Source organism: Amblyomma maculatum, chromosome 10 (assembly GCF_055883805.1).
Source record: "Amblyomma maculatum isolate TAMU_Amacu chromosome 10, ASM5588380v1, whole genome shotgun sequence".
Lineage (NCBI taxonomy): Eukaryota > Metazoa > Arthropoda > Arachnida > Ixodida > Ixodidae > Amblyomma > Amblyomma maculatum.
The window spans coordinates 34,048,460-34,117,849 of NC_139353.1; the positions used below are offsets into that span (position 1 = coordinate 34,048,460).

General features: G+C 44.2%; 2 protein-coding genes across 2 annotated transcripts in view; one reads left to right on the forward strand and one right to left on the reverse strand.

Moving 5' to 3' along the window:
* Positions 1-13,104: 13,104 nt before the first annotated feature.
* Positions 13,105-40,677, reverse strand: LOC146176125 (uncharacterized). The gene is made up of 7 exons (XM_084581261.1): positions 40,614-40,677; positions 24,038-24,157; positions 18,825-19,001; positions 17,913-17,991; positions 15,439-15,569; positions 14,213-14,313; positions 13,105-13,173 (listed from the first exon to the last, which is right to left on the reverse strand). The coding sequence occupies exons 1-7, from the start codon at positions 40,675-40,677 to the stop codon at positions 13,105-13,107; spliced, it is 741 nt and encodes a 246-aa protein (XP_084437387.1).
* A 7,103-nt stretch (positions 40,678-47,780) lies between these two features.
* Positions 47,781-69,390, forward strand: part of LOC146176126 (uncharacterized) — a 58,750-nt gene continuing 37,140 nt past the window's right edge. The window contains exons 1-2 of the mRNA XM_084581262.1: positions 47,781-47,930; positions 48,016-48,244. Of these exons, the coding sequence (XP_084437388.1) occupies positions 47,781-47,930; positions 48,016-48,244 (379 nt within the window). The remainder of the gene's footprint in view (positions 47,931-48,015; positions 48,245-69,390) is intronic.

Genomic DNA, 69,390 nt, shown 5'->3' on the forward strand with positions numbered 1-69,390 from the left:
TTACCTTACAAGAGGAATTTCACCCCCGGAGGTGCGCGTTTTCTTCTCGTCGTTCACGAAAATCTCCGAATTCTAATTCTTGAAATGACGGACAACGACGCCACTTCTAGCCACTTGGGTTTTATGCGAAGCATACTAGCCGCACAACCGAGCTCTTCCTTGCTGCGCCGCGCGCGGCCGCGTAGCTACCACTTGACCTACATCGGCGCACCACGTGATATGACGTCACAACAGCTGTGAAATCTGGGGCTCAACTCGTGCGCTCGCTTGCGGACGCGCAGCCTGCGCCGGCGGCCTAACTCCCGCTCCTACCGCTAGAAGATACTGACGTCACGCAATTGTATAAAAGGCGACGCACTCGTTGACTCAGTTGAGCTGCGAGATGTCGGCCAGGGAGAGGGCGGCTCGCCAGACCGCAAAGCGCAAGTTACAAACTGCCACAGAAACGGGAGAAGAACGAGAAGTACGGCTTGCCAAGCGACGTGCAGAGTATGCAGCTAGACGGCAGCGTTCGACAACCGATGCCGAGGTGAAGGATGAAGCTTCGAGTACTTCTACTCGGTTCGAGCGGCGAAATGCTACCAAACGGAAAATGCGTGCTGAAGACTGATCATCATAGTGTATTTATTGGTTTGAGAAAAATAAAGGAAGAAGCAGAGTAACACATGAGTTGTTCTTGTCTATGAAATGGCTAACCAGGTATAGCCAGGTAATGTTTAATTTTTTAGGCTAGTATGCTTCGTTCGCATCCTAGGCTTAACCATAAGCTAAGCCAGACCAATTTTTTTCCTAGACCCTTCACAGGACACAGTAAATATTTTACTGGCCAAAAAACGCGTGAAGCTATTCAACGTTATGTAGCCAGTTGTGTGCAGTGCCAGCGCTGTTACCAGCTTCCTATATCCCGCCTGACGGGGCTGCTACAACCTGTCGCACCTCCGACTGCACCTTTCGAACAAGTGGGCATCGACCTCTTTGGCCCTTTTCCATGGTCTTCCAACGGTAACCGATGAATTTTTGTGTGTGTCGACCACCTCACCCAATGCTCCGAGACAGCTGCAGTACCGTCAGCCACTGCTTCCGATGGGTCCAAATTTCTTCTGTGGTTTCTCGTTCTTCGACACGGTCCACCTCGAGTGACCATGGACGGCAGTTTACTGCTGATGTTATTGAAGAACTGATTTCCGTCATTCAACGCCGTACCATTATCAAAGGAACGACCTCGTTGAACGCATCAACAGTATTCTCACCACTATGCTCTCACCCACCATAACAACTGGGATGACATCCTCCCTTTTATCACGTACGTATATAACACCGCGCAACATGAGAGTACTGCCTACAGTCCGGTCTACCTCATATACGCTCGCGTTCCCCGCAGCTGCCTGGATACCCTCCTACCTTTCACCTTCCACGACGGCCCTTCTATCGCCGCTGGTCTCTGTCGAGCTGAAGAAGCTCGCCGCCTTGCTCGTCTCTTCGCATTATTGACGCACAGGCTCGCTCCAAGGAATTACGAGAACCGACGCGCGCGTGCCTGCTATGCACCTCGCGATTTAGTGTCGCTGAGGACGCCATTGCGCAAGCGTGGGTTATCCCAGAAGCCCCTGTTCCACTATACTGGCCCTTTTGTTATCTTGGAGCGCCTGAGTGACTTGAACAATCTCATATCACGCCATACTTAAATCGGGCGATGCTCACGAAAGACACAAGTGGCCCATGTCGCTTGGCTCAAACTGTTCAGTGGTTACGGCGCTCGACTACTGTTCCCAAAGATGCGGGATCGAATCCCGGCCCCGGCGGCCGTTTTTCGATGGAGGCGAAAAGCAAGGCGCCCGTGTGCTGTGCGATGTCAATGCACGTTAAAGAATCCCAGGTGGTCGAAATTTCTGGAGCCCTCCACTTCGGCGTCTCTCATAGCCTGAGTCGCTTTGGGACGTTAAACCCCACAACCAACCATCATCCCAGACAGTCTGTCTCACTCGCCCTGAGGGCTTCATCTGTGAGGGGGGAAGTATAACGTGCTAAGGTTTGGAAGCGAAGAGGAGGAGAAAGAGGTGGAAAAAAGGAGGAAGAAGCGGAAGCTGGTGAGCCTTGGACTCGGTTCCCCAGCTGAGAATAAAAGCCTGGTTACGTACTCAGTACGTAACAATATATATACATTTATACATACATAGATGACTCATACATAAAACACTTGGAAGTAGTGGGTAGGTTAATAATATGCTACATAAATATAGTCACAGAAATGCTCCTTGCAAGAATTTAGTACATAAAGTTGGAAGTGTATTGAGGTAAAGTCGCCAGATAGTGCGAAGATTTCACAGAGAACTCTCTGACGGTGATAGGGCTGCATAAGCACGTAATAAAAAACTGCAACTTTGTATGGTTCTCGAGCTGAATCCATAATTTACGCGTCAAATGCACTTATGTGAACAAGTATGTGAAGAAAAACAGTAATTTTTTATTATAGGTTCAGCACAGCAGAGTATCTCTTCCAAGGTATATAAGAAGCACGCTATTTTATACAGCACATTTTACATCCAACCATTACACATTTAATGCACAAAGCAGCTGTTACATAAATATTATGGCATGATAACTACTAGCACCCTGTTTGTGCAGTGTTTGCATTCCCAAGAAAAAAACTTCACAACAACTGGACTTGTTAATCTTGCATTGTGATGCAGCTGTTTTAGAACATGCCAATGTATTTTCACAAGGTGAGTGCCATATACCGGACCCCCATCAACTTTTCTCAGCCAACTTCTCACAGAAGAACAATGGGACTGCAGTTCAGTATCAGTTAATAATACCTAGATAAATATTAAAGAATAAATATGCAAAATCATCCGAAATAAAAATGCTCCAGTCACTGGATAGAAACTGTAAACTATAAGACCACACTGAAAAGAGTACATAACAGAATAGAAAATTTAATGCGTGCACAAATGTCTTGCAGCAAGTGAAAGTGGTTAACAGGGTAGGTACAAGCTAAACGAGCAACATAACAGCGTCAGTTAGTTATGTGGTAACTTAAGTTCTAATGGCGGTGGCATTTGGTAAGCTTGATATTATGAATACATATCACCAGAATGAATCATGAAATTATGGTAAAGGCCATTACTCTGCATGCATACTGGATATCTTGCTTCATCGAACACAGATTGAATTATAAGTTGGAAATAAATGAATTGAACATTCTAGGTAATTAATCTTTACGTTGTTGTTTGAACAAGACATATTAATATACTTCAACTTCAAAAGCAGTGTTCCTAGCATATTGTAACATAAGTTTACGAGAAATCTGTTCTATGTAAAATGTCAGAGCCAGTATGCTCATCATTGAAATTAAAATCTCGGCAAATACAGTCGATCCCACATAGAACGGCCGTAGTTACAGAAAGCAATTGTATATTAATAATGAGGGCTGCCGTCAAAATATTATATTCTACAGTAATGGCACAGCACCTATAGGTTACAGCAACCGTGGCGCTATAGTAAGCTAGGAGTCATGAACTCGTCTTCACTGTCGAAATGCGGATACCAATAAACGTACCTCAGCCCCTATGGCCCCACCCAGAACAGAACGTGGCAGCAGAAAGAGAAGGAGTTAGCGCGATAGCAGTTACCGCACTGGAAATGGGCTACAAAGTAAGCCAGTGGACGTGCGCGTGAGTGGGAAGCAGAAGCTGATGGGCGAGGGGTGGGGTCACGGTGTAAGAATAGTGCTAAAAGCGAAACTACTATGCAAATTCCAGAATCAGGCAATCACAACGATTTGAATTCGAATACCAATCACTTGATATGCCTTGCTAGCCAACCTGGTCACGTGGTCTGCGTGGCATGCACAATAAGCTCTCTGCTGCTGATTCTTCGCACGACAGAAAGAGCACTCCAGTGCATACGCACAAGCGCGTTGCGCTAACTTCGTTGCAGCATCTTTGCCGCCATGCCGAGTATCGGTCACGACGACGCGTTACTGTAGAGGTGTGGAAGTTGGGAGACCTAGCCAAGCGCAGCGTTGGGAGGGGTTTAGGTCTTGAATGAGGACGGGTGGGAGATGCCGCGAGGGGTACACCGACGTCATTGTCCTGCCGTCAAAGCCAGTGTACAACTTTAGGAACAGCGGTTGTCTCCAGTGGGTGGTCATGATACGCGGCGTATGTATTACTTCGCTAAATAGTGAATAAAATCAATTTTGCCATTTGAATTTACTAAACAAGCCATAGGCACCGAAATTCTTGAGGTTATAATTTGCTCTAATGGTTACCTTTGCATTTAGGTAACCAGAACAGCTTTAACAGCTGACTACTTTCTGTCAGCTCGTAGCAGCAAAAAGTGCTTTAGCGAGGAGAACATATAACCGTGCAGGGAAGCTTGAAAACTGCCGTTAGTGTAATGCTTTTGAAAAAAAAGCAGGCAGATATTATGAGATTTTGAGCTTTTTTTTAATAAGCGCCAATTTTTCTGTTTACGCCAAGGTGTAATGTGCAAAGTCAGCGCTGGCTAAAGGAAGGGGGGCTAAAGACGCTGCCGCCCAGTGCCTCATCTCCGAGGGTAAGAGGAGAAGGCCCATTTATTCCAACTTTATATATGAAACTACAAATGAAGTAACTTACAGCAACAGTTATCAAGAGAGAATACCAGAAATAGGAGAGGGGGCAACCGCCTAACCTGACTTTGTTTAGTTTTTGGGGAGACCTTGCCGAGCTGCAGAAAATGGAATTCCCCACCACTCTGGGAGGTCCCCTTCTTTTGATGTTGCACTTCAATATTTAATGGTTCCCTATCAGTCCTTCCGTCCTGTGGCTTTGGGCGATATATGTTGTAGGGAGGAAATTCTTTCTCCAAATCCCCCACCGCCAGCATCACTCAACATCTCTCAGATAGCTCCATTCCTTTCTACCGTTTTTGGACGTGAAAATAGGCAGTATCAGAGAGAGTCCCGGACTAGACCCTTAATTGTTATCTCCTCGTCTGAACGTTAATGGCTGCGCTTAATTGTGTTCTGTGTGCTGCCAAACTAATGCATCACTCTAGCACTAATCACAATGGTCACACCTTGTTTTTCTTTAATATAGCTTATATAAAATTAAACGCGTTATATAGCGAAAGTATGCAGTGTGGAAGTGAGAAGGGACCGCCAAAGGAATGGGGTTACGAGCGCTTAAACCAGGGGCTCGCTTTTCTAAATCCGGCCCTGTGCGAAGTCCACTTACTACGAACTCCGGAAGCAACGAAACGATATCCGAGCGACCGTCAGGTTCTATGAAGCGGGCTGAAACGTCGTAAAATATAGCATCCAGTGAGCTCGCCAGGCGTATGTATATACCTTCACAAAGTGGTTCCGACATAGTCCGAATAATTTTTAGCACTTATTAGTGCCTCATGCAGTGAAGCCCACCATTGTAGACGAAAAAAAAAAGTGCCATCGCGGCCCCAGAAGAGGAAAATATATAAAACGACACATTTGTCCATTGCACTAAATTTCATTGAAAACAAACAAAAATAAATAGTCGATGATTGCTATGCTCGGTAATGTGAAATTTGTGCTCAGTTGTTGATGTATTTGAAATATAGGCGGTCGCATACGAAACGGCGGTGGCGCTTAGCATGGGTGGAGAAGAGTAAGCAGCAGGCGCCTCCGCAGAGGGAGTATGACACTTTCGGCTACTCTACGCTACTCCTGCCCTGTCCTCCCATTCCACTTTCTTCCTGCGCTGTCGTGTTACTCTTCTCCTCATACCCCCGATGTACCTCCCTGATTCGCTGTAACCCTCTTTTTCTCTTCGCTATCGCCGTACTTTCATCATCTGCTGTGCTCCATGTTTGCTCCCTTTCATCCTCCACTGTGCTCCTCGTTCGTGCTGCCACGTTCGTGACTTCACTTGTGCTGCGTTGACGTTATTGCGGTAGCCTTATTTTAGGCCGGACTAAACAAATGATTGCTTGGAAAGTATGCGACCAGTGAAGTTGTCTTATCAATTCAAATATAAATATTCATGAAAAGCTCAGTTAAACTACTTAATTATGAATACCAAATATTTGCTCTCAAAATAAAAAAATGACAAAAACTTAAAGATGAAATTATTAATACGTATGCCACCGTTTACAAAAGTGAATATGAGCCAAGCTCAGCTGAGTAGCAAGAACGTGCGCAACAAATTAACGATGCGTACTTATGAGGCGACAAAAGGTGTAATGATACAGCGACACTTCACAAGGCTGGATGCACGGATAATGATCGGTTACGGACAAATGCAAATGTAAAGAAAGATGCAACGGAACTCCAAAATTAAGTTTTAGTTTTGGCTCTGTGTCAACACACAACAGGATATTGTCATGGTCATGGTGATCTCTTCTGGCTTACAACTGATTTTTATGTGTGTGTAATTGTCGTAATACAAGAAATGTTCAACCATAAGATGATATCTGAAAATAACGAAGACGAGATTCTTTATTGGAGCATAACTCGAACGGCAGGAAATATTTCGATATGTGTTTACCAAATGTTCACGCCTTAAAAAACCCGCTTATTTTTACACTGGCAGTTACCGCGCATTTCTTCCCCCATTGCCTCCCCCTGAACGCCATATGGTGGTCATCACCACATCGTTCGCGAATTAAAGTTCTCGCGAATTTTCTCGAATTGAATTCTTTGCGGCCACGATCTTGCATAACGATTAGCAAAGGCGAAAGGCACCTCGCCTGCCCAATTTTAACTCACGTCCCTATTCGCCTTGGCAATTCTGCAATTGTCGAATCATTAGGCCTACATAACACTGGGAGCCCAGATATTCATTCACCAGAGTGCTTCCCCTATTACATGCACTATTTAAGGAGCGGATGTCTCTTGGCTTTGAAAAAATCAACGAAGAATTTCGAGAGAGATGGAGAGAGATGAAAAAGAGAGAATCCTACGACACCGAGTGTTCCCAGAGATGTGCATAGAAATATAATCGGCACCACCTTTCCTTCCGTGCTTTCATACCAGTCGACGATGATGTCGCTGCGCACATGAAACACGACACAACACTGATTTTCTAACCGCAATGAAGAACTTAACGCGAGCTGAAGGAAACACTGACGTCACATCACTAACAACATTCGTCTACACGCAATACTACTAGTGTGTCAACGTTATTGTTATTTCTTTTAGTCTAGCTCGAAGTTCCACCGGAGACCAAAGTGTTATGGCCACCAAAGAGTACTGTACCGCATTCTGAGCGTACCATTGCCGCCAAGGGAAACACGGAAAGGACAGTGTGGAATGCGAGCAGCACAAGACATAAATATTGGCTACTAAATAACGAATACCTACAATATTATATTAACGCTTCAAAATAGCGGTCTTTGCGCCTTCTATAATCTGCAGTTTTGGTCAACTTTGTTTGATATTGATACATGGCGCAAAATACGAGTTAAAGAAAAGGACGCTCAGCGCTAAGATCACGTGACCAATAAGAAGCGAATAGTGCGCCGCGATCATACAATGAGCAGCAGAGGATTGGTCAAGAAATGAGTGACCGTACTCTTCATTTACAGTGTCCATATAGAAGGGTGCTGGTGGAACTCCGAGCACGGGACAATAAAATGCTTCCAATAAGAAAACAACGAAAGACAATAGTAAAACGCAATCGAGTTGGAAAGGCTAATCATGCACACGCTAAGATATGACACAGCAACAATTAAGACACGGTGAGAGCGTGACGTGGGAGGCTGCTATATATGGAAGAGATAACAGCAACAGTTATAACAACATCAACAAACAGCGATCCTGGAAGAAGACGTGAGATAAGCGACGTCACGTTCGTCGATGCCTTTAGATGGTGAGTGTTTTAAAAGACAGCTTATAGTCACTAACAAGAGACGAGCCGGGCGGCGCTGTAAGCTATATAAAGCGTGCGAGGTTCGCTCCACTTTTTTATCTTAAGGAAATGGGCGCACTAAGGCAGCGTAATTATGATACACACGACTACGAGTATCCACTATAGCCTATAAATGCAAATTTGGCACAAAGACACACACCCACGGAGACACATATTATGATAGCGATAGTACACTACGATTGTGTCAGCGTAGACACGAACGGACATTACAGATAATACAAAAAGGCGGCTTGGACATTCAAATTAAGAGTATACGGAAGAATACACACCTAGGCTATGGAACAGAATCAGCATCAAATACAGCACTTAAATTTCTTAGAAAGGCAAGGAAAGAGAGAGAGAGAGAGAGAGTTAAAGAGCAGCCAGATCGGGGCCGAGGGCTGAAAACTGTCTGGAATGTAAGACAACCCGTGAACCGGAAGTAACTTTGCTGGAAGAGAGCACGCGTTTTCGGGGAAAGTTTCATCGGCGTCAATTTCAGCCAAACCAAAGACATTATGAAGGCAAGACGGAAATGAACAGCAAAGACACTTTTTATTTAAACTTGAGATTTCTTTCCTCCAAGATATATAGAGTGGTTTCTATTTTGTTAAGCCACCAGGCATACTGACACACGACACTGAAACAGGGACCACATTTCAGATGACTGTTCTCAGCGATCTTTCATCGGGTTTCGGAGAGCTAAATTCAGAATACAAAAAAGAGATATCTAGTGAGGAGACTGAATAAATAAAGCAGTAGAAAAGAAGATGCTGATACATTCACACAAAAAAAAAAAACCAAAAAAAAAAACGGAAATAGCTTCATTCGACCGATAGGGCTGACGTTTGACACCCCGACTGAAGGCTTCTTTTAAAGCTACGGATTGAACGCTGGTTTTTATTGATTTTTACACGCGTTGGATTGCCGTAACCGGAGATGAAAATTAAACGTACACTCTCTTTTATTCGAAGATGCCTAAAGAAAGTAAGACTGGCAAAACCACGATGTAACCAACTCTCAGTAGGGGCTGTGTGTGGAGCTTTCTCCCTTCCCAGGATGCATCACTGCGGCGTCCTTAACTTAGGGCAGCTTCTTTTTGAAGGATCAGCCGCAAATACCCCGGCGCAGAAAATGCGGGAAAAACGCCAAAAAGAGAAAGAGACAGAGACAGAAAAGAAACATGTGTTCCGTTAGTGCGCCTCCTCTGTCGAGCTGTTCCGAATTCTAGGATGCGAGGTCGCGTCGGAATTGACCAAACCGCTTCGCCCAACCTGTTCAAACTTTTGTATTTCAAGGAATCTCCTTCTAGCACTGCCTTCAGTGGAATCTGACAAGCGCATCAGCTAGCGTCAAGGAAAAAGAAAATATGTTCTCTCGCGATGGACGTACTGCCGGAGGTTACAACGGCCACCTACGCAAAGGCATATGGAAGCACCCAGGATTTCTGAGTCGGAAAGGAATAAAAAAAAAAAAAAAACGATAAAAATACACATCCAAGGCTTGTATGCTGAGACGGTACAACTGTTTTGGTAAAAGGTACAGGATGTTACACACGCGGTAAACGCATGGAACGGAGTCGAGGTATCATCACAGCATGTTGTGACCACTTTCTTCTTTGTGTGATTTTTTTTTTAATTCTTGTCATCGCATTAAATAAATGCAGGCAGGAATGTATACGTGTACAGTACAGCATACGACCGCGACACAGCTATATGTATAACCCTATATAATATGTATATATATGTATATATATATTTATATATGTATGTATACGACATCATGAAAAAAAAACGAACAAACATGGCAGCAGTTTAGTGCTTTTGTTCTGCAGGTTGGTTGTATCGCGTTCGGATAGTGCAGGAAATCTTTTAAGGTACTGTAGTGTGCCGAGTCACATCCGCCTCGAAATGCTCGCCCGACGAGCACCGCTGTCCGCAGAGTGTTAAGACGGTGAGAGCGTTGACATTGGAAAATGTGAATTTGGGCTCATTGAACGCGACCATCCTGCGCATGCTCCGTTCGACACCAAGTTCAAATCACAACTCGTTTTTGAAAACGCAATACCATTGGAAAAAAAAATATATATCTAGATCGGTCAGAAAATGTGAGTACCTGAAGAGACTTTTCATCCTTTCGTTCGTGCAATCGACGATATCGGAATCATTTGGGGAACTTCAGTAAAAATTTCGGCTCAGTCTCTTAGTGTGTTTGATGCGTTTCTTCTTCGCCTTTACTCTTTATATCGTAGTAGCTCTTCGAAAGCGGTGACTGAAACTGCAGGCAGCTTAAAGTTCCGCCCACTGCATCGGTGAGGCTTTTGTCCGTGATATAAGACCCGTGACATCCGTTTCTTTCTTGCCTGAGAGGACCGGTAAACGTTGGCGTGCGTGATGCACTTTTGAGATATGTTTGTAAGACGCGTGGGGAGCCTAGTTTTACCACTCTGAAGAAAGGTTTAGCATCGTGCTTATCTGACTGAAGGACTTGGCATTCGCCACTTCGCCACAAATGATATACTCAAAGTCTCCAATACGGTTGTACTTGTAAGCAGAGCGGAGCAGGAGCAGTTTGATCGCTCAGTAGCGATACCTTCGCCGTCGAGGGAGGGAGCTACATGCTAGAATGCCTAGACATAGCGATTTAATAACGTAGGTTGAGGTACATGGCTTGTTATGCCCTGTCGTAGTTGTGCACTTAGCTCCATCTGGCGGTGTAACTTTATGCGTACAGGCTCTGCCGAAAGTCTCTAGGCCAGATTCGGAGTGACCAGCGAAAATACTGGGTCTTGTCATGAGACTTACGCATTAGACATAAGGAGTTCTTAAGATATTGAAGTTATATAGATGTCCTCATGAGTTCTTTAATTTTTCGTATATATAATTTCCATGTACTTACGGTGTAGCTATCTTATGACTTCGTGCTAAATCCTCGTTTATTTCGGCATTTGCTCGTGTGCTGTTTGCACAGATTCCGTGTGCCGCTTATGGTTTCCTTATGAGCTTACAGAATGGCTTCAATAGGGTTTCGAACAGCACCGTCAGGAAGAGCAGTGCCACAGAAGCCTGAAAGTCACTACTCTGACACGTGTGGTCTGAGTACTTTCTGCAGAGCCTGTGCCCACATTCCCATCCCAGGAGCTAGAGTCGCACTTATGCACCGAAAGTGTGGATGTTGCCGAGCGACTACCTTAAAGTCCGGTGATGTAGGTGCAAGATTTAAAGAAGCACGAAGGAAAATGGAGGCCAAGGAAGCAAGACCCACTCCCACGCAGAGCGTTCGTGATTTGTCTGAGATACACCGGGAAGAAGAAGTTGAACTGGTGGCGGCTCGAGATGGGAAAGCAACATTTTGCTCATTCAGGAACTTCGCGTATTTGTGTAGAAAGTGGAAGAAAGGACGATAGTCGTCCGTTTTATTATTTTTTTTCCGCTTGTAGCCTATGTATATAGATGGCGTTTGGAGCTCTTTGACGCGCTTAACGGACCGAGCTGGTGAAAGGCTGGCTAAAGCGCTCATGCGTATCAACAACAGCGACTGGCTGCTATAAGGAAACAAATAGAGTAAAGAATCGCCCCAGAAAACGCTGTACTGGTGAGATGGCTCGGGATTCACTCGAAACCCCGTCGCTTTCTTTTTTCTTTTTTGTTCGCCTCTTTCTGGCTGCTTTCCTTTTAAGCCAAGTTCACAAGCAGTCTTGAGTATGAATAGAGCTCGCAGCGTCAACGAGTGTATCGTTGTCTTTCTAGCGTTGCACACAATACTAGACATGCAGCACTTGACCTCGATGGCCTTTGCTCGCGCCTTAGCTTGTTAAAATGGCGAAGAAGCAAGGTTTGATAAAAGTAAATGATGGTTCTCGAAATATTACGCAACAAGTGTTCATGGTTGGTTCAACGCGATCGCTACCGTGACGTCGATACTGGTTACTTATCCAACTAAAACAACTACTGAATGAATATTGCAGTATGTCTGGAGTTCTTATTTGTAGTATACTGATGAACCGTCTTTGCCATTTGTAAGTAGACTAGCTCTTACCGCTTCATATTTGATGAGGATACTTTTTATCATTCACTTATGTATGAGGATGATGCAGTTCACGTGACACAGGATACCCTCGACGGTGACGAGGGCTCGACTTTGCTTTTTCTGTAGTCACGACAGTTCGGTTACATTTGACAAAGACGGCATGAACTCTGATGTTTTTTCTTTCTTTTTTTCTGGTTCTGGACGTTTTTTTCTGAAACTCGCCATCAACACGGCAAACTTACGCTAATGGCTGAACAGTGGTGAACTTTTAGCCGGAGAAAACAAAGACAGAAGAAAAAACATCATGTTACCTCACAAATGTGGTATCGACTTCTTTCTGCGATGTGGCACGCATAGTAACAAGCAGTGCTTTGAAAAGCCCTTCCAGGACATAGCAGGAAGCATGCATGCTCACTCTATTAATCCATTTCGACTCACATCTCATAATGTGCACCTTAAAAAGTAGAAATAACGCCCTGTTTGTCCATCTGCGGTTCCTCACGGAGCACCTTCTTCAGCTTTTGGTTTCTCCGGCGCCATAAAGTCACCTGATCACTTCCGAAAACGGTTTCGCAAAACACAAGCGCTCCCGAATTGAATATTTAGGGCTTTCTGCTTCCGGATTAATCAATTATATCTATATAATTTGCATTGTGTCATTTACGAAATTCCACGCAGGTGTTTGGTTGCAAACTGCTCTTGAATTCGAAAGTTTGTAGACTGTCGCGCCACCTACAGCTTTCGGAAATAATTGCTTAGCATTGCTCAACGCGTTGTTCTGTGGAGAAAGAAAAGTTTCAGCGTGCCAACGATAGCTTAATTTTCGACTATTGGCTGACGCCACTGTCTGCTATCCTCCATACTGGCCGCAAGCCTAAGCTACCTTAAGTTTCGAAATTGGTCGGATTAAGAAACTCTGGATACACGGACCATGCTTCACCTCGCGCGAAAACCACCGGTCGACAGTAAACTGTACTTTCTCTCTACCCCACTTTGGCATTGCTCAGAAAATCTACAGTTGTGACAAAACGTGTACGACATCATCTTATAATAAACCAGAGCTGTCTGCATAACAACAGCACCGCTTAATAATGAACGACGCAGCAAATGAAGCAAAATTATAGCCTCTACAAACTTTTGTGCCACCTGCGAAAGAAAATGAAAATATCTCTGCCAAAATAATCAAGAGGCACCGCCACATTCGCTAAGCCTGAGGTGTCACGCTGGCGTTGTTGGAAGAGCTCCCTGCTTCCTCGATGTCTGGCGAAGTTTCCTGCGAGGGAAAAGCAGGGACGGAAAGGTAAATAAGTGAGTAATACCCTGGAGAAAAACAGAAAGTTAAGATTTTACTGTTCTTCCTTATAGTATTGCTTAGTGCATTGAATTAACTTCTGTATCTTTCTCGAAACAGCTTCTTGCTAATGAGCGTCCCCCTTAAAGAACAAGCATGCTAGTGTGCTCAATTGTGCCTGCGCGTTCCTGAGAATGAATTCACCATGAGTTCACCATGAATTCACTATGAATGAGCTGAGTACGTGCACTACATCTGACTCCCTACAAAAGGTAGTTTCCAGCAGTCTTGGAGATGACGATCACCCTGGCCTGTGTTTCGGGCGCATGCGGCAACTCTTGCTGAGCCGGCTGTTTCGCACCGTAATGGAGCGCTGATCAGCGAAAGGTCTACGCTCGCGTGATATAGTTAAAAATTTGGAGGGGTGTACACACGTATACATAAGTCTCAGTCAGACATATGAGTACCTTTCTGTCAACTCCACTGATAACTATTATGCGCCTTTTTGTAAAGTTTCTTTAAAAGATTTTTTGTTGTTGTAGAGTAAATAAATCACAAGTCCTATTTCACCATGTCAATCTGCGCTGCTGGCAATGAATGCATTAGATACCGATTCCATTGATTGCCTCAAAAGCTAAGTTCAACGAAGTAATTGGCCGCTCTAGGTGGCCCATGTCTAGAGAGAAAAAAAAACTTAAACCCTTATTTATTAATACGTAACAAGGTGAAAATATAAACTCGTTTAAACTCTGCCTCGGGAGGATGTAATAAGTGTAACTTTGAGGTCACCCTCAATGTATACTCTATCCTATTCCCTCTTGTGTCAGCATGTGCGGTTTTGTCCATTTCCCTCTTTTTCCTCAATTTTGTTTCTTGTTGATTTCGCGCCGTTACTCTTATTTTCCCGAGCCACAAACCGCGGGATGTGATTGGAGAATAAATTACCGGCCTGAGGTTAAGTCTTCCCTCTTCGGCTGCCGCAAAACCAAAATAGTAGCTAGGGGATTCTTCTCGGTCTTACCTTGGCTTCGATTGGCTTCATTTCTATGGGACGGGATGCGGTTGGCGCCGCCACGACCTGCTGCGCCGCATGGGGCTTCGGGCTTTCTACGTAGTGAGGAACTGTGGAGAGAAAACAAAACAAATAGAAGAATCACGCAAGAAAAGACAAAATACCCGGAGGCCAACCTTTAGAATCGTGCTCTAAAAGCTCGCCAAGTGCAATTCCAGTTATACCGGCACGGTCCTTGACAAAAAAAAAAAAAAATCGACTTGGGATTGGATAAAGAGATTTGGATTCAGGCGTGTTCATATTGATTTTTGGTAATAAAGTGCCGTGCCGATCCTTTAATTTTTTTAGGAACACCACTTTGCATATATGCCTAGAAGAGTATATGGGCTCTGTAAGAGTAAATGGAAAGAGTAAGACTGAGAAAGAAGGCTATTTTGGGTTGAAGGCAAGCAGCGAAAACAGGCTCCGGGAGTCATGCTAGCCAAGATGCAAAGCAAGAGGGGCGCACAGAGATATTCTGCATGCTACTACAGGACTTTGTTCCCGATATGGGGAGAAATAAGAACACAAGCTAAACAGTAAGATTGCCTACTAATAAGGTGGAAGAAAAAACAAGTATCATAATGTTAGGAAAGCGTGACGTATTGCAAATGTTGAGGCCATTATGAGGTACAACTACTGTCCTTGCCATCATTAAGTATTCATAGAGTCGGCTGCCAAAAGCGACTAAGTTTGGAATAAGATTACACTCCCAACGACTTTACGATCTGCTGACAATGCATGCGACACGTGGCCCCGTTTCAAACCAGAAAACGGCAATACTCGGTTTGACCGCTTCACAAGGAATTACACTCGACAGACTGTCGATAGGAGTAGTCTGGCTATAGTTACACGCAAAGTCTTGAACTCAGCCGCATGATGACGGCATGAAGCCAAAAAATACGAGCACGTATACTTCGTATCACTGTATAAAACCCCGACAGCAATGATCGCACTGCTCTGCGCCGGCTGTGTTAAGGTATTTGAATTCAAACTATTGGTACCAGACACTGAAGCGATGTCTTGGCACCACCAGTGGCGACATTTGCGTAAGTTTCAAGACCATCGCTTTTGAGGCCAGAGCAAGAACGAACAGGCAAGGTGTTAGTGCAATGAATGAAGGCTTCAATCATCAACACCGTCTTCGCCCCACCGTTCTCAAGAAGCTCAGAAAGAAACGCACACTTTTTACTCACAATATCGTCTCTGTCTGTAGATATTGCTCACTCCAGCCGCGGACACGTTGGCGCCGCCTTCGTCTCGTGCGAGCTCGGGCTGTGCTGCGGCGTTGGAGGGCATTTGCTGTTGCTTGCGGAGAGCAACTTGTCTGTCACCAGAAGGGGAATCGTAATAAAGACATGAGTAGCAGTGTCAGCTTCCAATGGAGTCATATTTGTAAAACAGCGCGAACAACATCGGACAAGAACAAGAAAGACACGGGACGAGCTCTGCGGACGGACACGGGACGGGCGTGTTCTTGTCCGACGTTGTTCAGGCTGTTTTACAAATATTCTTATTTACCAACTAGACCAACTGAACGTTCTGCTAAGCAAGGGAGTCATGCTGCATGCACATCTGCATGACATTTAACGGAGCACATGACATGTCGATCATGTGACCTGACGTCATGTTATGCGGGTGACGGCCGCATTTTCTCGAGAGAGTTGGGCGCCTCATCACAACGGTTTCCGTTGAAAATACACCAAACATTAGTATGTCAATCATAATCAGGAAAAGTGCAGCAGTGTTATAACGTCATCACAACGGTTTCCGTTGAAAATACACCAAACATTAGTATGTCAATCATAATCAGGAAAAGTGCAGCAGTGTTATAACGTTGATTTCGAACGATGGCCACCGCGAAGTCTAAATTCAGCTGTAATTTCCCGGGAGCAGAAATAAATTGCACCAAAATGTATGTATGTATGTATGTATGTATGTATGTATGTATGTATGTATGTATGTATGTATGTATGTATGTATGTATGTATGTATGTATGTATGTATGTATGTATGTATGTATGTATGTATGTATGTATGTATGTATGTATGATGTATGTATGTATGTATGTATGTATGTATGTATGTATGTATGTATGTATGTATGTATGTATGTATGTATGTATGTATGTATGTATGTATGTATGTATGTATGTATGTATGTATGTATGTATGTATGTATGTATGTATGTATGTATGTATGTATGTATGTATGTATGTATGTATGTATGTATGTATGTATGTATGTATGTATGTATGTATGTATGTATGTATGTATGTATGTATGTATGTATGTATGTATGTATGTATGTATGTATGTATGTATGTATGTATGTATGTATGTATGTATGTATGCATGTATGTATGTATGTATGTTAGTGCAGAAGCAACAATCAGGAGGCTGAACATAACCTAGCAAAATCATCTAACGCTTGTATGTACGATAAAAAATATCGCGTGATTTCATATCAAATTTGTGGCGCAACCGTTCCTTATGCAGTGTTCAGACCTCTTCAGTACCATTTAGCGTCTATCTCCTAGTCAAGTTGGGAGGCTAGCCTGCGATAGGGATTTGCACCGACTTCATGTGCATCTTCAATCGTATTCCGTTAATTGTTAGTGTAGGTGTCAGCCGAGGTGAAGCAGACACTGTGTCTTTCTTTCCTTCCTCCCCAAAATCAAACTAACCAAAGACGTTAGGCGTATTGGCAAACTTTGTATGAGCTTCCCAAAGGCGAACCACCAAGTAAAACCATGCTAAACTATCCAAACAGTGTTTTCGCAAGTCTTAACCGCTTTAATTAGGGGTAAGCGGCAGCTAACTTTTTCCACACGACAAATGTACCCAGAAAAACAACATTGCCTTAAAGATGCGGCTTGAAGGTTAAGATTCAGTGTCGATGCTTAAAAGCTCACCATTTTATAGTTAGTGGGCACATAAACATGTAGAAATCGCTGTGAATCGCAGCCCTTCTCAAGCAACAAAAGTCCAGTGACGAATGATTAGTACTATAATAAAGCGAGAAATGCCGAAGCCAGGAGATGACAGACTGAATAAGCGCTGCCGTGCAACTGTACATTATTTCTGGAGACACAAACACATGTCTCTAAGAAGCAAAAAACAACAACAAAAAATGATGGGTAACTGTTATTCGCTCCCCTACTTGGTCCGCTTCCCGAAGTTCATACAGCACGATTAAATGTTACTCGACTTACTGTTCTTTCCATCTCTATATCCTTACTAGTGCTATGAAGAATAAACAAGAGTAGGAAACCTCGACATTGAGCTTCTCCGGCTAGGGTGGTGGCAGCTACGCCATTTTGTTTCGCAGGGTGAATTTCGACGTGCAGTAAAACTCACATGAAACCGCCCACTTCAGACGACCTAGGCGACGAGATCTTCTTATATACCTACTCTGGACACGAGCCTTTACTTCAGGCAGAAAGATACACGTGAGTGAATAAGGTCTACGCAATACATGCGAAACAAAATGGCGTCTCGCAATAGAAGATTGGTAACCACCACCATAACTGGACAGGAACTCTGTGCCGCTGTGAGACGACATGTCAGAAACAGGGTAACCTAAACTGCCCAAGTACGACGCGCGAAAAGGCCGCTAATACGATATGCGCATAGGGGTCGCTCGGTCGATGGTTCGGGCATACGTACACACAACAGGCGACGAGGCAGATGACAACCACGGTCACGGGGATCACAGCGAGGATTCCGAATCCGAAGGAAGATGTTCCTGCGAGGAGAAGGAAAGGAAAGGAAAGGAAAGCAGGACGCATTGGTTCGAGGAGATGTGCCCGCGTGTGGCTTTCTTGTTAAGGGTCATAATGCTGAGTACCGAGATGAAGCTTCAACACGTGTTGTGCTTTAAGCTCTTCCTGCCTGTGCAACAGAAACTACAGGCATACAACACTGGCTGGTTGAAAAGGTGTTTTAAAGGGCAACGCTGGAGGTTGTTTGACATTTGAATGTTCAGGTAACGATTTTACTGTAGGTTTTCTTCTCCTTCCTGACGATTTCTGCGAGGGCGCGCTGCAATAATTCATTCACGCGTAACTGATTTTAAAATGTGCAGTTTTCCTGGCTTCAGTTGAGACGATTTCTGCGGGCAAAACTGCATTTGTGACGTCATAAACATTATAATCCCCGTTACAGCCCACTCCCTGCATTATCATGAAATTTCGAGGCCTTAATTAGGCTGTCTCAGACATTTTGTGAACTGCTTCATGATTTCCATACTTTTTCCCTCCATACAATGTGCGTGTCAGTGTTTTCCAATACTGTATGTGACGTCAGTTCCGGATCCGGTGTGCTGTTTTTTCTTTTTAAATGTAGTTCCGCTTAGAATTTCTAAAAACGTTTTTTTTTTTGTTTTTGAGTCAGGACACATCAAGAAATGTAATGCAATCAATAACTAAAAATAATGAGAAAAAACAACAACACCGGAGTTGCCCTTTAAGCTCGCTACATTTACGCTTCACTTTTCGGGCGCTTCTATTGGTCAAATAATCGTATTATGTGGAACATAATACAACAAGACTGATGTCATTGGTCGATCGGATGGCTCACTGTGGACGCAGCTCCATCCGCCGAAGACGCTCCGCTCCTTGACCAGACCATCCTTGCAGTGGCAGGTTCCGTGCCAGCAGTATCCACGGTAACACTGGTGGTCCGCATGACACTCGCGGTCGGCCACAGCGGGCCAGCCACTCTCTCCTTCCTCCACCGGCTTCTGCGTCACTGGTGCTGCGGGCAATAGGCGCAACGGCAGGCTCCGTGTTAACCCTAAACATGAATCCCTGCCTTCTGGCGTCAAGCGGTGAGCTTCCTCTGGCTAAAAACAGTGAAAGTACTCAGTCAATGAAGGAGGAGGATAACAGCAAGAAGAATAAGATGAAGAAAAACATATTTAAGGCGTAATGAAAGACTCCATTGCCAGGATTCTGCCATGCAGCTTTTGTCTAGGCGTAGTTGGAATACTATAATTTTATGGTGTTGCCATGAAATTTACTGTCTGCCAAGCCCTGGCTCTCGTGAGAAAAAAAGGAGAGAAATACTTCTGAAAAAAAAAAAAAAGTATGGATATTATTCACCGTGTGGAAAAGCACCGACAGGCCAATTTAATTTTTAAATAATCGACCATAACATATTATACCTTATAATATTTTTCCGTTCTTCTTCTCTTCTTTCTCTTCTTTTTCTCCCACAGCAACCAGGGCCATATAATAATAAAGGGCCAATTTGTATAACCGCTACACTTGGTTTTATTGAGGTAAATCGTGTACAATAGACCGGTATAACCAATCTTGTATAAGTTTCATGGGACGCGGGATTGCATCCCAGCCTCGGCGGCCGCTTTTCATTGGAGGCGAAAAGCAAGGCGCCAGTGTGCTGTGCGATGTCAGTGCACGTTAAAGAACCCCAGGTGGTCGAAATTTCCGGAGTCCTCCACTACGGCGTCTCTCATAGCCTGAGTTGCTTTGGGACGTTAAACCCCACAAACCAAACCAAACCAAACCAAACCAAACCAAACCAAACCAAACCAAACCAAACCAAACCAAACCATTTTTTTATTACGGAGGCGCATGCGAAGGCGTGAACTTTGTCTGACAGAAATTTGAGCTTCTGCTGCTCCGGCTTCACAAATCAAGACGCGGCAAACATGAAACCACACGGGCATGCAAAGCGCACAGACGAATTCAGCTCCGAAAACAGAAGCATATCTAAACGTGACTGGCCGCCAGGGTCTCCTCTAGGCGTAGGACTTCTTTGGCAACCAACATTTTGGTTGTATTTTGCCGCCTGCTTCGTCTGATAAGAGTATGCTCGTCTCTTTGGAACAAAACATACTTCCAAATTCAAATATATAAATTCCCGTTTTTCAGCATCCAAGATCTTTTCAGCATCATGACGCTTGCACTTGCAAAAATGGGCTGTGGCGGCGGTACCCGTATTTCAGTTCCTGCTATTTTCTACCTTACAATAGCTTTATTTTTATTTTTGCAGTAATCTTATTGAAATTAGATGCTGGCACCGACTATCGACTCCAATTCATTTTCTATTCTCAGCCTTTAAAGGTATGACGTGACACCATCTCTAATGCCAATTCAACGCCGGATTTTACGTAAAACGAGGCCTTTAACCTGTCGCCTTAACAAAATAGAAAACACCGCTCGGTCATATAATCCCATATAAATCAAGTCGCAAGTAGTGCGTGTCTCTGTGAGTAAAGGTGAAAATCTATCGGAAGCTGGAACTAAGTGAAACTACATAGAGGGCGGTAGTTGAAAATAACGCGCGCTGCGGCCGCTGCGTGGGCTGAAGGAAATTGCACTTTCAGAGTTGCGGTTCAGAAAGCCACCGCTGAGAAGAGGAAACAAGGCCGCGCGTCGAGGGAGCAGCACACGCTAGGCTTAACTCCGCCTCGGCACGCATGCTCGCACGTACTGTGCTCGCACGACTAGGCACCGCAGTTCCAAGAAGCTCTCTCCTTCTCTACCCTACTCAAAAAGTCATTTGGAACGGCTCAGAGGGCAGCGAGCTTTCGAGGTGGTCGTCATCGTTCTGGAACACCGTGAAAATGGTGGACTTATGGAGATTTCGCGCGTTTTTTAACGGGAAGGGAAACCTGAGAGGTTCGTTCTGGCTCGCTGAAAAGCGGGCTTCGACTTTCGGCCCGTTTGACCGCGCGTGCTTGAAGGCGCTAAGCATTTTTTGAGCTCGAAGTTCACGCTTGCAAGTTTCCTAGAAATCCTAGCTTAGAAGAAAGAGAGAGATAGAGACAAAAGCACAAAATAGAAAAGAAGGTTGAAACGACTGGGAATCAGTAACAAAGGTCAGAATAGAAAGAAAGGTGGAGAGCGTTAATCAGAACCGAAATACAAGGGGTACTTGTAGAAACAACCCTAAGGTTCACCTCATTGAAATCCGTATTATACGCAGCAATGGAGCCATTTGCAACTTCTCTTATTGGGTGAGTCGCGAGTCCGAGTCCGGGTGAGTCCATTGGGTGAGTCGCGAAGCTGCGTTTGCACGAAAGGATTCGCAGGGAAAAGCCTGTTGCAGAAGAGCTTGTTTCAAAATCGCGCAGTTGAAGTATACTGAGCGCAAACGCGCTTCAGCGCAAACTTCTGATTTTCGGCCTCACTTCCGCTCGGAGCTAGACTGCCCAGTAGAAAGTCTTATAGCTAAGTTTGTGTGCTGAATGAGACTGCCGAACTTTGTTGATTTGCACTTATCCTTCAGGAACAAAGCTTTTGGAAACTTATCATGAGTGTTCAAATTGTCAAGAATTGATCCGCGAGAAAATGGCACAAAGACTAGCACTCCATGAGAGTTACTCTTGCCACTTTGTTGCGCACATGAAAGTAAGAAATACACCCTGACGCTTCGTAGGCCTAGCCGGAGCGGAGCTGCCAAACAAAGCGCGACAAGAAGTTTGCGCTAGCGATTAAGTTATTGACTAAGTGATCAAGTTAATTAGGTTCTCGCTTATGCAGTTTATTTGTTCGTGACCTTCACATGGTGCCATTCAGGGAATGAGTTAGGATTCGGGATATAAATGAACAAAAACATGCATGCTACAATTCAGCAACCCTTTGTCTCCTGAATTTAAAGTTGGCTTCTTTGCAGTTATAGTGGGATGTAGGCAGAGCACGCTTTAAAGGTAATGGCCACGCAATGGAAAATCTGGGTAGAACTGAACATTCCGCATTCCGCTGTTACTCGTGCCTAGATTGTGGAGACGTGAAAAATGAAATTTCTGCGAGCGTAATGAATTTACTAAAAATTTAAACATCCCACTGATCTCATTTGCGAGAGTCTAAGAGAGATAAAACTGTCATGCCTACGTGTATAATAACTGATAGCAAACTGTTATTCTTTTGTAATAGGTATGGCAAATAGCCCTGCATGTGCAACATGCGGGTGCGACGAGACTATAGGCCACATTCTTTGTGAGCTACCCACATACAGTGCGGAAAGAGAGTGTCTCTGCCATGCGCTGGAACGTGTAGATGGACGCCCACTGACTAAAATCAAGATTATAGGTACCTGACCGCGGCAATTGTCGGCGGTGAAGTCCTCCCAGGCACTGCTCCGCTTCGTGAAAACCACGGGCCTGATCTACAGGCTGTGATTTTGCTGTTATGTGACGTGATATGACTGTGGCGTGATATGACTGTCACGTGATATGATGTGACGAGATATGTCTTTGATCTGATATACTGACTTCACCCATCCCTCTTTTAACAATTACTTTTATATCCACTCACCCACTTCCCCCAGTAAAGAGTAGCAAACCGGTTTCTTTTGCCGGTTAACCTCCCTGCCTTTCCTCCTCCTCCTCATCCTTCTTCTCTTCCTCCTATAGGAAAATAACGAGCAGTAATTGTCACAATCCTCTGGGAACTGATTGATTGATTGATTTATAGGAAGGGAAAGGCGCGGTAATTGTCTCACTTGTTTTCTGTGGACACTTCAACCGCGTCGTAAGGGAAGAGAGGAAGGTGGGAGTGAAAGTGGAAAGAGGACACCCGTACCCGGGACGTAAGGAAAGAGAGAAAGGGGGGCCGTATCGGAGAGCTCTTGAATAATTTCGACCACCTGGAGACCCTTAACGTGCACTGACATCACACAAAACACTGACACATATACGATCTGCCTCAATCGGAGCGTGGCTACCGTGATCGGGTTTGAACCCGGGACTTCCAGCTCAGCAGCCGTACGCCTTAACCACTGAGCCCCTGCGGTGGATTATAATTATTGTCAAACTAAAAATTGCTTTGGTACCTGCTGGCGTTGCAAAGAGGGCGTCAGAGGTCTCAGTTGTTTCGGCGAGTGATATGGTAGTAAGTGAATTCACAATGGACTTTCTGCGTATCATGTAGCTTACACTGCTCCTAGAAGCGTATTGGTAGCGGCGAATTATTGATTACTCCGAGAATTTGATTTTGAATTCAGGGCATAAACAGAACTCTCAGTGCTTTGATAGCCCGTATCCTGCAGGGTGCAGATTGAATTGCAACGCAGACGCTGTGTTACGGTAAGGCATCACAATGACGCAAAACGTATGATGCACTCACGTGTCATCTACTGAAGTTGATGTGCTTATAGAGAATCACTGTCATGGCCTTAAATGACATGAAGGGAGGCTAGCATAAAATGTGGGAATAACTAGACGCAAGACGCAATACAAGATCCTCTCGCAGGCTTAGACACACTTTAAGCTGGGCGTAGTTTACGGTGCCGGATATGCAATTACACATTATTATGTATGTACTAAATAAAGCCAACTCTCTTTTAGAGTGTGAGGAGTTCATACGTGACAGAAGGCTTCAGCGGTTCTGAAAACCAATCAAGTCCACAGCATTTAGCCCCTACTGCAAAAACCTCACATCGTTTAAAGTTGGCTTCGTTGCATGCATACACAAGCTGAGGCAGAGCACGCTTTACAGTGCGGAGGCCTAAAGCATATGCTAAAGATTTGCTGCACGCTATCTCACCGTCTCCCGCTCCTTCCTTTTCTCCGATGTTCATGCGGGCGTATTTCGATCTGAGGACATTCAGTTTATGACTTTTAGTTCAACGTTTGGTCCGTGTGTGCAGTTTGGGTGGTGTGTGCGGTCCGTGGGTGCAATCTGTCCCGTTTTTCGTGCTTATTTCCACTTCATGACCACCTTTACTGGTGTTATGTCCTGCGGCCATGTCTTTAACAGATGCTTATTTTATTTTTTTTCACGTTCGTGGAATACAGAAGTATCAAGCCTTCCCCGCGTACGTACCTTCCTTGCACAAGTACGGGCTGTGGTGTCCGTAACGGCAGGCGCAGATCCCTTCAATACAGTGCACCAGCTCCGGGTTTTGGCACTCAAACTCCCCCGAGCACTGCGCCCCAATTGGTTCTGCGAATAGACGCAACACGTTCACATGAGATAAAAACTTCTATTAGTTGGCGCAGAATTGCCTAAAATATCAATGCAGATTCAGTTAGAGACAGAAATGTGCATTTAGATTGGAAAAGTGCAATAATAAACATACAAAACTAGTACTTTTTTAGATGATACCTGTAGAGACGTTATTGGCAACCAGTATGTAACAGTTCGCCCCTTCACATTGCTTTCATATTTTTTGGCGCCTTTCCGTGACTGGGTTTTATTTCCTGGGGGAAGAGGAGGGGATCACTTCATAGGACGCAGACAACGCCGACATCTAGCAATAAAGTGTTGTGTCAGGCCCCAGGTCCCCCTCCCCCCTTAAGCCCGTAAAAACAATGTAACTGGTTGTTCTTTTCGTTTTCTGCCAACATTGATCTGAACTGTAAGCTTTCTGTCCTTATGCTTGCTTCTGTGGTCATTGCGAAAAATGCTAGATCGCATGCTTTGGCCGACCTGTCACAAGCAGAACCACCTGTTCTTTAAGTTACCCCGCACTTTATCCTTTCCTTTAAGCGAAGGAAAATAAAATCTGTAAAAGAGCTGTTTACACATCTGAAATGTTCTGCTGCATTTGTGGTGTTTTCAGTTCTCCTTTTTATTTTTAAACTATAACTTTTATTCTTGTTGACATTTGCATTTTCGCAAGAATGCTTATGAAGCAACAATGTACGATTTGTAGAACGCGCACGCGCGCACTCATTAACTCACTCACTCACTCACTCACTCACTCACTCACTCACTCACTCACTCACTCACTCACTCACTCACTCACTCACTCACTCACTCACTCACTCACTCACTCACTCACTCACTCACTCACTCACTCACTCACTCACTCACTCACTCACTCACTCACTCACTCACTCACTCACTCACTCACTCACTCACTCACTCACTCACTCACTCACTCACACTCACACTCACTTCATTCATTCATTCATTCATTCATTCATTCATTCATTCATTCAGACATGACCGTGCAAACGTTCATGCACATGCACAATACGCACAAAATGTTTAGGCATGTTATATTTTCTGTACACCGAAATGTTTACGGCATGTTGAGTTTTAATTATGAAGTGCGTTTACCTCTTTCACGCACGGCAAACCCATGCGAACATAGCTCAGGGTCGCGATTAAGCCCAAGCCGGATTTAAAGCTTGTATGGAATCCGGAATGTTTTAAAACATTCAAAAGTTTTCAGTGATAACTTCATTTTGAAGCTTTCAGAAAAAAACGTTTGCTTCGTCGTCGAGGGTTGGTACCATCAATGGGTAGTGCGGAAAAGGTCTACGTCTTTCATGGACGAAATCTTATGCTTACATGTTTTTTTTTTTTTTTTTCAGAATGGCGAGGCTGCAATGTTATGTTTTAAATTTGTTCTTTTCCAAGGAAGAGCATGAACATAGCAGCGGTTTTTCTTTTCTCGTTTATATTAGGTTTGCAGGCGTTGGCTAAAAATGCAAATTTTTATGGCGCGAAGAAGATCTAGTTTAAGCCTAAATACTTCTGTTGGCGAATGGTCAAAAGTTAAAATAAAAGGGATGGTATCTCACATTGCTGATGCAGACCGTCCAAGTTAAGGGCAATGTTACATCTTGCTGATTAATATTCAACAAGCCTAGAAAGCATAGAACGTGTAAACTCCTGTAAAGTTTTGTGTTGATCGTTCTTTACCCGTGATGAGATGAAATATAATCAGCTAATTTTATAAGAATGCCTCCCAACAGAAATGTTGCTCTTTTATTGGTGCAGTTAATTGTGAATTTTTGTTTCCCCACTTTCCAGGTTCGCTACCCCTCCGTAAATGTTTGAACAGAATGTTTTTGAGAATTCACTTCTCTTTGTCATAAAATGAATGCGTGAGCCTTAAAGAAATAAAATGTTTCAGAAGAGGTATAAGCAAGTCTATTGTTGTTTTTCAATGCTGAGCTTCTAGTGGCAATGGTTTAGGCGTCTATGAATTTTTTAAAATTAACTTGACTAAACTAAAAACGAACATAGAACATGCTAAACCTTTAAATTTTAGTTCTCTACTCAAGGCATCAGGGTACAGAAAAATAATTACATGTCAAAGGGTTGTGGGGAGAAGACTGGCGACCAGCACATGAAAACATTAGCTCAGCCCAATACTCTTGCCTGATTTGCCGCAACCATGAATGCAACATGTACGTCATTCCCCAAGCCAGTTTTATGCCCTTCAACGCGAGTGCACATCCTCGATACCGAGTCCCACAAACCAAGCACGTCTTGGAGGCTCGCATTCTCTCGATCGCGTTTTTTTCTCATTGGATTTTCGCAGTCGCTTCTTCTATGCATTTCCAATCCGGTGAGCCCATTCTACCATCCCTTGATTTTTTCGACATCGCAAGCGCATATTGTGTAGTGCTGCATCGAGGAGAAAAATGCTTGCTAGGCACATATATTGCCTAAATATTTTATTCTCTATAGCGGAAGCGCCTCGTTTTTTGCCCCCTTATTTTTCATTTTTACTTTCTCGTGGGCCCTTTCTGAAGGAATAGGACCCGCTTCGGATAAAGCGGGAAAACAACAGGACGTCAAGACGGCGGCATTACACATCGGAAGTCGGAAGCGGAACCACGCTTGTTCTGGGGATCACACGGTGGCGTAGCTTACGCTGCCAGAGAAGCTCGGAACTCGACTCTTTCCCTTCCTTTTCAGCCTTCCGATAGGAAACGCCGGCTGTTTTCGTGACTCGATCAGATTGGGAGCGCCTCCGTCTGAAGCTGCGCGTGTTTTCACAACAAAGTCTGTTTACGTTTCGGCGGCGCGTGGTAGGATCACATGGAAAGAGGGATGGGAGGCGGGCGGGGGGGGGGGGGGGGGGGCGTCGTCAGTACGAAAACAAGCAAGTTCCGAGTGAAGTCACCGCCTTGGTAGTCTGTACGACACACGTTGGTGTGTTAACGAAACTGTTGTCATCGCACTGAAGAGACGCATCTGTACTTGGGACAACTCGAGCAGTAAATGACTCATTGTTCCGCTAAGTCACTCAATCGCTTAATACGTCACTCGCTTATTCCGTGAACCGATCTCACGTTCGACCACGCACGCACTCGCTCACTAAGCCACTCACCAACTCACGCACCGACTCCACCACTGTCCACTAGCTTGCTCACTCATTCACTCCGATATTCAACTACTCGCTCGCACATTCACTCAATGGCTTGCTTTCTCGCTCACTTTACTCATTTGCTCAATTACTAATCACTCACTCATTATTGCAGGCTAAGCCAGCTGACTCTCAGCAGCCCTCTGCTGGGTTTAGTGGGCTAGGACACTTCAGATCTTTAATCGCTTGGTTATATTTAACACGCCTGGTGTTAATTATTATCATGATAAATTCAATTATTATTGCATTCAATTCAGTGCAGAGGTTATTTGTGCATTTTTATGCGCGCATCTGAACGGAAGAACAGGAGTTGAATTTGAGCTGGAAATCTCATCTCGATGACCAGAAGCAATAACAAATGCTTCAAACTGCATTTCTTCTGAACACCTATATCGTGTTCGTAATGGTGTCATTTACTCTGTATTTGTGTTCATTGTTTTTTTTTTTTCCACTTTTCTACGGTCATTTACGTTGCGCTGTCCGAAACAACCGCATCTGCGGCCACGCGTTCTATACCGCACCGCATCATTTCCGACCGTCCGATGTGCTTTTGATGCACTCGGACATCCTATGACGTCAGCAAATTCAGAGCACGTTTCGCGCGTCATCTTCGGAGCCACTTAGTTCCGGCTCGAGTCGCCAGCGTCACCAATTTGCCGATCTAGTTTGCTTGAGACGACGAGTCTACCTTCGACGTAGAGTCCAGATATGCGTGCTTTCTTTGGCGCGGACGGCGACAACCTCTCACGACAGGTCTGCCCGCCGCACACGCGGCACAAGACCCCGAGCTTGCTTTTTTTTTTTTTTTGTTCTATGCTGCGCAAACTCTACTGGTTCCTTCTAGCTGCGCATTTGTCTCTTAGTCCCTGTCCGCAGGCCCAAGTTGGAAGATGTGTTGTCAATACATGTCGCGGTGTCAACAGGAAAAGCAATACGAGCTCTCGCTAACCCTAGTCGAGAGTTGGTGGCTGTCCTACTACCCTCGTGCTCATTGGCTTTTGCTCTTTTCTAGACAGGAAGCACTCTCCGAGAAGGCTGCTCGCTTTCAGGGCTTTGCCTGCCAAAGGAACGAACAAGGTTCATGCGTGCCTTGTTTCACTCGTTTTCGATGTTATCTGACCTCCTCTCTATCACTGCCTATGCTTTCTTATTGCGCGGTCAGAACTAAACGGTGTGGTCGTGGGCATGTTAGCGCACCGGAAAGTAAAAAAAAAAAAAATGGGGAGATACTTTAGCTCCCCTTTTCACGGGTAAATCCCTTTCTGGATCCTCGTTTACATACATCTACTTTGATTATCACGTCACTAATCTCTGAATTTATGCCTCTATTATCTCCCACATGTTGGTTAGCGTAACTTGCAAGCTGCCACGTTACGTGAAATACCAGCCTACATAAGTATGAAGTCCCGCTTTAAACAAGCCCTACGAAACCGCCTACGGGGCCTAGGAGTGCATTAATGTCTTACTCGGGAATATAGGGTCCGGGTTTGATTCTCATCTTGCCTCCCTGTCTCAAAGGAGAAGTGCGAATTGGCACCTCAAGTCAACTCGGCTAAGTCACGTGGTCTTGTGACGTCACAGGATCCACCGCCTAATGGGTGCTTCCCTATGTTACCTGGCACTTGACAGAGGCTGGGTTCCTGTAGAGCGAGGAAAATGCACTGCAGCGCTTTCTTGACGCACCGATAATTCATATTTTTCTGCCATTGTGATTGACTAGCCAACCTTAATGCCTTAAAGGAGGATACTTGAGCATGCTTCCCAGGCACAAATTAGGTCATTTTTATAATGCCGACTGCAGCGTGCAGCAGCCGGGTGAAACGTATCGGTGACAGGTATGGCATCGGTTAGAATAATTTCGTCAGTAAGAATCCCGGTTGCAAGATTAGTATGCCATGTCTTTACTCGGCATAAGTGTGGTAGGCTAAATAGGCGTTACCACAATTCGCAAACACGTGGAAAGGGCGCGAATTGTAGTGCAGGTGCCGCTTTTTCTCAATTTTATATACTGCTCAATCCGCTTCACAAAACGCTTAATTCAGCACTACTTAACTACAGAAAAGCAGCAAAACAACCATCGGGTCAAATGGGCTTTTATGTATATTCTCTGTCCGCGCTTTGCAATCATTTCACTGCAGTGACATTAAATGCTTCGACCAGTGACTTTTTTTGCATATTGTTTTTGAAGCGCGAAGGGAATTGTTCGGTTACATTTCATCTAGATATCAAAGTTGATTGTATTTGTCTTTTCGCACGTGTATTCTTGTTTCGTAGTGTTCTTCCAGCTTTTAATTTATATTCGTTCTCTGATTTTTCTAAGTGACTCTTGCCTGTGTTTTTATTTTATTGGATAATTATTGCACCAAGCTTCTCGTTATATGTCTGGAAGAAGGCCTGTAGTATATATAAATAATGAATGATCAGCATTCGCATTCGAACGCTTGTACCGTATTCGACTTGGACTACTGATATGCCTTTTTTTTTTTTTTTTACATTTAGCCATACTGCAGACCTTTTTGATTTTTTTGTGTACCTAAGCAGGGCTGTAAGCAATAATTAACTAGTAAAATAAAACAAAAGAAACTGAGTCGGATCACAGGGCGGCGGGATGAGATCGCAGGATTAAAATGGCTGTTTTGATTTACGATCTTAGCGCGCCACTGTGTGAACCACACTAGAACCAATAGTCACATTCACAGCCATCGCCTGAACTGGGTCTCCTTAAGAAGCAATCAGTACAAGCGGTTTCAGGAGACTTGAAATACTGTGCAACACGGGCTCCTCGAACTCGTACAGAAGTGGCATAAAGACCGCAGTCTTCTTTTGTCTGGCATGACTCTATGCCTACCAGCTCTATTAATTACAACGAGCGTAAAAATCAAATTTAGTTCGTTTTCAGTTTGCAGGAGATCACGATGCTATTTCAGTTTATAGTTAAAGCCTTGGTTTTAGTCACGGTGTTCTTTTTAGAGAGAGAGAGAGAGAGAGAGAGAGAGAGAGAGAGAGAGAGACAATTTGACTAACTATTATTTTTTTACCAACCAAGTTATAACTGCATTTATATTCATAACGACGTTAGTCCAGTTGCGGGAGCGAGTACGAAGTTGTTTACGACATTAGGATTCATCGGCGTGCACCGGCTGGCCGTGTTATATATTTAGGTCTTGCTTTTGCTAAGTTGGTTCGCTATCTCGTTTATCTACTTATTCGTTTATGCAACACTACAGACTTATTTATGTAATTATTTTTATTCATACAATAATGCATTTATTTAATTTTTATTTTACCCTTAAATGGTCCTAACAGTGTGTTGCATGAGGAGTTGAGCGATCGAAGTAGAGAGGCATCGAAGCAGAGAAGATTATAGCAAAATGTAACTTTAAAATGTATCAAGAACACAATAACACTAAACGTGCTGCATTAGTCCTTGGTGCTCTTTTTTACTTTAGCAACAAATTATTCCATTCCGCTATCGTGCGAGAAAAAAAAAAAGGAAGACTGAAAGCATCTTCTCGCGCAAAGATAAGGGGTTAATGACGGGGTGACAGGGACGAATAGGCCGCGTTTCATAATGTCATAAGTATGATGGAGGGTCATTTTCTAGTTCATGATTACGAAGTAAGGTAAGAAAGTTAAGGTTTTCTGCTTCAAGCTTTAATGGTTCAGTTTTATTAGTTTTCATCAGCTTTGTTGCGAAATCAGGCGATGAGGGCTTAAAGTAAATGAATCATTTATTTTTCTTTGAGTCCGTTCGAGTTTAATGTTAATTATTACGTACGGATCTCATATTAGGCATGCATACTCACGTTTCTATCTGGTCAGAAATGGTTAGCAAAAGCTAAACAAGTAATTTTCCGTTGCTCTCGGTGTTTCTTGAAATTTATGTTTGAGGAAGCGAAGTTCAGGCATTGCGGAAAAAGATGTTTTCAATACGAACGTTCCAAGATAGATTACTAGTGAGTGTAAAGCCTAAGTAACGATAGTTACGGACTTCCGCCTAGCTAGTGAGAACAAAAGAGTGAAATCATTTCGCGGATAATTAGTAGGAGGTCCGAGATTTCAGGTTTTAATTTGATCCCTAAGTTAATGCATCATTTGAGTATGTCATTCAGTGACGCGGTAATGTTAGCTTGATCACTGATGGAGACACCTTGTTGGTACATACTATAGTCTCTATCTGTGCATTTTATCTGTACTTGTATCTGTAGATAACTGCATCTATGGGCCATAAAACTCCGTTCTAATAGTATTGTAGTGAGCCATGGCTTGCGATGACGATGGTACGCCTCGCATTCTTGCCAAGTGCTAACAGATCGGGATCGGACGTTTGTCGACCAAATGTCGGTGACTCACAGTACCTCTCCCATCTGGCTTCGTGGGACCTGTTAAAATATATGTCTGGAGAAACAACATCGACTCCGCCTGAACGATTTTCTTAACAAATTTATATTAACGAATCCCACGCGGCCAGAGGGGAGCGGAACGTGCGCCGCCAACATTAGGTCGACAAGTGTCCGATTCCGATCTGCCAGAACTTGGCAAGAATGCAAAGTTCGCATCGCACGCCATGGCCCGCTACATTATTGTCGATACAAATAAGAAAAAAAAGTAACAGAGCGATGACCCCTGTTGTGCACCGGAAGTGACAGGCAGACAGCCTGGATTTGTAATTTTTGTCCGCGGTCACAAACTGCCTGCGCTTCGCTAAATAATGCACGACACAGTATATAATTATGTTTAGAAGAATGAGCGAAGTTGTTGAACGACCTAGTCATTACAGACTTTATCGAAGGCTTTATTCAAATTCAGAAAGAATAAGTCTATCTCACCAGAACACGAGTAAATTATTGATGATGTGTGACTGTCAATTGGCCTTTTTAAAATCCGCTTTGAAAATTACGTGATTCAGCTCTGCTAAAGTTCCTTACACGGGCAACTACAGCGTCTCCGATTAATTGGTAACGAGAGGACATTAAAGAAATGGAATGGCAGACACGTGGCGATCTGACTCGGGTATTATTGAAGCCTCTTTTTCTTCTCTCAGCGAAAAATATCTGGTAGCAAGAGAGGCAATAGTTTCACGATCCTTCGAAACGCTACTAAAGCGTACGTAACCTGAAACTGCCAAGGCATATTGCTTCGTAGTTTACTAAAGAAATATGCGTACTCAACCGAGCATAGCAAAAAATACGGCATGGAGGAACAGAAGGGTACAGGCGTCAAATTCGTATAAACTGGAATCAGCTGACACAATAAACAAGAAATAGTACGAACTAAATCATACATGGGCTCCCTGTAGTCTCCATTTCCCCCCACAGAGGCTAGTGGTGCAGTTCATATTGCTACATCGACCGCCATGGAACTGGAGTGAGACTGGGGCAGAAATAGACTCCTGAATGCAGAACACAACTCCTGTGCGGAGGGCGCGGCTTTTATATTGGTCGAGACATAAAGGGCAGCAGGCCACTTCCGCGTTTCGTCGTCCGTTGGTCCGTCCGGGTCACCGGCGGGTACGCGCGTTGAACCCTGACATTTCGAACGCGTGCGCCGACGCTCCACAGCCTCTCCTCCTATATCTCCATCTCTTTCCAGTCTCTCTCTCTCTCTCTCTCTCTCTCTCTCTCTCTCTCTCTCTCTCTCTCTCTCTCTCTCTATTTAGGGCGCATACGCACGCTCGAGCTCCCTCCTTCCGTATGATCCTCCTCTCCTCTCCCGGCTCTCTCCTCTCTTTCTCCATCGGCGGTTCCAGGCAGCTCAGCGCCGCTTCAAGTTCTTGGGTTTTGAACGGAACTCTCGCCTACGTTGCGCAGCTCTATGTGTTTGTCGTAGTGGTCTATACCAGGAGTGTTCGAGGGAGAGCGGGGTAGTCGCTTCGGTTCCTATGTACCGCGCGGATTGAAAGATATGAGCGAACTACTACGTCACGCGAACGTCATTCGCTACGCACCGCTTTCTCTCTCCCCCTCTTTCTCTCCCTCTCTATTCCGTTTTCTCAGGCAGACAGCTAGTCGTGGTTGTCGATCCTGCCCGCTTTTATCCCATCTTTCCTCCTAGCCGTCGCTTTTATCTCCTTCCTCTCCATCTTCTCTTCGTTGACGCACTTGCTGTTCATTGGTTATTGTTTTTTTGCCGTCACCTGAAATGTAGGGCATCCGTCCGTCGGATAATGTTCCGCGTCATTATTTTCCCGCGCATATGGAGTGAGCGAAGCGCATCGTGGTTCTAAGAATAAAAAGGATGGATCCAATTTGACATGAGTAATATTATATGAGATCCAGTGCATTGACAGAAGTTGGATAGAAGGCCTGTATCCTCATATATATATATATATCATGTGCTTTATTCCGATTATATTACATGGGGCAACAGCTGCTGCTAGGCAGAACGAATTTGTATGCTTCATTTTCCACAAATAAAAATTAGTAAATCAAAGGAGATCCAAGGAAAGGAAGGAAAAAAAAAAGATAGAAAGGTGGAATAAAGGAAAGAAGGATCAGAAAAAATGCATGAATAAATATGCAAAAATGATGAAATGTAGAAAGAAGGAAAATATGAAAAGAAGTTTGCACGAAAAGAAGGTTCGGGACCTCCTCGTTAATGGGCCAACTGGGATTTAGGTGCGTCTTCTTTTCGTTGAAGCACAAATGCAATTTTAGCTCAAACTTTCTTGAAACATCAGGAGGGAAGTGAGACGTTGAAGCCAAGCGTGCAATTACCCGCATAAATGCCTGAATACGTGCTTGTATAATTTCACCCTAGCGAAGAATTACTTACGTAAGAAATGCATACCTCTTGTCAATTTCTTAGTGTGGGCATCAGAAGCGAACGCATGGAACACCATAAGTTTGCTCATCATAAGTTTCATTATAATCCATTCATCGAACAAATACAGGAGAAATGAGAGCCTTCGTTACGAGATACGTAAGAAGGGTGCCAACAGCAACTGCCACATAGGAAAGCATAGGAAATTTTCTATGGGGGTACTGAAAAAAAAAAGTGATGTAATTGCGGAGGTAAATGAGTGATTAGAAAGTAAAAGAAAGAAAAATCTTCTTAAGCGCGGGGAGTCCGAACCCACGACGTGTATATTCTCCGTCCGGTGTGCTACCAGCTACGGCTATGGCTGGTCAGTGTTCCACTTTCTTGAGCATTGATGTTACGTGTGACCTGTCCTTCAGTATTCCCCAGCTCTATTCTAGCCCCTAGCGGCCGACGTCCCATAGTTACACCGGAAGCGAATTCGGAGGTAGTGGGTTCGGATATAATAAAAATTCGCTTGAAACAGAGGACAAACTAATTGAAGACAACATGAGCGCTATTGCTACCAACTAACGTTCTATTGCACGCGGAGAGAACGTTAGTTGGTAGCAGTAGCTCTAGTATTGTGTCCTGTTCTTGTGTCCTATCCTGCGCGCGAATTTCAATTATGCTGAACAATAAACAACTAGCCCAATTTCAAGCCTTGGTGGGTTCAGGCCACACCAACCGAAAGTGGTTGTTTTTTCTTGTACTTTATATTTAATTGATTATCTCTTTACATTGTATTGCTTGATAAATGCAAAAAAAAAAAAATGAAGACCCCTATGTCTTCCTTTGTGTTGCTGTTGGCTCCGTTATGCATTGGAAAAAAAAATTACTACACTTCATTGATGGGAGTCTCAATCTTTAGAGCGAAACATCAACATCGCCTATATGCATGCTACTCACATCAGAGACAAGAGGAAATATTCTGATTCATACCCACTGAATCTGGTTCTACATACGTTCCTGTTCTAAGTGGAACGTTGGAGATGTTCCACCTATAAGAGATATTTTATAAAAGTTTTACTCATATAAAATAAAAATAAATAAAATAAATAAATATAACTGGAACATATTTCGAACCAGATGAAGAGTGTAGATAAGCACCACGCTCTGTTGGCTAGCGATTTCACAGTCTTCTTTCACAGTCTTCGTTTTAACAAAATACGCTAGGAAATGCTGTATAGTGAAATAGACGTTTTTTACGTGGGTTTGTGACTTTCTCACCTCCTTGCATCTTCCACCCTCCCCCTTTAATCGCCCATTCCCCTTCCCCAGTGCAGGGTAGTCAACCGGAACTCATTCTTTCTGGTTAACATCCCTGCCTTCCGCCCCCCTTTTCTCCTCCTTCTCCTTTACGTGAGTTTCAGGTACCTTGATAGTAACTGTTGACTCGACATGAGACAAAACAACGCATCGAGTTAAGAAAAACAACTGCACGGTAAAAGTAGACGGACAGAAAGACATCAGCTTGGATGTAGAAACAAACCCGAATGGATGAGGCTTTCGCAGACGTGAAGGGAGTGAACCCGGCTAGTGCACGTCATTCGCACAAAGGGCGAGCAGCTGTCTCCAAGGATGACAGATCGGGCACCGACGTAAAAAGGACGTCGTCTGCAGTGTCAGGGGGACCCGTGTAGGAACGGTGTGGTTAGGAAGTCTGCTGGGATGTAGGTGGCTTGAGTTGCCGCAAGAGATGATTTGTGACATGCCTAATCATAACGAAGATGGCGGAGGCAGTGAACTGCACAGGTGAAAAAATTCGCTGGTAACCGGTGACTGAACGCATCTCTATTACAATTTGGCTGTTTTTAATGTGCATTTGCAGAGCGAAACGCAGTTTGCTGCATAAAGGCAGTGACGTTGAGACAGCCAGTGTAACATCCAAGTCTTTCTACATAACTCAACATATTCTAGCACTATATTCAAAACTGACTGTATCCGTGGCTTTTTTATGTCCAGCACTTCGTCCCGAACGATTGTCTTACATATAAATGCTACGTGTCCTTGTTCAATTCGAAAAGCAGTGTATCCCTTCCTATGTGTTGCCCAACAGTAATTTTCAAGCAACCATTTACTCTCGCATTCAAATACAACGCATTGCTGTAGCACTCGAAATGAATTTTTTTGTCTCAGTGCTTTTGTACAATAGTAAGAACTCTGCCACCCAGTATTGCAGGCAAATACAGTGTATTCCATTTCCATTAAAGACACACTTCGCAAAACCCATGTTAGAGTCAAATACAACGTCCTCTGGTTCCATTCAAAATGCAAGGTATCTGTTTCTATGTTCTGTCCAATAATAAGTCTTGCATTTAAATGATACGCGTTCTTCTGTCATCGTACTATAAGCACTGTATCCATTCCTGTGCTTTGTACAATACCACGTCCAAACAACCCTATCGTGCAGTAAAATGCTAAAACTTCAGCACCATTCGGAACGAACTTTATCGGTTCCTATATTTTGTGATACATCGTGTCCGAAAAAGGTGTATTGCATCGAAGTGCAACATGAAGTTATCCTAAATGCGGTGTATGCATTCCTATGCTTTGTCCAACCCCATGTTAGAAACTACTCAATCTTGCACTTGATTGGTGCGTCTCTTTGAACAATTTGAAACACACTGTAGCCGTCTCTATGCTTTGTCTAACACCCCGTCCCAAATAGCCCAGTCTTGATTCCGAATGTTACGTGTGCTTGAGCCATTCGGAATGCACTGTATTCTTCCTTACGCTTTGTCACACACCACGTCCAGAGCAGCTGTTCGCATCCAAGTGCACCGTGTTTTTGTGACGTTCGGAACGCACTGTTTCCGTCCCTGTGCCTTGCCCAACCCTTCTTACATGCAAACGCTACGTATTCGTGTGCCATTCGAAACGCACTGTATCCATACCTATGCCTTGTCCAACGCCATGTCCAAAACTACCCAGTCGTGCAGTCAAATGCGAGCAACCCTGCGCAGTCAGAACGTCACTGCATTTGACTGCACGACTAGGTTGTATGACTAGCAAGCAGACGGAACATTCGGATGCAAGACTGAACTATTTGGGACGTGGTGTCAGTTAAAGCGTAAAACGGTTACAGTGTGTTTCAAATTGTTCAAAAAGACGTAACAATCAGGTGTAAGACAAAGTAGTTTCTGACGGGGCGTCCAACAAAGCATAGAAATGCATATATTGCATTTAGGATGACTTCACGTCGTAATTTGATGCAAAGTACCTTTTTTCGACACGATGTATCACAACATATAGAAACCGATAAAGTGCGTTTTGAATGGCACAGAAGTTATAGCATTTGGCTGCACGGCTAGGCTCTTTGGACGAATCATAGGAAAGGATATACTTCGTCTAGTACGATGACAGAAGGACGCGCATCATTTAGATGCAAGACTGAGCTGTTTTGGGCTTTTTATTAGACAGAACATAAGAACTAATACAATAGATTTTTAGCGGCCCACGAGGGCGCTGGATTCGACTCTAACATCTCTTTTTGCGAGATAATGGAGAAGTTATAAAGACCGACTCAGTGCGTTTAAAATGACACGAGAATACTCTATATTTTCAAATGAAGAGGCGTCCGTGTGTTGTGCGATGTCAGCGCACGTAAAGATCCCCAGGTGGTCTAAATTACTCCGTAGCCCTCCACTTCGGCTCCTCTTTCTCTCTTTCCCCTTTCACTCACACCTTCCTCCCTTCCCTTACGGCGCGGTTGCGGTGTCCACAGAAAACAAGTGAGACAGCTACCGCGCCTTTCCCTTCCTATAAATCAATCAATCAATACTCTGTATTTGCTTACAGTACTGAGCAACAGTGGACGTGGTATTGTACAAAAGCATTGAGTAGAATAAAGGCAAAAGTGGCGGCTTACTTGAAAATTGCTGTTCGACAATGCATAGGAACGGATACACTGTATTCCGAATTGAACAAGAACACGTAGCATTTTTATACAGGACAGTAGTTCGGGACGAGTTGCTGGACAAAGAATATTCACGCATACAGCCCGTTCCGAATAGTGCAATAATCCGTTAGATTTGGAAGGAAGACTTGGCTGCTACAAACCCGGTGTTAGACAAAGCATGGGATGAATGCGGTGCTTTCGAATGATGCATTAATGTGGGCTTAAGAAAGCGTCGCATGTTGTTGGACAAAACACAATGGCGGGAGCATGTGGACATATATATACAATTGAGCTGGAATTAATGATGTGTTGTTGATAGTCACGTGCTCTTATGTGAGAAACCTGAAATACTCTAGTGTTTTTGCCCCCACGAAGATGTACACATGAGGCGGTCTTGCGGTGCAGTGTCATGCAGCAGAGGGTCATTTGTCGAAAGTTTGCTACGGACATTTATACAGAATCTATAGACCTGACCATAATACGAAGTGTATGTATTGGGTACAGAGTGCGAATTACACAAACACTGGCATGACATGGGACGCATAGAACTGATTACGCGTGACAGATTATCGTGACTTAGCGGATGTTGAAAGAAGAGAAATTTAGCCGGTTCCGCCGAAGATAAAATGAGAAAATTTGGGTTGACTGAAAAGCTGAGCCTGTCGGTGGAAGGAGGTAGGGAAAGATCGATAGACGAGTCTTGCAATGAATTTCACTCAGCTAACATAGGTGGATGATGTTGATGACCATGACCGAGGGCGCATCAAGCTTAATTGAAGCAGCTGGCGGACGCTTTTTATTGGGCAGGCTGTGATCGAGCCTTTTGTTAGCCGGCGCTGACGGCCCAGATTGTTCAAGGTATCCGTGTTTTTGAGCGAGTTATCTCCGTTTCTCTCTTGCTATATTCTTGAAGCTTATCTGATGCTGACGATGGAGGTCAGATCGATATTGGCAGCTGCACTGAAAAGATGATTCTCTCATTTCTGATTATGGCGCGAGCACCTTAGCTAGTGGCAAATATGAAGCAAGTGAAAATTTTTGTCCAAGCGGACGTAATTAGGTAGAAGTCTGATACTTTATTTTTGCTTCTTATATACTTCGGATTTTCAATGCTTTGTCTCTGTAGTGCACTGAACTGATAGTTCCAACAAACTATCCAGTACTTCTTCACCTCTTTGCTATGCAGTTACATCAAGTGTAACTGCCATGAAGAAAACATTAGGCCTAACTTCACTTGCATCACGGCGAACAATTGCACGCCAGTGTCTCTTTCACAAAATGTTTCGTCATGAGTGCATTCGCAACGAGCTACTTTTTCCCCCTTCATATATTTCACGCCGCACTGATCACATACATAAAGTAGGTATTTCTACATGCAAAACTAAAACTTTTTTGGATTCTTTTATTTCTTGCACGTCATATGACTGGAACCATGCCCCTTCCTTCTTCAATTGCCACAATTTCTGAACCTGCATTGTTTCGGTCTGCTGTTACAGTTTGTATTGCCTAATATATATATTTTTAGTGCCTGTTAAATTTTTGAACACTTATTCCAATTGTTATGCATGATTTGGTAGCTTATTATCTTCTTGCTTTGTATTGTCAGTATTTTATGTATTACCCACTTCCCTATGTAATGATTTGCCCTGAGGGTACCATAAATAAATAAATAAATAAATAAATAAATAAATAAATAAATAAATAAATAAATAAATAAATAAATAAATAAATAAATAAATAAATAAATAAATAAATAAATAAATAAATAAATAAATAAATAAATAAATAAATAAATAAATAAATACGCACGGATTGGATGCTGCTGTACCCACCCTTAAATTTCAAAGAAGTTTTTTCCCGTCGTCGACTTCCTACTGCACAACATACACTCACATAATTTGCCCAAAAGTGGTTTGGAACTTCTCTTGCCAGGCGCCGCTTTCAATAAGGGAGGTTAGACGTCATGTGTTACTGGGCAGAAGAGGCAGAGATGCTTAGACAGGAGTTAAAAATTAGAAGGTTGATGGATGTCTAAGTGAATTTTTGAGCAAAAGTACTTTTGCATGGTTAAATTTTGTGCCGCATGAAATAGACGATTGTTAAAAATTTGTGAACTTTTTCTGTTCAGCATTACAAGGAGTTATGCTCATAAAGACCATCTATTCTTAAGGTAATCGGCTATGGCAGCTGTTGCTTAAACGTTAATCCTCAATTTGTTACCTTGCTTGAAGACGAGGTCTATACAGGTGTTGTATAAGGGTCATATGAGGCGAAGACGACGCTGCGGCTGAACGGTGCTTGTGAGTTATTGCCATGTGAGAGGAAAGAAGAAAGATTTTTGCGAGAAATGGAAAAAAAAAAATAACAGTTAGACTTAGGCAAGCACGGTTTAATTCGGTTTATCTGCTGGTCGGTATTTGTTTCTTTTTTTTTGGTTTAAGTTTACATATGGCTACACTATAGGATATACGCAGATTATGCAACGTGTTCCCGTTTACGGTGCCTTCCCTCCCATTTTAACTCATTTTAACTTTAACCAATTTTAACGCGGAGCGCTTTTTCAGACGAGACAGTAGAAGGACCCGGCTCACTCGCCATCTTGGCGTGGTCTGACGTGCCATAGCAATTGCGCGGCGTGCTTATGCTGGCAACCATGGTGCGCAGTAAGATGTTATTTTATTTATCTTTATTGTTATTGTTAGTTTGTATTTTATTATTTTATCCCTAAAAGTATCATGGATTAATATTTCATTAGTGTTTGTTAATATTTATCATCATCACTCTACTATTGTTACATACCCTGCTAATGTTTTCATTAGTAATGGGTTGACAGCAAAGGAAAGGTGCAGTATTTGTGGAGCACACCTTGAAGGATCAGTCAGACCTCACGAAATAGAGCATTCGCACTAAAAATCTACTCGCCGTCATATCCGGAAGCTAGAAAAATAAGGGCTCCAAGTACATTGTGACACAATACGAGTCCAGACTGGTGCATTTGAAAAAATGGTGTGTTTGTTCGCGCAAGCTAGGAGAAAAATTATGAGACATTAAACAGCTACTGTACCCGCCGTCATATGCTCGTCAAGCCTGTAGCACAATATAACTCGCATCTATATTTAAACCTTTAACTCCCAGGCACTGAAAACTTATGATGATAAAAGTTGTGAGCTTCCAGGGTCTAATCACTGATGGCCATTTGATCAGAGAAATGCAGAAAATTGTGAGACTCAGTATTAAAATGTAAATACATAGCAACTGCGAGAAGCCAATCTTTATAATTTTTGATTGTCTAAGGGCCACACAATTGCGTGCAAATCCAAAGGCACGTGCAGAAAATCAGTTGGAATATTTTAAACTTCACCATAATCAGTAGTTCAGGATTGTACCCACATAAATTTAGGCCGCTTTGCCGTAAAAGCTATAAATGTATGTTTTCGCTGTCCTCCTGGTATTTTGGTGGCTGACACTTTTGGTTCACATTTTTATTTTCTTTATCATATATTAAATGCGAATCGTTATAGAGTTTAGGCATTTTTAAATAAAATTAGCATAACGCCTAAGTTTCGCGTCAAGAGAAGACGTGATAGCTTTTTTTCATTCCGAGGATTATTGTTATTGAGCGACATGCACAGAGGTCGGCACAGAGTTTGAGAAAGGAAGACGCAGTATCTGGATTAGTTCTCGTTGGACATTTAAAATTATGATGGAGAGCGTACAATTAGAGCTATGTACATATGCCGCCGACTGAAATCTCTAACGTGGACTAGCCTCCAATTTGACCAGAAGATGTATGATTAATTTGAAGCAACATGGTTGGTACCACCTTGAACGCCGCACCAAAGAAACGCTAGGGCCATTTTTTATCCTACTCCAGCTACACTAGTGTAGCTAAAAACCATTAGAGGTATAGGAGATTTGCTACACTGGTGTAGCTGGTGTAGGTTAAAAAAATGGCCCTGCTGTGTCATAATTTTGATACGAAGTTATAGGCTCATTTTTGTTTTCTGGCACGTTTTTCTTACAGTTAATGCGTCTTTAAAAAATAGGGTATGGCGTCGACGTTTGGGTATAACGAGCCCATTGCGCTATCATTTAAATTGATCAGATTTTCGACTAAGTGCCATCAAGACTACGTGGTAACAGTCATTGTGCTACCACGTAGTCTCCTTCTCAATATTTGTGCAGCTATATGTGGCGTCCTGATCGAATCTCCCGTATTCAGTGGCCAATTAAACACCGTAGTTTCCCCCTATCCTCGACGAGGTTATCTGTAAACTTGCATGTCTATGGAGACATGGGAGCCCGTAGAAGAGAGCACGTAATGGGGTCCCAATGGCACAGCTTCTCGACTTACGTCTTAGAAACGCGTGGTTGGTATTAATAAGAAAACTGAAACTAATTCTGCAATATATTCGAAAAAATGCCTGCGATGAAATCTTTTGCTGAGTTCTGGGTAAGCTGAGTTCTGAGTAAGAAGAGAAATGTCGTCCGAGATTGGTTTCGGTTCTCGTCATCGTCATCTTTTCGGATTATACTTGTACCCATTTTAAAGGTTTCTGTTCTTTCTGTGTTAACTTCAGGTACAATTGCAGAGGTAACTAGCGGCAAGTATTAACTGAACTATTTTTATTGTGAGAGTGCAACAGTTTCAGGGCGTACATAATCAGCCGGAGACGTGATGCACAGTGTTCAAGTTAATCCGGCGTGTCATGGTGTAGTATTGTGCGATAGTAACGCACATCACGGTACGGTATAGTATAGTGTGATATGATACATTTGTGTTTGCTTAAAATGGTGGTACCTGTGAAAAAGTATATATACAGCGTTCCTTGGTACGGTACGGTACGGTACGGTGTTACGCCTGGTGTGGTATGAACTGGCAGAGAATGAGGCGCTGAACGCCCCGAAGCAGCGGTTCGCGTGAGTTTACGGCACACCCTAGATGAGGGCTCCGCATCATTTGCGACCTCCTGGGATTCATTACCGCGCATTTGCCGCGATCAGCCCTCTGCATGTCTGTACTTCATCTCTCCGTCGCAATGCGGCCATTACGGCCTGGATTCCACCCTAGATACAGGGCCTTAGCTGCTGAACGTCATCGGTACTGAACCAGCGTGGCTCGTAGGTCAGATATAATATCGCACTTTCATCACAGAAATAATATTTGCCACATTCTTCAGCGACTAGCGCGTACAGATGCCGAGGAAAAAGAAGAGATCAGCATTAGTACAAAACTTGTATGCGCGTCATGTGTTATTTGATAAACAACAACCACAACAACAATGTGCACAGTGAGGATCTTTCTCGGATATTGCCTTGCAAGAGATTCTGCAAATTTACGATGATCTTAATCACTGTGCATTCTTTCTTTGTTGTTGTGACTGCCGTCATCGGAGTATGCGTGATGTGCACGTACGTAGACAAGGACAGATGTTACTAAATCCTATAATGCATACAAACCCTACCCATTGCAGGACAGGTGCTTCTTTCATATACCTCGATTACCCTAGCTTCGTCCCTTGTGGGGCGACCTACGGTCCCCACATACTCACTTTATTTCATCCACCTTCTCTACTCGGTCAGCTCCTGGTGCTTTCGGCATCTCTTCAGATGCACTGCGTTACCCTAAAGGAACAATGACTATCTTGCCTACAGATTACATGTCCTTCTCATGTCTCTTTATTAGTTCAGTTTCGACTTTTTAATTTTATTACTTTGTGCTTGTTCCGCGATCCCCTCTGTTCGCCAGTCCCTCAGCCTACTGCGCAGTTCTCATTTAAATAGAGAGATTTAGCTTACCGTGATCCACGATCCGCCACCGTGACTCTGTACCGCGCATGGGCGCTCAAGCTGATTGGTCCCGACGTAGCAGGTCTGTGTGCCATCTAGAATGTGGCGCCATCTATCGGCGTCAAGGGGGGTCTGGGCATGCGCAGTGGAACGCGCGGTAGCGGTTCATGGTAAGCTAAAACTCTCTAATATCAATGATTTTCATTACTTTTCAATTTTATGCTCCCTAGGTGGATGCTGGCACCGTACAACCATTCCTTATTTCACTTCTGAGTGATATTAGTATGGTGTTATTTTTAGGGCGAAAGTACCGGTCAAATGGATTCCCCTCCATATTATTCCGATTATTTGTCCCTCGTGGTTCTGATCTGTGATAACCAGCTCGCCCTGGACAAATTTCTTCCCTCATCATTTCGACTGCGATCCATTACTTTCTCCGGAAGTGACATACGACTAATACTTATTTTTCTTCTTTGTTGTATGTTTTTCGTTTAGCCTGTTTCACAGGCCAATATTCTTTCGCCACAATGTGCCCACAGTCGAAAACATATTCATGATTTGCAGCAAATAACCAATTGCTTGTTGGCGTAAAATGTAAGCGCCGCGAACGGTAAAAAGCGCGATCGGATTCGATAGACATGCTAGGCACAATTAGGTTAGGAAGCTCAGATGCGATGTGTACAGTTTCTGGTACACTGATGCGCGAGGCTTTTGTTACGCAATGAACATACTCTAGCTTGCATGGTTTAACAAGAGTTGTTGTCTGGCTAGGTAGCGATCGTTTGCGGAAGACATGGGAAAATGCACTAAAAACATGGCAGACCACAGAAGGACCCACAAAACAGAATGAGCACTAGTCGCCTTGTATGCGTTCTTCTCTTGTCTGTTGTGTTTCTTAGCGCATTTTATTATGGTAGTGATAGTTGCAATGGCTTTAAATTACCGGAAATGTGTGCAGTATAAAGTTAAAACGAAGAAAGCTCGTCTTGTATATCTTTAGCAAAAAAAAGTGAATCTGTTTATTTCTCTCGCTTTATTGCTATTTCCCGGCAAAAAACGCCTGTATTGCCGAGAAAGCTGGTTTTGAAGATTGAGCACCCTTTTCCCCGCCACTGATTTCCAACTCGTGACGCCAGGGTGTAAAAATTGTACCGTGATCAGCGTTGGAAAGTGAATAGCGGTGTATACTAGCCTCAGAGATTCTCGCTAAAAGGAATGGTTTGACGTCATTTTAGTTTGCTGACGAAATTAGGGATGGGAAAGGGGCAGGGGAGGGAGACACCCTCATTTCATTTGTTTACCTCTTCTAGCTTTTAAAGCTTCCTTCATTATAAACTAATTTGAATTTGCCCTCACCGTCCCTTTATTAGCATATTTGCTTCTCATCCGAATACAACTGGAGTATCACGTCTTGTACTTTTCACGAGCCTGGTCTGAGTAAGAGCGGACGAGGACCTCTTTCGGTCGAGTTCTTTTGTAATTTTCTCCACCTGCTATTGTTAGTTCAGGAGGAGCCGGAAGAAATGGGCGCAGCGACCAGTGCGTGCTTTGAGTACTTTGCTTTCTCTCCCAGGTCACGTCTGCCCTTTTGGCTCGGACATAAGTGGGAACGCCACAAGTAGGGCCTTCGGAAGGTGAAGTTTGAGCGGACGTGCTTCGCTTTTTCAAATTTGTTTTCTTCTTTGGTTCCGGCTTTTTGCTCACGCAGCATGTTGTCAAGTTTTTGCTCCGCAATGCTACGTTAACTGAGATGACGTCGACCTTAATGGCGGAAGCTAGAGTTCAAAAAGTCTTGCGCAGATATACAAATGCGTGCTGTTAGACTATGAGTATATGAACAGGTCTAAATAGACGTAGCTTGGTGCAGGACTTATATAATGCTGATGCATTTTGGGAAATGCTGAATAAGATTAACCAACGGTCAGCATAAGACGCGCATACTAAGAGTAAAAAAAAGGTTATGTGGACAAGGAGAACACCGTAAAACTGCATTCATGTTTCCTCACTACGCGTAATATTTACCTAAATAGCAGCTGGTTTCTATGTTTTCAAGTGCTCCTGCTTGTAGCTCTGTGTGCGAGTTTTCAGGAAAAAAAAAATTGCGGAAGGCTTTAATATGTTCAGCAAACCGCAATTAATAATAGACTTAGGCGCTGCAGACGAAACTGCATTTACTGTACTTCTATACGTCACCGCACTTGAACAGCACATTAAAAAAATCGTCATAGAAAATACCCATCTCTAGAGGGCGCGTACATTTATTGACATTTGTCGTGGGTATTTGACTGCGTGATCACACCTGCTTCGAAGTACGATGTCACATTTCATTGTGGTCACCCGTTTCCCGGAAGTCGAATGTACGGCAGAACGCGAGCCCTTCTTGCGTAATACATTTGTATTGGCTTATCTGACAATTATGAATTTCAGTTTGCCTGCGTAAAACGAATAATATCTATGGCACGTAACACCTGATTCCCACAGAAGAATCGGGCAAGTTTATCTAGCACCTGGTCGTATCCCTAGAATAGGTTACTTAAAGCGTCATCATAGATGTACAATATTACTGGTACCTAAACCTTACCTAATTTATTCATGCACCACAGCGGTTAGAAGAACTACCGTTCGTGAAGTGTAGTAGGCTTACGTTTCTTGTCAAGTACGTCCTGCTCGTCCTTGGTAAAGCCCCCTAGAGTCAGAAACGTATCCACCGGTTTTTAGAGTACAGAAGCTCTCCCTAGCAAGTGCTTTATAAATACATTAGTGAGGATTTAAGTTGAAATAATTAATGAACAAAAACCCTCATAACGTTTCTAGAAGCGCTGCACTGTGCACTGATGCACTGTGAAGGCTGTTGTTGTTGTTATGCCCTCAGATAATGACACATACCCACGAGGGGGATTGGCCATACGTGAAACTAGTAGTAAGGGAGTTACGCTGTTAGCACCTATTCTATATCTCTCTGCATCTGTCCTCGTCCCTGTAGTGCCACAAGATGAATCCATACCATCTTGGCCAGTTTAAGAGAATAAAAATAAAAAAAAACTAATAAATAGTAATATGCAATACAACAGAAAAAGGCTCTACTGATCAGAAAACAAAAAGGAATAATTTCAACTCAATAAGAACCTGAAGAGGAGACGCAGCGGAATCGGCACACCTAGCAATGAATCCGACCGAGGCGTTAACAAATTTGTGTACCGCTACGCGAACTGTCCCGCTGCTAAAGCCCAGCTGAGTAGCGCCAAACGAAATTAAATTTGGAACAGTCAAGGATATAGATAAATTTTTGCACGGAATTTCAAGGAACAGTTTTCGGAGGCAGACGGAACGGCGACAGGTCAGGAAAAAATGCTCCAATGTCCGTGGCATCAGGAGGAGAAAAAAAAATAGCATTTCTTTTTTCTTTCTTTCGTGGTGGCGTGGTTTCGAGAATTTACCGGTTCCTGAAAGGTGTCAAGATATTTTGCTGGGAGTAGTTCTTGTGTTTTCTGTATTCTTGCAACTGTTTATTATTTGCTGACTTTTCTTACCATTTAATTAGCATTTAAAAAGTACACAAGACAAAAGATTCGTTTCCAAGCCACGTACTGAGATTCTTTAACTCGTGCAAGTCTTAAAGTAGGGAAGAGTGAGGGTCAAGGGCTGCATTTAGGTTCTAGAGAGGCCACTCAAAGAGGAAACGAGTTGCTATGCTCGAAGTATAAACAAACTAAGGGGAATGGATGTTTTCTTCCCGAACCAGTATGAAAAATTAAATGCACGTTAGGCCATGTCCCCTTCGTCATTTTTTTCTAGCTGCAACGCTCTTGCAAAACAAAACAATCAAGCACAAATGGGCTCACGACTACGTTTGGGTAAACTGTCTTTCCCTCTTCTTTTTCTTCAAATGTATCTACTGTTGTTTAAGTTTTGATTTGTACCTTGAATTGAGCAAAGGGTGTTTGTTACGTACGCAGCTCCTCGGCGCCATGAACCAGCATCGGAGTCGCGCCGAGACGCAGCAGCAACTGCAGCAGCAACAGCAGCAGGGCCTGCGGCGTGAACGGCGGCAGTGGCAACAGCGACGACGAGGCCGCATTCCTCATTTAGCGAGCTCGGACGCCTTCATCGGAAGTGCGGCGACCGGCCGATTGACAGCCGACCGACCGACCACTCCTCCGACGGCACTGACGCGTCCGTCTCCTGCTCCTCCCGGTTTGTCAGGAGTCTTGGCACTGGCTTGACCGGGTCACTCACGGCGCCGACGGCCGCGACGAAGAAGAACGCGCCGACGACAACGCCAACGACCACGAGAAGCCGCCGCCGTCTCCACCGTCTCCGCCGCTGCTGCTGACGCGGCCCTGGGCGCCCGGCACCATTGCGCGGCTTTACCCGCCTCCCTGCGTCTCTGGCCGAGCCAACAGGCTGTCGATGCTACCTCGTCGTTGCTCCTGTAGGGACACGAAACGTTGCTGGTGCTGCGGAATGCTACGTACAGGCAGTAGTCGCGCAGCTCCCTGGATGCTCCACTCTTACGAAAAAAAAAAAAAAAAAAAGAACTACCCCACAGAACGGCTAAATGTTCTTGTATTTCGAGATTGTCATGCCACCTGCTAGCAATGAATCGAACTACAAAAAAAAAAAAAGGTAGAGATCGGCATCAACGTTCCTGCTCCGAATTGCCTCTGCATGGCTCACAGATGGGGCTCTCGGCGGTGAACCCAAAATCCATAGTTTGGAGCATCCCTGCAACGAGGATTCGGATCTGAGCAGAAGAAACTGCTCCGGGAGTGGTTGTTGTTCGTGTGGTGGACTAGCTCCATCTAGCGGGCAGAGTAGACAAACAGGTGGGTTGCCTGAGCGCTCGTGCCCTTTCAGCAGCGCCGGTGTTTCGAAGTGGAGGGATAAACTAAAGCGGCTGCGGTACTCTCATTTTCGGAAGTCGGTCGAAGACAACCGCTTTATTTTTTTCGCAGGTGAGAGCAAAAGATTGGAGCGTAGCTCCATCTGGAGGGGTCTACGCAATGCTCTGCTTTGAGGATTGCACATCACGGTCGGTTTCTCGCGCGAGCGCGAACTTTTCAACGCGCTTTGCGTAAGCGGCCTTATGGACATCTGGAGTTTCTGCTCCTTATTATGAGCTTTAGTGACTGTAGGATTTGAGTATTAGGTACGGACCACGACATCTTAGTTAGGAATGAATTAGTTTTTCCCGCGGCATCGTCCAAAATATACAAAGCTGATTCTCAGAGTTGTACGAGCTAACATAATTCTAGTCTTAACAATAATAATTTTGTCATTGCAGGATTAACGTATCTTTAATATCCAACTAATTGACCTTGTCCTGAGCAAGACTTGGTTTTTTTATCCCCACAAACTCCTTTATCTGACCTGCCGACATGGACTTCTTCCCTACCCTGATCCGCTTGTTTGGGGACCTTATTACTACGCATCAGTTATTCTCACTGCATAGTGTTCTTATTCTTAATATGCAGGAAGCAACACTCGTTCATATCACGATTTAACGAAGTGTCTTCAGAAAAAAAAAAAAGAAAGAGAGCATGTTTTTTCTTTTTTTTTTTTGTGGGTTAAGGAATAACAGAGCTAGATGCGATATATCCCCGTCCCTTCACCCCAGCGGAGCACCCGAGTACAGGTTCATTTGCATAATATGATCAGACGTGGCACATGTTTGAGAGCACTTACTTCTCGGCTTCTCAGGGCCATTAAGCACACCAAGGAGGAGAATACACGATGATGGTGACACACGGCAACCATTATTACCACTCGTTAAAGCGCCTTTTCCGAGCGATGTGAAATCAGGGCTTGAAAACGAGAAAAAAAGGTATCATCTCAAAATCCTTACTGTCCGAACAAGGGACGCGTGAAGCGTGTAAGCACCGTTAAGAAATTGGAAGAAATGTTACTTAAGAAGCGATAATACTTGGTTAAATTCTCTCAAGCTTTCTACTCCGCAATAGCACTCTTTATGCAGAAAAGCACGCTTTACAGGTGCTTAGTACGCTACAGGGACACGAGGGGCAAGCGTATGTCGAAAGGGACTTTCGGACGTGAAGGGGGCGGTGGCCCTCTCGAACCCGCGGAAGTAGCAAGGGACGTAACAAGACCTCAAGGAGCACAACGCACGAGACTGACGTAGTGGCCGCGTCGCGGTAAAAGCTTGTCCTCCCTGCTTGGAGGGAGCCTAACCGATTCTGCAGGCATTTTAAGTAAAAGTTGTTCTCTCTCTCTCTCTCTCGGACGTGACACAGCAGATTGCTCCAAGTTCGATTAATATATTCTAGACAGTGTTCCTTCAGGTAAACGAAACATCTAACCTGGACTCCTCAATTATGAGTGAAACTAGATGGCGCTAATCTGATTTTGTTTTATGAATAAACGATTAGTGTAAAAAATTCGGTGCGCGCTTGAGGCTGCTCACGGGCTGTAAAGGCGAAATCATGTATGTGTTCAGGCAAGTTTCGTTTATTTCACTTATATCAAGTGATAGCTTATACAGCTCGTTCTGTTGAAAAGCCATCGGCGTAGTCCGCAGGGCCTGCCGGAAATAATCAGATGATGCGTAAAAAAGTGTATCGTGGTAATTTGTGATTCTTTTTGATTGATTCGTGTGTAGTAGGCGGTGAAGAGTTAATGAAGTTTTTGTAGCTAATCAATTAATTGGTGAATTCACGAAACGAAAAAAAATCATAAAATTGGAAAAAATATTGGTAGGAATGTATGAAAATGCTCACAAAAGTTTCGACTGTATTATTAATCAGTCAATTATTTGAAGTAATGAAAAATAAAAAAAAATGCGTTCAATGGTGTCAGACTACTCAGAATAGAAAGACAATGTTTGCTAATGTTAAGTATGGGTGCAAGAAAAAAAATAAAGAACTTCGTCCGCGTGTGCGAAACGCTATGGCGGCATACTCTCAACGGCGGAGCTTCAGTATAGTCCTAATTTTTCTTCAATTGTCCTTTATTACTTTTATTTGTCTGTTTAGTTTTTTATTTTTTATTTTATCTTGAATTCCGCATGAGGTTGATATACCACGCGACATGCCTATAAACCACGTTTGTTACCAAGTCATGCCGCCGCGAACAGAAGATGTCAGGACTCGGCACCTGAAATCGAAGCCGATAACTCTGTTATTAGCAAAAATATGGAGCCTATACTTGCCGAAGTGGAAACCGAATCCGCGGGCTCCAACATGAGCAAACGAAATGATAATGAAAAGACATGTCACTTTAACGCTGAAATTGAATTTCTCGTATTCTTACTTTTCTTTTTGGCCCCGATAATATAAGGGCGTGTTGCGACTCCTATTTGGTAGCTTCTAGGGCTCGAAATTGTAGGGTCATGGATTTGAATCGCATATATGATTGTTTCTTTACACTTAGTCACTTATATTTAAATCATTGAGACATGTCTTTAATTTGTATTGCATGTAATGTTTAAATCGGTCACTGTCATTCAACGCGGAATAATACGTGTGCCAGAGGCCTTTTAAAATTTGGTGTCCATTTCTGATTAATTTCTGCGGTTATGACGTCACAATCCTGCTTGACTAATCCACAGTTTCTTGGACCACTCGTTTTTAACAACGCTGCCTGATTTCGCTGCTGGAGCAATGCAAGGCGCTCGCCATAAAAAGGCCGAAGAGATCATTTCAAGAAGCCGCCTTCTCCGCAAGTAGACCCTTTATGCAAAGAAACACGCTTTACAGGGACAGCCTACTTGGCGATTCAGGAGCGTGAGATGCAACATACATGGTGGAAGAGTTTCCAGTGATGTTTATCGTCTCTTGTGCGGAGTGGGAGGGAGAACCGCTTAAAGGGAAAGCCAGGTACTTACTTCGTCGAAGCAGGTATAATTACAACGCCAATATGAGGTAGGGATTTAGCATGTAACATCTGCTATAGTATGTACAGAAAAATGTAATAAAAACGCAAATGCCGTCGTATGGAAGCGACAAGTTTTGCAGTGCATTTCAGGGAAAGACGAAAGATAAAATGTTTTTCTAGTTAGGTCGGAGAATAAGTATCGTGATCCAACTGTGTCAGTGATGCTTTCTGGTGGACATTTTTGAGAGGCAAAAGGGAAAATAAAATGGCTACACCCAGAAAATGGTTTCAAAAACAAAGAACATCGCTTATACAGACTTGGTCACGTTCTCTACAAATAAAAAGAAAAAAAAAAAAACATTTGAGCTCAAGTTTACGCAAATGAACTGAAAGAGGTAAGAAATAAATGAATAAAACCACACGAGTATGCAAGGTATTTCTATTGTAGGCTAAAATCTCTTCTCGCTAGAATAAGCACGTTTCTTATGCTGCTGCGCTGCCGAGAGAGTTTATTGGCTGGTCCACCGTAAAAAAAAGACACATTTAAAAGGAGTTCTTTAAGAAGACTGTCAAAACTCGATTAGAGCGTAATAACACCGACGCCCCTAGAGAGTGGAAGCGTCTCTGTGCTTGTGTGTGTGTTTGATTTTGGGGAAAATCTTTTTAATAAAAGAGTCGAAGGTTCGTCCTCCTTATTAGACTTTTGCCTGCGAGCTAAACACAAGGCCTTACGAAAGAGATTTATTGAACTCGAAGTGCGAGAAAGTGATATGAAATCTTTAATAAGGGTGGGTTTTAGCTTACTCAATGTGGGGGCATTATCTGCAGCAAGCTCGTGAATGATAGATGATATCAACTCGTCAAAGCAGGGAGAAATTGCTAGGTAAGCGCTCGTTAGTATATACACGTGCACATGCACGTGCACTCGAGCACACAGAGAAAGTTTTGCGTAACATATAATAAACAGAATAAACCAGCATAAACGTTTAGCCCGTTGCAATGCCAGAGATGAAAACGGAAGTGATGTTTTTGTTTCCCGAATTCACTCATGGGCTACGAGCTAACGACGTCGTAGTGGATGGCTCCGGAATATGGTAGCACACCTAGGTGCCTTTACGTGCACTTACATGGCGGAAAACAAAGGCGATTTTGTATTTAGTCATCACCGGCATGTAGTCACCCTAGTCTGCATCGAACCGCAGACAGCTGCGCATGATAAATCCTCATAGTTAGTCACAGTTAGCCTCCCATGATAAATCCACGATTTATCATGGTGGTTGTTAAGATACATAGCCTTAGCCAGCCTTGCTAAGAACAAAGCTAGCGGAATTGATGGTATTCCAGCTGAGTTGCTTCAAAACCTCAACCACGACGCTGTTAACACACTGCATACATTATGTCAAAAGATTTGGACAACCCTGCAGTGGCCACATGATTGGAGGAGGTCAGTTTACATCCCCATTCCAAAGAAAGGCACTGCCAAAGACTGTTCCAACTACCGCACGATCGCGCTTATTTCGCATGCTAGCAAGGTGATGTTGAAAATCCTCCAAGGTAGGCTGCAGCAGTATGTGGATCGGGAGCTTCCGGACGTGCAAGCTGGGTTTCGCAAGGGCAGAGGAACTAGAGACCAAATTGCTAACCTTCGTTGGATCATGGAAAAAGCAAGAGAGTTCCAGAAACCCATCTGCTTCTGCTTTATTGATTATGCGAAAGCGTTTGACTGCGTAGATCACAGCAGATTGTGGCAAGCTCTCCAAGAGATGGGAGTTCCAATTCACCTCATTTGTCTCCTCAGGAACCTGTATGAAGGGCAAGAGGCCACAGTCAGAACTGGGCATGGTCTTACTGATTGGTTTCCGATCGAGAAAGGAGTGAGGCAAGGCTGCATACTGTCGCCCTGCCTATTTAACCTATATGCAGAGTGCATCACGAGGAAGGCCGGTCTGGACGAGTCTTCAGCTGGAGTGAAGATTGCTGGAAAACGTATCAACAACCTTAGATATGCGGATGATACCACTTTAATGGCAGAAAGTGAAGTGGAACTCAAGAGACTTCTGATCCGCGTACAAGAAGAGAGTGAGAAGTTTGGGCTTAAACTGAGCATTAAAAAGACGAAGATCATGGCGTCTTGCCCTATCAAGTCCTGGAGCATCAATGGACAAGAAGTGGAAGCTGTGACAGATTTTCTGTTCTTGGGCGCCAAGATTACCTCGGAAGGAGACTGCAGCCATGAAATTAGGAGACGCCTGCTTCTGGGAAAGAGAGCAATGGTTAGCCTTGACCGCCTAGTAAAGAGCAGAGACATTAGTCTGCCAACCAAGATCCGTATAACCCGTGCTATGGTCTTTCCAGTTGTGATGTATGGATGCGAGAGTTGGACTGTGAAAAAGGCTGACCGCCGAAGAATTGACGCGTTTGAATTGTGGTGCTGGCGAAGACTCTTAAGAGTTCCTTGGACTGCCAGAAGATCAAATCAGTCGGTATTGTCGACCATAAACCCTGACTGCTCATTGGAGGGTCAAATTCTAAAGTTAAAGCTCAGCTACTTTGGTCATCTGATGAGAAGAGAGGAGTCGCTGGAGAAAGATTTGATGTTGGGAAAGGTTGAGGGTCGCCGGAGAAGGGGTAGGCAGCGAACGCGATGGTTAGATGGCATTCTCGAGGCATTGCAGATGAAGCTATGTGATGTTAAGAAGATAGTGAGAGACCGGAAAGCGTGGCGTGACATGGGCCATAGGGTCACGAAGAGTCGGACACGACTGAACGCCTGAACTGAACTGAACTGTTAAGATATATGCATAGATCAATAAAGAAACCAGCGCCATGACGATGTTGGCTGCATGGGCTAGTACGCTTCTTATAGATTAAAAAACAAATCACACACACACACACACACACACACACACACACACACACACACACACACACACACACACACACACACACACACACACACACACACACACACACACACACACACACACACACACACACACACACACACACACACACACACACACACACACACACACACACACACACACACACACACACACACACACACACACACACACACACACACACACACACACACACACACACACACACACACACACACACACACACACACACACACACACACACACACACACACACACACACACGCACGCACGCACGCACGCACGCACGCACGCACGCACGCACGCACACACACACACACACACACACACACACACACACACACACACACACACCACACACACACACACACACACACACACGCGCGCACGCACGCACGCACGCACGCACGCACGGGTAAATGGATGAAATGCTCGTTACTCATAGTTAGCCTCCTAATTGGCAGGTGCGGCATACGTGCTTCGCTCACTTCGGGGTTGAGCAAGAATACACGGCACACGTCGCAGTCTATGGCGAAGCAGGGAGCGGGTATCTACGCTGTTGAAACCGATTGCCTAACTAATAAAGTATGCAGCGACGTTCGAGAGCGTCACTCGTAGCTCATATTATAAATTACTTATGCAACATGCAGCACGAAAGAAAAAAGAAAGGTTAAATGGCGCTAAAGGTGTTAATAACTGCCACTTCTTAGACTACGTGACACGAGTGAAAAATGAGGGGAGAAGGAGCATGCTGAAACTTTACTTCGCAAGGCTTGACTAGGCTTCTGATGTTGTTACTAGTATTTAAACAGATACAAGTGTCTGTTTTCAGTATCGGGGCATGGTAGTTTGTTGAGCATGATAATATAGAGCAGCTGAAGTGTAAGTTATGAGAGATGGAGCAGGAAGTGAAAGGAAGAAATTTCGCCCTTGATGCTATGGGTAGCAAAAGACTGATGCTGAAATAAAAAATGCATGATTTTATAACGATTGAAGGGCTCGCTGGACAAGTGTAGTCTTAAAAAGACAGCGTCTCTAATATTAAATTCTTTTTTTCTGGGTGCTAAATCTTCTTTTTTATCGATTTCTGTGTTTCCACCTTGACACATTCTAAATACGTTGCTTAGACATTGACAGCGGGAGTGCCAGCCAATTCGGCTTGACCTTGTCGCTGTTGCGTATTGAGGAGCAAAAATTTTAGCATGAAGCAAAAAAAGGTGATTGGTGAAAAGTACGACATTGAAAGCGTCAAAGCTGGAACAGAGGACTTTAGACTAATGTACATGATTTTGGTGAGTTTTCACATCGCAAAATTTTTACGAGGTTTATTGTTTTGAACATGACTGTGTGGACGCATGACATTTTGTAATAATTTAAAAGCTTGGTGCTTCACTATTCACGGGTCGTACCAGCTGCACTGATATTGTTTGTGCAAATAAATATCAAATCAAATAAAATACACTAAATAGGAGCATGAAAAGCTTATACGCCTGTAGAGGAATTCCTTTTCTGAATCTCTTGATTCCGTAATTTGACTCTACTACAATGCAATCGTTCCTGTCTAGTACACGGACTGCAAATTAAAAATTTTCTTCCTTTGTTTTTGTATATTTCTACTGAAGAAACAGTTAAATTATAGCTGAATAACACGTAAATGCAGGTTTTGGGGGAAGGGGGAGGTAGGGGAGCACTGAAAAATATTGTCATGGAGGCAAGCAGCCCCAGTTACAAGCCCACACTTCAGTGACTATGGAACTCAGTAAAGCACTCAAAAAGTGTTATACATTGCCAAAGAAAAAATGTCTTAACCAACTTCTTTTCCTTATGGAATGTATTAGAGGAATTGAACAAAAAAAAAATCATAGCTTTTGCTTGCTTAAAATCTGCTTATATGAGGAAGAGCATTGTTATGCTTACCTGTCGTGAAAAATTTATCAAACAGAAGTGCTGATCTGAAAACAAATCTACTCAAGAGAGGACAGACACACTCGGATTTTTTTTTAACGTTCAGCACAATAAGAAAGCAACGGTAAACTTCTCGGACGTTAACGGTGACGGTTAACAGGCAACTCGTCTTGTTTGCATGGTTAACACCGAACGCCCGAGAATGAAGAGTCAAAATAACAGATGGGTTGAAACTGCGTAGTAAATTGGCTTTCCGCGTACGCTATAGGTGATGTAAACAAAGAGAGCAGCCTTGAAAGACGGCATGCGAAACGTCGGCAGCGTCGCGCGACTCGTCGGTGGCCAAACTCCACGCGGTCTATCAGCTCCCTGCAGAGCGAATGTAGGTGAGGAGGTCAAACTCTCGAACCTAGGAGCGCGCGACGCACTCGTCGCTAGGGCCGGAGCCTCGACCGCGAGGAGTTCTCGCCCTGTTGCCAACCAACCTCGAACGTCGTTCCAGTCTGGCAACCTTTGGCGTAGTAAGAAAGGGAGGTAGAGCGAAGAACGAAAAAAAAAAAAAAAGCAGCCGAGATAGAGTGAAAGTAACGCAACCAGCCAAGGACCAAGAAAGAAGGGACGGAAAAAAACGGAGGAAAAAGGCAGCGGGAGAGCCACGGCCAATCTCCATGGGGAGACAGTAGGAGAGAAGTGCAGGGGCGAGGACAGAGCGTTGCCATGGTTTCGGCCAGGCTGGGAGAAGTTTTTCGCTCTTGTTCCCCTCCTCTTTCTCTCAGCTTCATTCCTCGCGTGCTGCGGCCTGAATGCTAAGCTTTCGCTTCCCTCTCTATTTTCATCGTTCCATTCGAGATCCTCACTTCTTTCCCGTTTGTTCTGCGCCAGACCGCGGCTGCCAGCTCCCCCAGCGTGCGAGCGCGCCAATAACCCGGCTTTCGCAACTACCGCCGGCAGCGGCGGCGGGTTTTCGAGAAGGGCTAGGGAGGATGAGGAGGTCACGGCAGGAGCAGAGAGACAGTGCGTCAGGCTCGTCCGTGCCTCCCGCGCGACCCGGAGCACGCTGGTTGTTCCCTCTAGCGGGAAAAACTCGCCCCCTTTTTTCTCCTACCTCTCCTTCCTTTCCACTTTGAGTTCCCTCCTCTGCATCACCATCCCTCTGCTGGTACCTCCCCTCACTCGAGGCCATACAAGGCTCTCTTCCCTTTCGTTTCTGCACGGCTGCGCAGCGTTTGTTCCTCCCGCCATATTTTCCTCCCTCTTTTTCTTTTTCTCCCGTTTCGCGGCTGTTTCGGCAGCGCGGCAGCAGCAGCAGCATCGCCTCTTCCCCTTTTCGTGCAGCGTCCGTGTATTCGACGCTGCCCGGCGAACCGTATCGCGCAGCGCAGCGCGAGCGTGTGCGTCTAGCCTGCTCAACGACGGACAGCGGTTCAGAGGAAACGTAGGGAGCCAGACGAAGAGGAATACGGCCCCCAAACGCCTTCTGCGGCGACAACGAGAAAAGGGCTCAACGTGAGCCCGCACCACGGTGAGGAGAGGACTGCCGAGATCAGACTAGGCATCCGTCCGCCGAAGCAAGTGCAGCAGGAGCGGCTCGGCGTGCTCGTGTGTGTGTGCGTGCGCGTGTGCGCGCAACCTGCACCTGCCGTCGCTTCTACGCAGGACAGCCAAGTAGTGCAAAGAAGCCAGCTTGTCGATTGCAGGGGACGCAGGAAAGGCGACCGAGTTTAGAGAAGTCACTTTCCTTGGATTTCATTCCGAGGGAAGGCCTGCCAGGAGCCGAAAAGAGCACGGCGACGAGGCACAAGCGCAAGCTTGCAGCTCCTCGCCGTCGCCGACCGTGTACACCGCTTCTAGAAGAACAGCAGCGCCGACTGCTGGCGGGACGACTGCTGGGATGATGAGTCGCCGACGGTCGGGCATTGTGCTTCGATAGGAACAAAAGGAGGAGACGTTAGCGAAAGAAGATTCTGCAGGTTGCGTTATAGCGGAGCAGTTGGTTTACCATCTCGTTTTGCTTTTTTGCGCCTGTTTCTTTATTTGATATCATTCTATTTTGCAGTCAAAGGAAGGGAAAGGATCCGGAAATCATAGTTGAAATCGTCTCCTGCGAGTGACATCCGTGCTTTTCCTCACTCTCTCTGACTCTCTCAGGATCCCTCCTTCCCTTACCGTTCTACAAAATCAACCCTCTTACCCTCGATCTTCGGCAAACTCGATCGGGCACGTCGAAAGCCGCTGGCTTGCCTGTCTGGAGCGCAACGCTCGACACCCGCCTCGGCCGTCTTCGAAACATCTGTTCTCTCTCGTCCGAATCCTCGCACTCTTCTCCCGCACACTGGGGAACGGGAGCCTCCCCAATACGCGCAGAGAGGAAGACAGGGAAGGAAAAAAGAAGGACGAGGGAGAGTAACGAAAGGAAGGGAGGAGAAACTGTGTTACACAACGCGTTGCAGTTCGCTGTTGCCACCAGCATCCGGCGAAGATTGGAGGGCGACCGACGATCTAGAAAGACTTCAGTGGAAAGGCTCTTTTGTTACCAGGTGGTGAACGGAGCTCGTGCAACGCCGCCAAGTGCTACGGCGAGAGGCAGCCGCGGGGCGTACACATCGACGCTGGCTGCTGGTCCTGGAGAGAGCGCTATGACCACACTCGCTGACGACGGGCGTCTGGAATGCTGACTCCAATTGGCGCACCAACGCTGCTGCTGTTACTAGTTTCCCTGCTGACGGAGTACACCCGTGCAGCCTTCAGTGAGTACAGCAATATAAAAAACGTTGATTCTGACGACTCTTTCGTTCGCGCTTGCAGCCTCCTCCACGTATTTGCCTTGGGTTGTGATTGCCATCATTTTGCAGCATATTGAAATGCCAGTTCTGCCAGGATCAGTGCGCAATGTCGTCATTTAGCATGTTATGCTGAACGTTCTTAGTTGGTTCCTGTACTGGATCCACGCCCCTTTAAATCATAAAGGGCCCCTTTACTGGCGTTCGGCTTTCTGTTATCTATAAGGAGCAGAATAACGGGGAGTTCCCTGGCTTTGGGACGCTAATGGGCTGTCTTTTATCACCATGGTCTCAGTTTAGAGCAATTTACAGTCGGACTGAGAGTCTTAGGTACAGGAGCAGCGCAGTAGTTTTCTCTTTACTCAAATTTCGCGCCTCTGAGAACGCGATACGGGACAGAATTAATTTGCTGCGATGTAAAATATTGTTTATGCCGAGACACGTTGATTTATGAACGCATGTTTTGTTCCTTTCTTGTAGAATTAGCTCATCTCACACGTAGGTCTATCTCTTTCTAAAACTGTGTACTTAGTCATTTTTTTTTCTCTTCCTAGCCATCTCCGGAAGGAGGAGAGGTAAATATAGAGGACGTTTACTGATAATTTCGATTTCACTTGAACATTTCATTTTATTTAGAAATTATGTATTTCGTCAGCAAAGCTGAAAGGCGCACCAATTGAAAATATTGCTCGAAAGATATATGCCCAGTTCGCCTTTATCTCCTATCAATAAGGTCAGAGTAACAGCATCTCTGAGCACAACTTTTTTGGTTTCCTTTGCTTAAACCACCAATGGCCGAAACGGTTCAATTTCCATGCTCTTGTTTTTTACTTAGCGAGTACCTTTTCTTTCTGCATCAGTCTCAACGAATCAGCTTTGGCGGTTATTTGATGCTAAGTCTAGTCAAAGGCATACGTTCAACTCCTGGCTCCCGACTAGCGGCCGCATCAAGTTAGACGTGAAATATTGACCCTAAATAGGAAACAAACGGGTGAATGCTTTAGCGTGGGTTACAGTACTCCTAACTCGGTTGGAACTTTAATCACAGTTCTACGCTACGGCGTTGTCTGGTTCAAAACACGGGAATAGTGTTTTATTTGTCCATTCTTTGAAAAAAAAAAAAAAAAAAACCCAATCGACTGCTTTGAAGAAGAAAAAAAAAAGCCGTGCACTTTTTCGCTGCGGCAAACTGCAGTCACGTAGATGCAGCAGTAACAATCTACATAGAAAACCGATGTAAACAGTGAACGAACGAGCAAAGGGAAATCAAACGAATGCGGTTGACCCGAAGTTAACGGTTCAGGGAGCGAATAAACGAAACGGCGTCGTCAGTGAGGGAAGAGATCGAATGACGCATAAAAAAAAAAAAAAAAGAAGCGAAACCGGATACTGGCATCCCGAGCCGATTTGGATGCACGTCGCGCTTCGTCGTTCGGTGGCGGTAAGCCGGCCGCGACCGGACGGCCGCGCCAGTGAGCGGTCCGTGGCAGGAAGTAGGCTTAAGCCGTCCGCACCGCCGCCAATGCTCCATCTCGTTGGCGCCGCGGCCCAGCGCGATGAAAGTAGTTGGGCAGGCGTGCGATCGCCGTAGTAGTCGAGGACACCAGCAATGGCCATAAGGTCAGCGACTTGCTATTGGCGTTGTTTTACCATCGCAAAGAAACAAAATAAAGAGAAGTCTTTTTTTGCAGTTTAAAAGTACACATCTCGCGTTAATTATGCTCCTTTTCTTTTAAAAAGCATTCTTAAGACTTTATTTTCTTTAATTTATAGTTTCTACCGAATTCAGTCACGTTCGCTTAAAACTAGGGCAAGAAGGCGTGGAGGCCGGCGACTGGAAAGAAATAGTAGGTGACTGATTACTGAATATACGAGTGCTGATATTTAGTTAGCAGTGTGAATTACGATTTAGTTTGTAATGCAATGCCCAGCATACACTACAATACAAATAGAAGATACAACACTAAGTCTGCAGGAGCCTCGATACCAAATCGATTTACCAGAGACGAAATGATCAGAAGAGGACGTGGGTCACCTATCAGTTGTGTGCTTTGTCTTCCCTTTGGCTAATGATGACTTCGAACGAAACAAACATAATGAGAGTCAACACATGTCTGTTCTCGTTCTTTGTCGCAAAACTCTGGCATTTTAGTTGTGTTAAGAAGAGCTTAATCGAGAAAGTAAGCTTTGTGTTGCTTACCTTTTTGTTAATATAGCTAAGCTCACGCAAGCCAATTTTATAATCTGCTGTTTATATATCTGGCTAAATATAGCCGCATTGACTGGAAATTATCCGGAAATAAGCCAAGATATCACAGGTATCTGGCTCTCTCACCAGCGCAGGAAAAAGAAAAGGAGGCAGTACTTAGTTTTTGAACACTATTGATAACAAACTTGTTCTGTGAAGCACAGTTTACAGTTGAAGCTACAATTCGGTAGAAATATATACACACAATTTTATTTAGAAGAGTTCGTAAGCTCGAACTAAGTCGAGGCCTTCGCCAGTGGTTATGGGATCACCGATGTGTTGTCGAATTTGTTTTCGAGGTCCTAGCGACGACTGGGAAAGAGTAAATGAAAAAAGTAAAAACAAACCTTTGGCTGTTTTCAATTTTTAAATTTTATTCCTCAAACTGTATACAACGGCGTTCACAAAAACGGATTCTCCACGACCCCTAGCCAGTCAGTGCCTTTTTTTCTCATTATATTTACTGCAGCAAAAAACTAACTACAGACAATAGTATGCTCTTTCTAAGGCGCTGTGAATTTTACAGCCTGCTATGAAAAAATGTTCTTATCTAGTTTTACTGTCGTGGGATCAAAAGCGGCATCTAACGATAACGCTTTCATGCAAGACGCTTCTTCGATCGATAGCTGTAAACATTGGTTCGCTGCAGGGAAGCGTGGCGAGGTTGAGCCTAATTATTTTTGGCACGGCGGCCGCGTTCTTTAGTGTTTTGCACGCGGATCTGAGTAGTACGACGATGCGAGCGCTAATCGCTTCAAGTCTGTTGATCCTACGAGCCCTTGTTTACCTAGCGTTTTCTTTATACTGGCTCTCGAGTGGCAGCTGCGGTGCCAGTAAACAGTCTTCTTTCGGAAGAGATCGTATGGTGGCAGCGTCGTTGCAAAATAATCTTACAATATTTTTGCACTGATGATATCTTCGCTGAAGCGAAGAAAAGAAATAAACACTTATAAGTTGATGAAGTTGGGATTCTGCTGAAACACACATAATTATGTTGCGAAGGCTTCAGTGGCATGTCAGCGTATATAATATTGGCATGCGAAAAGATAATTATCGATCGCATGGGGAGAGGGGGGGGAGGAGCGGGGCAGCTAGAATGATTATAGGTAAGGATGGGATATAGAGAACGGGAGCTACTATTGTCTGGCCTTTTACTTTGTCCACTGCGTAAGAGGAGCCATCACTGTCCTGGTCCTGCTCTTTATGCTGTCCAGTTGTCCGCAGGTGGTCTTGTAACCTGGGGACACAAACAAAAAAATGGCAATGACGTGGCGAGAATCGCGCAATTCGATGACTGTAGGCAATGCTCGTTTCCTATAGAGAAAAAGATAGAGTGTATAAATGATCAGAATACAGACGCGGTGTTGCTCAAGAAGGCATGTTGGCGGTAAATGCACTTTTTATAGGCGCGTGCTAAAACAGGCATGAAGCTCAGCAAGCACACTGGAGGAAACATCATTATTTATTTTATTTTTTAGGCCGAATTTATTAAAACCTGCTTTGAGGCTTAAGTTTACAGTACGCTGACATTAAATAAGGCGTGCTGAACGTGTTGCAAGGTTAAATTTTGCTGCAGACGCAGCACTACCAAACACTCGAACGAATAAAAATCAAGATAAGCCTTGAGTCCTGTTTTATCCGTGTTGAATGTGGCTGAATTATTAAAATGGGGCATCAAAGTGACAGGTTTTGGATAATTAAAGAAGCGCGTGGAAACGTTCAGTACAACAGCAGCCAAGAGTCGTGCATACTTCTATAAAGAGATGCTGAAGATACTTCAAAATAATGAATTGCGGGGCTAATTCGAGCATCATCCGCAGGGAGAGCGGCATCTTTCCTGTCTATACTGAAGATGCTTTGGTGTCTTGCCCGTTTCGAAGGCTAATCATTGTTCTCAAGTATTACGTAGCATGTTCAGTCAGAAAACACACTTACTAATCCCACCCCATATTCCCTGTTCTGTATCTTGCGTGGCTATTAAATCTTACCAGTAAAAGCAGCACCTTAAGTAATAATTCGAACCTAGGTAGCTTGACTTTGATGAATTTGTTCTCATTATTGTTATCACTCTCAGAGTGCGTGACTCAGGGGTAATTGGTGGAAAGAAATTAACAAATAAAGAAGCAAACGGTGGCAAGCTTCATGGTCAATCAATCAATCAATCAATCAATCAATCAATCAATCAATCAATCAATCAATCAATCAATCAATCAATCAATCAATCAATAGATAAATGAATAAATAGTAAGTAAATAAATATATCAACCAACTCAGTCATTGAATAATGAAATAAACATAAATAAATTACTAATGAATATGTAGTTGTTCAGGGATGAATAATCGGTTCTATGAAGCAGGAGCTTAAATCGATCAAACCCCATAACTTTAGCAATAGATGCGCATAATTAAAGTTCATATTGCCAAAGCGTTCACATGGTAACTGCTTTGCTTTGCTTTTCGCTTTTTTTTTTTCCTTCTAGTCACGGTATCTTCGCTTTTAGCATTATATCTCCTGTGCCCAACGACAGCGGGGATTTCGCCGGAACGAGTGGAGGAATGAAACTATCGAAACAAAAATATAAACGAAAGCGACAGTGTAACGCAAGAAACGATATATTCTTGCCCAACCGACAACGAGGTCTATAATTTGTGCGCCGAGACGTGCATGTTTGCTCGACCACCCCATTACGTGGAGATGGCTCACATTTCGTAACTCCAGGAGACATGACTCGACATTGATGACCGCCTAGACACGCTCAACTTTTTTTTTAAAAAAAAGGACGCCTATGAGAGCAATAGAGAGAAACCAGTAGAGGTGGAGAGAGTAAGGTAAAGGTATTAGAGGGCGGAGGAGTAGAGTGGCCGCCGTTTAGGCGCCCAAAAAGGATGCGCCGGGCTTTCCCTTGGAGAAGACGCACTGCTCTCTCCTTTTTCCTTTTTTATGGAGTTGCATCCACGTTAAAGGTTTGAGATTAGAGTGCTGAAGACGGAGCGAACTGTTTAAAAGAAAATGAGAGATGTAACTCTGAAAGGCAGGAAAAAAGCATAGTCCACCAGGAAAACGAACCCGAGGTTAGGGTACTACTGCTGATATAAACCTAAGGAAAGGAACACAAGCAGGAGATGTAAAGCGGAGGGTACAGAAGTGGAAGCCATTTTAACTGGTGGAATGGATTTCAGGAGACGGGGAACGCAGCTGCGCTTTAAAGTCAGTAAAGCATATAGGACAAGAAACTTAACGGGCGTAGGTAATAGAAATTCGCGCAGGTGAGGTTTTATTTTCGGTTCATTGGAAGAAGTATTTGTCCTGCAGCCAGAGTAAGTCCAGTGATGATAATGATAATGATGTGCACGAGCTTTCCTGATGATTTATGAGGTCGTCAGTGTATATCTAATACGCTGTTAACAATACATACATACATACATACATACATACATACATACATACATACATACATACATACATACATACATACATACATACATACATACATACATACATACATACATACATACATACATACATACATACATACATACATACATACATACATACATACATACATACATACATACATACATACATACATACATACATACATACATACATACATACATACATACATACATACATACATACATGCACATACGTACATACACACATACACATACATACACACATAACCCCGCCGGGGTGGCGCAGTGGTTACGGCGCTCGACCACTGTTCCCAAGGACGCGGGATCGAATCCCGGCCTCAGCGGCACCTTTTCGATGGAGGCGAAAAGCAAGGCGCCCGTGTGCTGTGCGATGTCAGTGCACGTTAAAGAACCCCAGGTGGTCGAAATTTCCGGAGTCCTCCACTACGGCGTCTCTCATAGCCTGAGTTGCTTTGGGACGTGAAACCCCACAAACCAACCAACCAACCAACCAACCAACCAACCAACCAACCAACCAACCAACCAACCAACCAACCAACCAACCAACCAACCAACCAACCAACCAACCAACCAACCAACCAACCAACCAACCAACCAACCAACCAACCAACCAACCAACCAACCAACCAAACCAACCAAACCAACCAACCAAACCAACCAAACCAACCAAACCAACCAACCAAACCAACCAAACCAACCAAACCAACCAAACCAACCAACCAACCAACCAACCAACCAACCAACCAACCAACCAACCAACCAACCAACCAACCAACCAACCAACCAACCAACCAACCAACCAACCAACCAACCAACCAACCAACCAACCAACCAACCAACCAACCAACCAACCAACCAACCAACCAACCATACATACATACATACATACATACATACATACATACATACATACATACATACATACATACATACATACATACATACATACATACATACATACATACATACATACATACATACATACATACATACATACATACATACATACATACATACATACATACATACATACATACATACATACATACATACATACATACATACATACATACATACATGCCGAGTGTAGCACATACGTTATCTAGGCGACTCCGTTTCGTTGCTGAATGCACGGTAAATAGAAGTGGCTGCTCGCCCGCACTGCTGGAAAGGACGAACAAATAACTAACTTTCCTAATTTTTGGAATTGTTGGAACATTACGTGATAGACTAAGAGACACTCTCGGCGGCGAGGCCGTAACAGGGAAAGGCCCGTATAAGTAAAACAACTACAAGTGACATATTAACAAAGAGCCACACATAAGAAAAGGTTTTCCGTACATCAAAGGTTTTCCGTACATCAAAGGTTTTCCGTACATGACACGTGAAGTCTTACTATTCAAATGTGTGTATTTTGCATCAGTCATTCCGTAACAGATAGGTCTTTAAAATGAGCTGCGAGTAGGTTGAATTATATATAAGGTTGAAGTTGTAAGTTGTCGATTCAATGGCAATCAAACACGTAAGGCAAAAAGGTTCACTAGACTCGATTCGACAATGATCTGTGTCTGGTATGCACTTTATAAAACCTGCGGTACAAAGAAAACAGCCCGGGCTGGTCGCTGACAAATACCGTGAATTAGCACCACTGGCTGAAATAAAGAACAGAAACTATATAACCTCCGATATATTATCTATGTTTGTATTCGGGCCTATCACTACAGAAGATCAAAGCAGTATTATTCGCATTTCAAAACGATCTCGTACTTCCCTACATGTCCTCTGCAGTCTCTGGTCTGGCGCTAAAGTTTTATATCACTTCAATCTTTCTGTTCGACAACTAGTTGGACTGCATTAGCGTCACAGGACTGGGAATGCGACTAAAAAGTTCCGTGTCTAAAATAAAACCTCCTGCATGAATGAAGCAAATTATTATTTTCAGTCAAATTGACCGCAGTAGGTTATCAAGAATTCTTGTAATAAGCGGACCTTGTTACTTAGGCCCCTGCAATAATACCCGGAATGGGAGAGTGCTTGTGCCGAAGTACTGAGCGAAACACGAAGAATTTGTTAAGCGTTAAGCAAGAAAGGAGCGGGGAAAGAATTTATTTTTGCTCATATTGATTCCACGCTAAAGCACATCTTGCGCATAAATTATGCATGTTTCATATATTTTGCCCTTGTATCATGTATTCCAACACCGCTAATGATCAGATCGGAATACGATTCTGAAGAGGAGGATTAGCACGAAAAAACAAAACAGGAACAAGAGAAGACCACACAAAACGAGCGACGGTGATCTTATGTTCCTATCTTGTCCCGGTTTTTGTCGCACTCCGTCTGTTTTATGAAATCATGATCTTCCAGCTAGCCTAGACTTTCTCTTCGTTAAAGGCCAGAATATGTTTGCAGATAAATCAGAACGCCTGAGTAAAAAAAAATATGTTCCACAGTGTCAATTATATAACATCGCAAGCAACGCGCACAAAAACTGACGTCACCATTTGAGACAGTAAACTTGGCTATAAGCGAGACGGGGTCTACTTTGTATTTGCTCACGGACGTAAAGCCCTGCCGCGGTGGCTCACTTATTAAGACGCTTGTCTACTGAACCGGAGCACTAGGGTTCGAACCCGACCGCCGACAACTCCGTTTAGATGGAGGCGAAGTGGAGGGGCGTCCGTGTGCTGTGCGATATCAGTGCACGTTAAAGATTCCCGGGTTGTCGAAATTACTCCGTAACCGTCCACGAAAACGTCTCTCATAGCCCGAGTTGCTTTGGGACGTTAAACACACCAAACCAAACCAAACAAAGGTTCGACAAGAGCTTTCATTTGCCAAATACTTCACGCAGAGGTGAGGCTGCTCAGCTCAGAGGCTTCTTGCATTATAGCTGCTTCACGACCTTCATAAAAGAACTTCGTCTGATATGGCAGCCCAAGGTCCATCTCATCGGCTCTGTCACTTGCAGTAACACGGCGGGGGCTCTGCGGCGCTCACGGCGAGCCTTCCTTCCTTTTTACTTTCTTTTTTAGGGAGGAAACCGTGGCTACCGATCCCTCATTCTCACCCGTTTCCTGACGAGAACCTAGTGACAGGGTATCCATCTTACCTAGGCGATGGAGAGATCAAGGCACAAAGCTAAGAGACGATAGTGGCGAAAACAATGAATATCTGGTGGCACCCGTATCACCGATAACATCCCTCGGAAGCCTGAAACAGAGTCGTTGAAAAGCAGAGGTACTCGTGTCACCAATAACATCACTCGGGAGACCGACTCAACGCAGAGGAAACACAGATGTACTCGGATCACCTATAACATCAATCGGGACTCCGACGTTGCGCAGAAGAGCAGAGGTAATCATGTCACCGATAACATCACTCGAGAGCCGGTCGCATAGTAGATGAAAAGCAGAGGTACTCGTGTCACCATAACATCACTCGGGAGACCGACTCAACGCAGAGGAAATGCAGATGTACTCGGATCACCTATAACATCAATCGGGACTCCGACGTTGCGCAGAGGAAGAACAGAGGAAATCGTGTCACCGATAACATCACTCGAGAGCCGGTCGCAGAGTAGGTGAAAAGTAGAGGTACTCGTGTCACCAATAACATCACTCGGGAGACCGACTCAACGCAGAGGAAACGCAGATGTACTCGGATCACCTATAACATCAACAGGGACTCCGACGTTGCGCAGAAGAGCAGAGGTAATCATGTCACCGATAACATCACTCGAGAGCGGTCGCACAGTAGATGAAAAGCAGAGGTACTCGTGTCACCATAACATCACTCGGGAGACCGACTCAACGCAGAGGAAACGCAGATGTACTCGGATCACCTATAACATCAATAGGGACTCCGACGTTGCGCAGAAGAGCAGAGGTAATCATGTCACCGATAACATCACTCGAGAGCGGTCGCACAGTAGATGAAAAGCAGAGGTACTCGTGTCACCATAACATCACTCGGGAGACCGACTCAACGCAGAGGAAACGCAGATGTACTCGGATCACCTATAACATCAATAGGGACTCCGACGTTGCGCAGAAGAGCAGAGGTAATCATGTCACCGATAACATCACTCGAGAGCGGTCGCACAGTAGATGAAAAGCAGAGGTACTCGTGTCACCATAACATCACTCGGGAGACCGACTCAACGCAGAGGAAACACAGATGTACTCGGATCACCTATAACATCAATCGGGACTCCGACGTTGCGCAGAAGAGCAGAGGTAATCATGTCACCGATAACATCACTCGAGAGCCGGTCGCATAGTAGATGAAAAGCAGAGGTACTCGTGTCACCATAACATCACTCGGGAGACCGACTCAACGCAGAGGAAACGCAGATGTACTCGGATCACCTATAACATCAATCGGGACTCCGACGTTGCGCAGAGGAAGACAGAGGAAATCGTGTCACCGATAACATCTTTCGAGAGCCGGTCGCAGAGTAGGTGAAAAGTAG

What these genes read in the sequence shown, in the direction of transcription:
- LOC146176125 (XM_084581261.1), bottom strand. Translation starts at nt 40,677, where the DNA reads ATGGTTGCCAGCATAAGCACGCCGCGCAATTGCTATGGCACGTCAGAC. An exon ending in CTACAGACAGAGACGATATT is followed by an intron (nt 14,314 to 15,438) that starts GTGAGTAAAAAG and finishes TTCTCTCCACAG; the next exon opens with TTCCTCACTACGTAGAAAGC. An exon ending in TGAAGCCAATCGAAGCCAAG is followed by an intron (nt 13,174 to 14,212) that starts GTAAGACCGAGA and finishes TTTCCCTCGCAG; the next exon opens with GAAACTTCGCCAGACATCGA.